This window comes from Anser brachyrhynchus, assembly GCF_964034855.1.
Source record: "Anser brachyrhynchus genome assembly, chromosome: 10".
NCBI lineage: Eukaryota > Metazoa > Chordata > Aves > Anseriformes > Anatidae > Anser > Anser brachyrhynchus.
This window is the reverse complement of record NC_137705.1, coordinates 1,610,511-1,666,035: the sequence shown is the minus strand read 5'-3', so window position 1 is coordinate 1,666,035 and position 55,525 is coordinate 1,610,511. Positions and strand designations below refer to the sequence as shown.

General features: G+C 42.3%; 3 long non-coding RNA genes across 8 annotated transcripts in view; all 3 read left to right on the top strand.

Moving 5' to 3' along the window:
* Positions 1–4,750, top strand: part of LOC308200554 — a 21,343-nt gene extending 16,593 nt beyond the window's left edge. For both annotated transcript variants that reach the window (XR_013955683.1, XR_013955684.1), the window contains 4 exons: positions 484–722; positions 1,827–2,057; positions 4,032–4,076; positions 4,433–4,750. This is a non-coding gene — a long non-coding RNA (uncharacterized lncRNA). The remainder of the gene's footprint in view (positions 1–483; positions 723–1,826; positions 2,058–4,031; positions 4,077–4,432) is intronic.
* An 8,157-nt stretch (positions 4,751–12,907) lies between these two features.
* On the top strand, positions 12,908–50,113 carry LOC308200234. Of its 5 annotated transcripts, XR_013955361.1 has the most exons (11): positions 12,908–14,376; positions 24,122–24,291; positions 27,855–27,930; positions 33,672–33,873; positions 35,786–35,939; positions 36,179–36,243; positions 38,432–38,606; positions 41,568–43,423; positions 43,855–46,823; positions 47,187–47,350; positions 48,104–50,113. It is a non-coding gene; the product is annotated as an uncharacterized lncRNA (long non-coding RNA). The 5 variants fall into 5 exon arrangements; XR_013955360.1 differs by having other exon boundaries at positions 41,568–41,797; positions 43,855–47,350; XR_013955363.1 differs by lacking the exons at positions 27,855–27,930; positions 33,672–33,873; positions 35,786–35,939; ... (4 more) ...; positions 47,187–47,350; positions 48,104–50,113 and adding exons at positions 14,893–15,248; positions 22,063–22,161; positions 24,784–25,017 and having other exon boundaries at positions 14,297–14,376; positions 24,122–24,268.
* On the top strand, positions 25,598–26,502 carry LOC308200237. Its single transcript, XR_013955367.1, has 2 exons — positions 25,598–25,665; positions 25,933–26,502. It is a non-coding gene; the product is annotated as an uncharacterized lncRNA (long non-coding RNA).
* Positions 50,114–55,525: the final 5,412 nt, after the last annotated feature.

Sequence of the window (55,525 nt, the reverse complement as noted above, 5' to 3'; positions counted from 1 at the left end):
GATAATTGGATATATTTATAAACGGGCAAAGCCTACTCAAGGGGATTTCAGTAATACTGTCAATACTACAGGTTACCTGTAAAATTACCCAGAATTAATTATTGCAAACAGTCGTACCTGGCTGCAACAGTAATTCGTTGTAGTAATCCCTGGAAGCAGAGGCTTTAACACCGTGTCCTCTCATTCTGGATTTGGCCTCTCAGCTGCCTCCCAGAAAGCAGGAAGCTCTCGGCTCAGTAAAGCGAGGCTTTCCTCTCAGCAGCCTGGCCCGAGGTGCTTTTAGGAGGTTTACTCAAAACAGCGGTGTGCTTACCAGGAGCTCGAGAACTGTCAAGCAGTTAACGAGTCATAAAGCCGGCTTTCTTGGGACTGGTGCGTCCCCGTAAGGTCTTCTGAGGTCTGAGTGATTTGATACTCCTCGTGTAACGGGGGACATTTGTTACACACGTCAATGACCCGTGTGATCTTGTTTGTGCTTTACAGGGGCTGTGCAAGCGAGAGCTCTGTCCTGCAGCTGCCCGCGGATTTCTCATGGCACCTGCAGGAGCTCTGAGGACGCTGGTTAAGTGAAATCTGATGGCGCTGGCCAACAAATTCAACGCTTGGTCATATTTGCTCCCCTGGTCAAAGCAAACCATTGACCTGAAAACCTTTCCCTCTTCTGCTCCTGCCACACACGAGCTGCTGTGACGTTTGCAAGGCTGCAGAAAATGAGCACAGAGGTGAGAGAGAAAGACGGACTGACCTCAGCTTGCGACTACCATTACTTGTCCTTTTCTCCTTACGTTTTGAGACAAGTTGTCTAGAATTTCTCTCCACTAAGTGGTATGAGCTGCAACACTCCTGCCCCTCTGCTGCTTTTTTTTTCCCTCTTCCCCCCCCCACCCCCCCCCCCCCCCCCCGCCCCAGGAAAACCCCAGCTGTGGTTATTTCCACATGGTCTACAACCCTCTCGTTGTGTTGGGTTAGTCTGGCCAATATAGGTTGTGTTTGCCTCATCTGCATGCAGGAAGGCACTTCTGCATAGCTTTAAGGACTGTGGTGTTCTCTACTGATGAAAATTGTTAGATACTTATTTTTTTTCTCCTACAAATTATCAGGTCATTTAAAAAAATGAACTCATTTTAATCTAATTCTGCATGTGCAACAGTCTGGAGAGTTATTTTCAGCTCCAGTAGTTGCAGTTTGCAATTATTATGCTTCTTTTAAGAAAAGAAAAGTAACAGCTCTATATTTTATGTGAATTACTGGTGATTTTTCAGCACAACTTGTGTTTAGGATAAGTAATAAAAAAAAATAAGAGGCCAAATGGATAGTAATGTAGACTTGAAAAAAAAACCACAGAGGAGGTAGGAACATATGTAAAGATTACTAAAATATTAACATTTGACTACTTAGGCATGAACATTTCAATAAAAAAGCATGTAATTCTTATTGAAGTGAAATCAATAGTTCCTAACTAACCATTGCTTCTGACTGGAAAAAACCACTCAATATTTTTATTTCCTTTATTTAATTGCTGTAATTCATGTATATCTCAGACTTGTCTGCAGCCCATCTCCTGGAGCTCTCCCGCACGTAGCGGTGTGTTAGAAGTGCCTCAGTGCCCCAGTTCGCTCCTGGCAAGAGGCTGGGCTGGGTTTTCCTCTGCGTTTTTTCCAGTGGATTTTTTCCTGTGGATTTGCACCCAGGCTTTGAGAAGTTTTGGGGTACAACATGCCAGTGTGCGTGACTTGTCTAAGTGCTGCTAGGACAGGCATGGCTGATGGTCGCGTCCCACCCCAACTCGCTTTTAAATTTGAAACTAATTTTGTGCGTTTCCATAGAATTTGCAACTGATTTGAACACTTCAGATTCAGAAGCATGGTGGTTACCTCATGTTGGGCTATACCCCCATGCATTGCACAGTGGTGCCCTGTGCTCAGAGAGTTTGATCAAGAATCTGCTTCCCATGGTGTGCTGCCGTGAAGCTTTCCCCATTTCAGCTCTCCTCTGCTCCTGGCCTGCCAACACCAGAGCACGTGCTTCCCGATGATTATTTGCTATCCAGAAAATAAGTAAGTGTCAGCTTCTATGAAAACATCTATCAGCATCCATTCCCAATTCTGTTTACCTGCTGCCGAGAACCTCAGACCCAGAAGCAGAATGAGACCGAAAAGGGCTGGGAGGCATCAGGCCGCAACTAGAGGAGCTGAATGCTGAAGCATCGGTAGTAAACACTTCTGGTCTCCTGGATGAGATATAAGATTTACCGAAGAGGAATTTTTAAAATGTTTTCTGTGTTAGTAAGCCAAAGGTTTTTGAAACAAAAGAGAGACTTTCAGAAATTTAATACAAATTGCCAGCAATTTGCTTGATGTTTAGCAAAGTGAGCAGGTCAATCCAGCAAGCACGAGACAGGAATAAAAAGCATCAGCATCTGCAAGGAGCGATGCAGTGCAGCAAGGGGGAGCAGAAGAAGCAGGGAAAGGCTTTTTATAATGTTTTGTGGGGATTTCTGGATTTGCTAAGCCCTGTGTAAGCAATGTGTGCATAGCCCTGTGTGTAACCTCCCTGCCTGGTTTCAATGTGCCTTGCTGAACTTGATTCTCACCTGCATATTCAGGTGTAATGCAGGATGGACATTGGATGTGCCAAAATCGGAGTTGTCTGTAAAGTGCTGGGTCTGGGTGATCAGAGCAGTGTCTGCAGATGTGCAGACCCTGTGGGAGGGTGTGCACACACAACAGTCGCCCTTTGCTGTCTGTCTGTGGCTAGCACCACGTACCTTTCCCCCTCTGCCCCAGCAGCAGTGGGACGTGGCCCCCATTTGTCTTTATGAGTGCCATGTCACATTTCACCATTCGGGCAGAAGAAACAGTGATGAGATATTTGTTCTCTGCAAAATACAAAGTGACAGGACATCTTTCTCAACAAATGAATAACCAAATTTAAATAACCATGCCGAAATATTCTTTTGAAAAACGTCTGTCCCTAATTCAGTTTGCCCGTTCATTGTAATTTAGTGTAGTTTCCTTCTGAGAAACTGAATTATTTGGGAGGCCACACAAGATTGCAAAGGTATAACTGGATTTCTGCAGAAGTGGAAGTCTCTTACAGATGAGATCCAGGAGGCTTTGTCAGGACCCGAGAGTCCATGCTGAGACTTGCTTTGCCCCAGCTCGGTGACACCAGCTCCCACGGGGCTCCAGCCGGGCAGCGTGTGTTAGACATGAGCGCAGCTCTCTCGGTGATGGACGTGTCCCCGTGCAGTGATCGCAGCCGGGGTGCCGCCACACGTGGGGCACGACATGGGCGCCCCATGGCCGAGCCATTCCGTGGCTGTGCATTGCTTTCAGGGCAATGGCTCCATTTGCTTGCTCTGCTTTTTTCCCTCTGCAATTCAGGTCAGTATTTGCCTTTGAGAACCCCAGTGCCCATTTCTTCCTCCGACACAGAAACACCATGCAATGGGCTGGCGTCCCCAGTGCCTGTGCTGGTGCTGGTGAGTGCCGGGCTGGTGCTCAGCCCTGTAGAGCGAGCAGCAAACATTCACCCTGCTGGGAGGCAACAGGACACAGGGCAGCTTTCAGGGATGACAGATTAAATGAAATGGAATTTAAAAATCGCATGAACACCTCTCTGTATGATAAAGTACAATGGCTGAAGTGTTTCCAGTAAGTCATTTTTCACAGTTTCTGAGATGGTTTCTGAAAGGACACCGCTCGTTGCCCTCATTATGTCCATTCCAGCCAAAAATCAAGGCTGTGTACTCCACTGCACGAATATCAAGTGAAATGTTTAAAGGCCCCTTGTACTACGTGTGCATTCCTCCTACATTCCCTGGCATGGTTCCTGGGAGTGAAATTAGAGGGCGTTAACAGTTGCGTGTCCTACTGTTTTTTTTTTTTTTTGTAAACTTTTAAAAAACCTGTAGAGTTCATTCTACCGAGCATTCCTTACCAGAAATTCTTGTGATAAAGGGAAAACCATCCAAGCCATTATCTTTATCTTCTGAGGAGCTGAAGGATATTGTTCTTTTTGTATTACAGGGTGGTGAGAAGGCATATGGAGAGAAAGACAGAAGCACAGTGAAGGTACCCGGTTACTTATATTTGCTTTGGGGTTGGCCTGTTCTGCAGGGATGCACAGACTTGTTTTGAGGCTGAAGAATAAACAACAAACGTCGCAGACATTAAGACACCAGGATGCCATTCTTTGAGAATTCAACACTAGGATTTAGGAAGGAAAGGGCCTTTGGTGTAAGGATTGACCTCAAATCACAATTGTAGGGCAAGGAGAAAGCTTCAGGGGCTTCAGCAGTACATCATGCAGAAGATGTTAGGTCTAAGTTTCTTAATTTTGGTGACAAAATTTCTTATGAAATGTTAATTTAAAATAACAGCAGCAACAACAATAAACAAACAGACAAAGAACCAATCCATTTTTACAGCAGCAGGAACAGTAAGAAGGAAAACCCGAGCTGTGGAGCCAGCCGTGCCCAGGATAACCGTGTGCGAGGAACAAGCCACGTGTGGAATCCTAAGCAGAGAACTCCTGGGGAGGGGCAAGAAAAGTACCACGAAGTAAAAATCCTTTAGGCAAAATAGATAATTGCACCGCGATGGATATGTGATTCTTTTTCTTATGTATCTAGGCAACTATTTGCTTTAGAAGTAATGACTGTTATAAATCACAGAATGAAGTTTCTAACCCCAACACATGCCTGGAACAGAGCTGTTGATACTATCCAGCTAATAAAACATATTTCCTGAAGCAACATCAAGTTACCTATCATTGTGTCACTCACCTTTGTGACAATGATTACAGCTTATGCAGGGCATAATTTAGGACACCTTTAGAACAACTCTAGTCTTGTGTCTGGAAACAGCAAAAAGCCGAAGGAACTGTGAACATATGCCATCTTACAAAAAAATGGTGTCATCTAACTCGTGAATTTCTGAATGTCACATGAAGATGTGCGGTATGACAGTCTGAGCCGGTGCCTCTCCCTGCCATTGCTTTGGCTGAGGCTGTTACTTTTGGGGTCAGTGGGTGAGGGACCCAGGGCCAGTGCCCGGTCTGCATGGATAGAGAGAGGGACACAGTTAAGTGAAACCTGAAAATAAAGATTCTGAGGAAAACAAACAAACAAACAAACAAACACATACAAAGTTGTGTAGTCTATACTATTAGCTGGCCTTTTTAGGTCTGGATTAATATTTGCTTCACTGGATTACCATTTTGCTCTTGGGACCTATGACCACAAATAAATAAATCCTCAAATGGTCCTCAAATGGTATTGGAACTTCGATAGAGCTATCTGAATGTAAGGATTTCAAAGTCTGGCATTTGGCAATACACTCTGAATGTAAAAGACAATGGCATGTGTTTTGGCTATTTGAGAAAAATAATGCTGTTTTTTCTTTTGTGTGTGAAAAATGGGCTACCCATTGAAAGAGGATCTCGTTCCACACTGCTACAAGCATTTCATGCATATTCACAAAGAAGCAGTTCTGAAAAATACACCGATGTGCTTGCTGCTGGAGGTAGAGGGGAATATTAAACATCCCATTTTTTCACTTCTGCTGCTGTGTAAATACTGTGTGCTGTCCTGTTGGGATTAGCTAATGTTTGCTCAAGGTGGGAGAGGTGTTTTTGGAAAACAGGTGGCTTGGGACTGGATTTTCCCCCACAGGAATTGCTAAAATGGAAGCTGATTTTAGGTTGTTCTCTGTAATTTTTACTGTTGGCTCCGATGGAAAATACCCAAAGCAAAGAGTCCATGCTACAGGTTCTAGCTTACCTCGGTCCTCTCCATCACACAACAGGACTGCTGTCCTACACACATCGCTGTCCTTGGAAAGTGAAAAGGCCCTTTGCTATCACATTTTTAGCAAAGTATTGAAAATATCTAGGATTTAAGGAAAAAGAACCTCCCCAAGCTGCCTGAGACGCTTTGGCACCTAACTTCCAATGACCTAAAAGGGACGAAGTCCCTATTTGTTATTTATTTTAATTTTAATTATCAAAACACATAAATAATGTTGTCTGGGTTATCACTTGTGTGAAGAACCCACAGATCTTGGACCAGCCTTTCTATTGTGAGTGCAACTAATGAGGAAAGCAAAGCAATAAAATAACAGCCTTTGGAGGAGAACGTGCCGAGTGTCTCCTCTGCCGTGCATTAATTCAGTTCTGCCATGCGAAATGGCACCTCCTCCTGCAGAGAGGATTTGAGAAACATTAAACATATCAATACTGGGGAAAAAAAAAAAAAAGAAATCATTACCGTAATGATAGCCATCACACCAAAGAGTGAGGAAAAGTACAGAGAACCACATAACTGTTTTTCCACCTTTCAGAAGTGTCTTTCTGTTACAGATGAAAAAAAAAAAAAAGCTTCTCGCAAGCTGATGAGGCTCGGGGTTTGTTTGACGCATGAGCTGGCTGCAGCCAGGCAGAGAGCACTGCTTTTGGTTCTGAGCACCGCGTCCCACAGCCCAGAAGCTGCAGAGGTGCTTCAAGAGCTGGGAGCTGGGGCGGTGCGGGGGCAGGACGTGGCCGGGCCTCTCTGCGCCCTGAGCGTTTTGCTTTCAAAATACGAATGTCCTCATGCTGGCCAGCAGGCTGGTGTTCCTTCCGTCCCTGGAGAGGGCTGCAGCCCCCTCCCCTTCCCAAGCCCCCCTGAGCAGAGTGACTAGTGCTGGCCAGCATCTCCTGGCCCGTGCTGCCCAGGCCGTGCGGGAGGCAGCCAGCTACCGCCGATGGCAACGGGGCAGAAACCTGCTGGTAAACGTGTTGTAGCTTGGCAGCTCCTCACCGTGTGCTCCTGAATTATGGCAGCTGGGCATTAACCATTTGGTTTCCCCTGCTTTTTCTGAAAGCTGTGCGCAGGTCGTGAGGCTGTGCTGCATTATTATAGGTTGAAAAATGGACCCTCCAAATACGAGGCAGGAAGGGCAGAGTTTCAATTTTTGTGTGTATGCAGAAGCATTATCACCCATAAACAATTACAAAGCTATATATTTAGTGTTCACATGCTTGGTTAGCTGATTTGTGGATGCAGTCTGACAGCGAAGTGCTAAATGCTGCTGTTAGCTCTAGTCCTGGTTTCAGAGGCAGGGACGCAAATAACACGGTCACGCCTGTCTGGAGCACGGGGTCTTCAGGGGAGGGACGCGTTTGTACCACGCATGCACCCTTCTTGTGGGGCAGGAAACAAACCTGGACCGAGATTTCAGGGACTGCAAGACAAAAGGAAAATAGTTCCATGGGATTTTAAAGCAAGAAATTAAAAGGTTTTAAAATTGCATGGACATTTTTTTCTGAAGTGAAATATTTAAGAAAATGGCAACAAAAGTGCAAAATGCTCCCTTCATTACAAAGGAAACGGTAGTGTGTTTTACACTGCAATGAGCAGGGTGTTTTCAGGTTGTTCTGACTCTGATGGGGTGCCTGGTGAAGCAGGGTGCCAGTCACCAGGTTAGTGCTGTGCATGGCTGCGTTAGGGCTGTCGGGAAGCTCCGACCACTTGTCTGTGAGAAAATAACACTGGTTTTAGGAGTTTTCTCTTGAGCGCTGTGTTTAGGCAGTAAACACTTCATTTCTGCTTTAGTTACCAGCTGTTTTAGTTGCATTCACTTGGCAGCGGGCAGGACGGGTTCGGCGCAGCCGACGCCACGGCAGATGTGCTCTGGAAGCCCTCCTCTCATCACTTCAGCTTGTCCCAGGAAACCTCCGGAGTGCTATCGTAAAGCTCTGCTCCCTGAAACCTGCCAGTTAGCCCGTGGCTACTCTAATTCCAGCAGCCATACCCACATAAACAGGACCCGGTCTTTGCCCGTATAATTCCAACGCCTCAGCTTCAGGTTTTGCATCCCCTCCCCTGGTTGCTGCAGCCCCACAGCCGGTCCCCTCCCCGGGCTGCTGCGGCCTCGGGCTTAGGGCACAAGTCCCAGCACTGGAAGGGGGGGAAAATCCCAAGCAAACGGTCCTGACCCAGGGCAGGGGCAAGTCTTGTGAGGTCTGGAAACCGCCTTCTGTTCAGAAGCCATAGTCATTCTCCCTCTGGCTCAAGGACGGTGTGTTAGCTGGGTGTAAGCGTGCTCCTTTGATTTAGGCGTGAAATGGCACTGCTGCTATCAGACTGCTAAAAGAATCTTTTTTATCTAAATGAAAGAAATAATTTATTTATTTATTTATTTTCTTCTTCAGTTTTCCTGGGAACCCTTTGCTTGGGGGCAACAATAATTATAAATCTGTTCTGATACTCAGCTTGGGTTATCTTACTTCTCTCCCATTTCAGGAGCGAAAGGGACTACAGAGCTCACAGAGACACACTTATTTGATCACAAATACAAGGATGGTGCATGACAGTAATTAAATTTTTACTTTCAACTAATTTAATTTGTTATTAAAATAGGGGAAAAGGCTTTACTGTGGATGGGAAGAGGCAGCTTCTTACACCTGACTTTACTCGCACTTGACTAACCGCTTCATTAGAACACCGGCCAGTTTGGTGGCAGATCATTAATTTTCATGGATGTAATCTGGGAATGTAATCTGGGAAGCCAAGTATTAGTAGAAGGCTGGTCTGCCAAAACCAGCATAAATGTGTTAATGCTTATTAAAACTAAGCTGTAAGTCTGTTTTCATGCTGCCTTTGCCACGTTATGAATTAATTGCTGAAACGTATTAAGACAGCAAATACAAAGAGAAGGGATTACTGTGTGTTACAGCAAAGAGCAGGAAAGGCAGAGGTTTCCTACTGAGAGACCGATCCCTCTGGCACAGGTGGTGTTTCCCAGAAAGCAGGACTGATGGAAAGCTGATGAAAGCTGACGGAGCTGGCTGTCAGGCTCAGGTGAGAGCAGTTAGGTGTTGCATTTGACGGCCTCTGTTATCAAGGTGTTTATGCCCTTGCAGTTCAAATTAATTTCAGTACAATTACTTATATTAAAGGATATATAGCAGTAGGTTGTGAGGCAGCAAGGGCTTTTTATTACTTTTTTATGTAACTTGTTTGCAGGAAAAAGTCCTCCAGGGTTACTGGAAGAAAGCAGTCCTGAGCTAGATGTGTCCAGTGCAGAGGCTGGGGACCATCTTTAGAGTGATTTTCAAAAGGGATAATGTAACCAAGCCAAAACACACATTTTCAAAATTTCTTTGCCTTGTATTCAGAAAGAAAAGGAACTTATTTCTATTAAATTAGATTTTTTTTTTATTATATAGTTTAGAAAATCAAAGGTTGTAATTGATTTGTACAGCAGATAGTAATAATACAATGGAATGCAAATAATTCACTATGGGATTTGTCCATTCTTTATGTCTAAAAAAAATTCTGAATTTCTGAGTTATCCTTACAAGATCCGTTAATTGTGTCCTTGGAGATTTTCTCTAAGGATTGATGCTGACTTCTGCAGGACATGTGATAACTTACTGATACAGCAGAAACAGAAACTTATTTAAGAAAGTACATAACATTTATTTTCCTCAGCTATTAGATCGTCAGTGCCCTTGCTTGTTTGTTTTATCGCAAAACTATTATTGCAAGCAGTGGAAATCTGTGCTTGTTCAGTTGTGCAGTGCAGACATTTTCTGTAGTGAATGGTGTCCTTTCTCCTTCTACCTGTTGATAATAACATTTTTATTTCAGTTTGTAACTGTATTTCTTTACCTTTATTTCTTGAATCCACTTCAATTGCCAATAAAGCCCACAGTCAGTAGCTGGAAAAGCTATTTTCCCAGCAGAAAACGTTCTGCCCAAACATGTTGTAAAATTAGGACAGATGCATTGTTTTTTGAAATACACGGATATGAAATTTGATGGTAGCACTTCAAGCTTCACTCTTTTCATTCCAGGCCCTGATAAAAGTGGCATTAATGGAAAATGTTTTCAGAGCAGTTTTGTTCCCTGTTTCAGTGGGAGCAGTGTCAGAGCCTGGAACAGGAGGCGCAGGGAAGAGGGAGGTAATGCCACCGCCCTGCTGGACCTGTCACCTGCTGGCACCGAACGAGGCCGTTTCATGTGGGCCACGAGACGTACGGAGTATTTACCAATATTTTTCGTCTCTCTTCAAAGAGCCTGCCAAATCTCAGGGTCTGTATGTGCCGTGCCACGTACCCACACGCAGAAATCCCCAAAGTGCACAGCTTTCTGAAGTTCTTTGATTTAGCCATGGGACGTGAGGCCAGGAAAGGAAAACGCCAGCCTCCGGGGACACAGGTTGGGGGAGGTCAGAGCCTTTTACAAGTCATGCACACCGTGAACTCACACAGAAGCTAACAGGTTTCAAGGGTCTCACCAGTGTAAGGGTGGTTTAAGCGCTTCGCGAAATTGGTCTCAAGATTGTTATAAGATTATATATGATGCAAGCAATTTACCCCCCTCCAAAGACTCCAGCTGAAGGCTGGCGGTAGTAAACATAATTGTGTTTACCATTCCCAGTTTTGCAGATGAATTTGTTGATTTCCAGAACAGTTAAATTGATTTTATACCTTTATGAGCACACAAAATAGCAATTAGTCAATGGTGTATATTGGATTTTTGACAGGTATAAAATTATAGTGCCAATTATTTCACCCAAGTCAATGAACAACATTCATTTCAAACAGCAGAGGTTTTTGAACAATCTTTAGAACAGTGCTGACAGTAGAAATACGGCAGTTCACTGAATGTTTTAAAGGTATGACTGCCTTTAAACTGAATAACAACTTTTGTTATGTGTGTGTACCGTGTGTCTGGTACAATTTTTGCTATTATGGTGGCCCGTTCCTTACAAGCATATACTTAAATTTGTTAAACCTTAACTATTTAACAGTAATGTAATAGTATGTGAGGTCTCTTTGGTCTTCATACTTCCCAGAGGCATAATGGAAAGAGCACTGAGCTTCCTCCTTAAAAGAAATAAATTTGTATCATCTGAGCACAGAAGCTCTCTGCACATTTGTAGCAGTTATTTGGTCTTTTGGGTAGCTGCAACATCACATTTTACTCCAAGGCAAGTGAAATCTCACACCTCCAGAAAGGTTGGTGACTGCATAAAGGTTTGGTCTAATTGGTATTTAATTTCAATTATTTCATCTATCTGCTTGTCAAATGAGAAAATGACAAGTTCAACAAGCTCTGCAACTTGGCCCTGCCACTTGCTTGACTTGGGTTGTTGATGAAAGACAGCTTATTAACTATGCTCCATTATATTCAAGAGAAGATAGCATTTTTAAAACAGAAATGCATTATATAGGAAGCTTCTGAACTTATACACCTCTCAATATAACAGTTACATCAATTACAGTAATTTTGTAAATTACATATTTCAGAGATTGCCTTCAAAGTTTGCTTCTCTGAAAGCAGAATTTTAAAGGAACACGGTGTTCTTCATTGGTGATATTCTTGTTCTAATAAAAGCATGCAAATAATAGAAACTTGTTATAAACATGATTCCTATGTAATTTGGAAGCCTGGCTGAAGTGAATTGGTTTTATTACTCATGGGGAAGGGATGCACAATTGGTCACGATGAGTACGGGAGGATATATTTTCAGAAAAAAAAACGCCAGAGAAAGATCCTGAGATCTTTCTGCTGCAAAGCTGTCCAAACACATGGCAATGAAACGTCCCCACAGCGCTGACAGCCCAAAGTGGAAAGGGAGATCCTGCCACGCTCATGGGATGGCTTTGCCTTACCTAGAGGGGGAAAGGTATAGGTGGTACTCCAGGGGTTTTAAGGATTTGATTGCTGAGGACTTTTATTCACCCTGGTGCTACAGCTCGTGGCTCTGGGGGTCTCCACCCCCGGTGAATCTGGCTCTCGCGTGCAGCGGTGACATGCAGCAGCCTGGTGGCTTCTCTCCAGTGCCAGGCTGGGGGGTGGTGTATGTTCATACAAACATCCCTCGTGGAAAACACATTGCCCCTGCACTTTCTAATTTCAACATTTCAAGTGAGGAGTTTATTAACTCTTCCCTGACTCTGAATACATCTCTATCACAATCTTACCATTTATTCTCCTATTTTTCTGTACAATATAATCAATAAATCCATGGCTTCTAACAGCTTTCGTAGCACCTTAAAAAAATCTCTTTATTTTTTGAAAACTTCCATTCATTTCCAAACATTCTCAGCAACATTTGTTAGTGTTTCTCGGATTTCACTCTATTTTTTCAGCTCTGCTATGGAGCAGCATCTTCTGGCATCAGTGGCTCCTGTGAACGTGGGGGTCTGAGAGGAAGGTGAAATGTGCCAGTTCATAGACAAAATACATCGCAGGACAGCGGTACTTACAAAGCTGGCAGTCTCTGAACTCAAGCAATGCAAGGTACAAGGATATTTTTTTTCCCCAGCTCTTTTTATTGTGATGCCAACTGAGATTGAAGAGCCTGTTCAGGCAAACCGTGATCCAGCTGCACATTTGCCTCAGGATACACATTTTAGTTACCTGTGCATACAGTAGATTTAATTTGAAAGGTCTTCCCTTCCTAACATAGCTTTAATTAAATAGTAATTCTATTTCTTAGCTTTGTGACATAGGGATTAGGGGAGGAAGAAATGATTTGGCAAATATCTTTGGAAAAAATACAGAATATAATTTTTTTTATTAATCATTTCTCTCCTAAGGTTAAGCTGGCTTTACCAGCATAAATGTTAAAAAGCAGAGAATTTCATTGCCTTTAAAAGTTTCATTTTTTTTATTACTGCAGCTTTGACTGATCAAGATTGAACTATCCCAACTAATGGCATCATTTCTTTTTTTGTAAACAAACGAGGACATTAGAGGCATGATTTATCAGTATTCCAGAGAGTTTTCCTAGTCAGTGTTTCTAACCACATCGCCTGATTTTTATAAACTTCATTACATTATAATCAATGCATGTGTGAGGCTGAGGGAGATGAGAAGTATGATTTCTTATTCTTAACTGCCATAGTAAGCGTTTATTAAGGCACACTTTTCCTGGCACGGCGTTACAAGACAGAAATATTGAAAAACAGCAGGCATCCCACAGGGCAGAGTTTGGTAATCAAGATTGCATTAATGCTAATGACAGCGGCTGCACAGCTTATTTCCTGAGAGGTAGAAGTTATTTTAACCAACAGCTTTTGTGATAGAGGTGGAAACTGGGAAAATTTAGGCTGCTACAGGCTTGTGCACGGACTCTGGCATAGCATACGGGAAAAGAATCCACCCAGAAAGAGGAGCACTGCTGGGACAGCCTTGGGGTTATCAGACTTGGAGGATGCAACGCCATCTGCTTGGGGCGAGCATGGGTTTCCTGCCCTGTTGGCCAGCATTTAGCAGGATTTGTCCCCTCTGGGGCTGCCTGGGTACCAGCACTGTGGTCAGAGCAGGGCTGCCCCTGTCCCCTCGCCCCCATGGGGGCCACCTCTGGGTGCACAGCAGGATGGAGGAGCACCACCCAGGAGCATCCTCCTGGCACGAAGCCTCTCCTGTTAGCGAGGTGCTGAGCTGAGCCCAGCTGAGCCCCCAGGTCTCGTGCGTGCAGACAGGGAGGAATGCTTCCTGCAGCCCCTCCACGCAGAGCTCCTGTGCCCGCAGTCAGCACCTTTGATTGTTCTTCCCCGGTACTGGTACTGCTGTCTCTTGTCTCGTTTGTGGTCCACAGTGATCCCAAGACCTTTTCTGCAGCACTGCTACTTAACCTTACTCTTATGTTCCTTATTCTCTATTTCTATTTTATGAGACTCTAAATGGAGGATTTTGCAATCATTTTGATTGAATTTTATGTTTTTCATGTTTTTTCTCTCTCTTTTTCTTTTCTTTTTTTTTCTTTATTTTTTTTCTTTCTTTTTCCCCTCCCTTCAGGCTGCTTTTCATCTTTGGCAAGGTCATTTTGAATTCTGATCTTGTCTTTCAATGTATTTGCAGTCTCTCTTAGCCTGCTACCATTGGGAGATTTAATAAGCATACTCTCTGTTCCATCACCCAAATCGCTAGTGAAGACGTGGAGTAGTGGTGGATGCTTTGCAAACCCTGCAGGCTTCTTCTGACAGGTGCCTGCACATTGGCAGTGGGCTGCTCATAATTGCTCTTTGTGTGTCCTGAAGACAGGTTCCTGCTGCCCGCCTGTAACAACATGATGTGGAACAGGGTCAAGGTCCCCGTCACAGCTGCTCTGCCCACCCGTCCTACTGCCTGGCCGCAGAAGGAGGCCAGGTGGGCTCAATGTGGTTTGTTTGCAACAAAGCCATGTCAGCTGTTGCTCATCCCTTGTTTTTGCTGGAGGCTTGTTAGCTGATTTTTCCTAGCTATTCCAGAAGCCGAAGCTGAGCTGGCTGATATATATAATGTCCCACGGCCTGCTGGTTTTGCCCTGTCTCAGCAGGGGGGTGTTGTTTGATTTTTCTTTGCAGCTGGGGCTCCTGAGCAGGCTTCCAGAGGTAGCTAAGGCCCTAAGGCTGTATCATTGCTTACCCGAGTGCTAGGGATGGATTTTATCTGACCCAAGCTGGATGAAAGCATTTAACTTAGTTACCCTCTGAATTTTCCTTTCTGTATTGTTGTCCAATATTTGGTTGCTTTTGTTACCTGTGCTAGCAGCTATGTGGTTGTAGTTTGCCCTTTAGTGAAGGGAAAACAAAAGAGAACTTTTCTTCTTTCTTGGTAATTAGAGCTTTAATAATTTGATAAACCTTGTTAGGTGGGAATTTGGACTGAAGATATAGATGTGTGAATTAATGCTGTAATGGTAAATATAAGAGAAAGGCTCAGGTCCTTCACTTAACCATCATTTTTCTGGTTGAGAGAGAGAGTCTGTGCTTCTGCCAAGAAAACCCAGTGTCTTTTTATACATTTCACCTTTGCAGCACTTAATTTAGGGTAGTAGTTTGCTGAGTCTTCTTGAAATCTGTCATTCGTATTTTATGGTTCTTTTACTCCTTCTTGAATGTTGGAAGTTGTGGGACTGAATGGGAACCAGTGGCTGGAATGAGGAAACGCAATCATAACAGCTCCTGGTGGCTTCAGTTTCTGCCCTGTGCCAAGCCTGAATTTAGCACAGAGTTGCACGTCCAGAGCTGCTGGTGCCCGAGGTTGAGCCCCTTAGTTGTCTCTGCAGGGGAAGCTGGGCATCCCTTCAGCTGAGGTGCCTCCGTGGCTGCCTGAGGGTGTCAGCTAAAGGGAATGCTCCTTTGCGGTGGCTCGCGGTGTGGCTGGCCGGTGTGCTGTGTGTCCCCGTGGCCAAGCAGCACCACAAGGACCTGCCAGGCTGCCGAGCAAGGCCTTGCAGGTCAGGAGTGCGAACGAGAAAAAGGTGCGTGCAAAGCAGCTGAGAACTAAATCAGCAATGGCCAGCGGTGGCAATAATTGTTTGGAAATAAATGACATTCTGACTTGGGCTGCCATTTGACTGCTTCACTGGGAAGGTGATGCTTGATCTAATATAAGCTTTAGCAGCTATTGTTTTTCAGATCAACTTTTAGTTTTAATGAAGTGGAATAAATGAGTTTGAATTAGTTATCATGCTAAAAAGAAGAAAGAACATGAAGGTAGTCACTTAATTTGACAGGTCAGGCAAAATATTTCACAAATTAGCAGCGCGTTTAACTCTAATGAGATGTGATGATTTAAATTTCTCTGTGTAGTGCTATCAGCAGGAATGGGATTACACCAGACTCTGTTTGGCAGGATAACTTGGCTAAAACTGCAGTCTTAAGTTGTTCCAGAAGCATAATGGGATATAAAACCCAGGTGCGGAGATGCTTTTTTCTGAATTAAAAATGAATCTGATCAGTCTGGGAGATCTTAAAACATCTGGGCTTGAAATGGCTTGAAGCCGCATCTGAGCTTGGTGGGTGCGATGTTTGATTCCTGATCATTTGCAGTGCTACCACTGCAACAGCAGTAAGGGAATTCAGGTTGTGCTGTTAAGTGCTTCGTTAACTTGAGCAATTTTCAAGTGCAGCCACTGGGGGCTGTGTGTGGCTCCTGCATGAAACCTTATTACTTAGCTGTACTTTTGCATTTACTGTGAAGAAGTTAGTCACTTAACTTTATTCTTACGGCTTTTGCCAAGACAAAGCATTGGTTTTCTGTATCACTTAAAATATTCATTTGTTCATCGTGTGAATACAAAACCGTCTGTGGCAAGAAAAAATAAGACACCTGCTCCCCACCTATCCCTGCAAAAACGTTTTTTGAACCCTGGTGGCTTGGATCGTTTTGGACCACAGAGCTGAGGAGCATCCCTGCTGCCGCCCCTGGAGCGGGCTACGTGCAGGCTTCTCCCCGCCCGGTCTGTAAGTCCTCGGGGCTGATGTCAAGAGATGTGACTGAGCCGAGGCTGGTGAGGGGCCTGCCTCCAGCCCCGCTCTGGGGGATGCCCCACGCAGGGGGGTCCTCGCTGCCCTGTTCCCTCTGGGCTGGGACGGAGCCCAGCAGAATTGGGCCTGGTGTGGTTCGTGTTTGTGCTGGGCTTCCTCACAGCCACCTGGTGGCTTCCGCTTCAGGAAGTGTCTTTCCTTTCATGTTCTGTGTCCCAGCAGGTAAATGTGAACAGCCTGTCCTTGTTTTCCTAACAGGACCAATTCAAGGCATTTCTCAGTCAATAGATATCATGAATAATTAAGGAAATTTTGCTTTTTTTTTTCCAGAAAGCACAAAGAATTTGAAATGGTTAGACAAAACACTTGAATCTAATTAAGGAACAAATCAGTGAAGAAAACCTTGACACTTATTTTTAGTATTTGATTCCATACCATACGAATTTAAATGTAAATTGTGCTTTGGAGAAGAATGCTTCCATGAAAAGCTGAGCGCATGTGTTGTATGCTTAGTGTTTTACAAATGGATTATCTCAGGCCTGGATTTGTAGTTCCTGCCTGTGGGCAAAATTCCACCTCAGTGCTTGCATTACTGTTAGTCATACAGCTGTATGTATATTTCTGTTCTACATATTGCTGATAGAATTGTGTGATTAAATAGGAAATATTTTTTTATGCAAGAGATTGTGATCAGTATATTTAGGTTTGAGTTTGGATGTAAGATCTGAAATAGGCTGAGAACAGTAGGCTAAGAACTGTTTCAGTCACACGTTGCCGGCAGGATTGGAGTGCCAAGGGATTAGCGATGTCTTCAGCAGCCTTGAACAGTGGCCTGCAGGTGAGGTAACAGAACGAGGGTTGCCCCTGCTGTTAGCCCCAGCAGTGCCTCAGTCCAGCAGCTCACAGCCAGGCCAATGCACTGCTGAGGTTTTTTGCTTTTAAAAGAAGGCATTATATGGTAATCGTATTATTCTCTGCTTTACTTAATTATGAACTGAAATGAGCGAGTTCTTCAGCTCCCTAAACACCTCAATGTATTTCACAGAACTTAAATCTCTGCAGTCAGTAAAACTGGATTCAGTTCACCAGCTCAGCAAGGTTTATGTGAGGTGGCTCTGATGAGATCCTTCATCCTTGTCTGGGGAAGATTTAAGGTGCCCTCCTCCCTGTGCCGGGTGGACCTGGCTGTGATTCCTGAAGGGGCCCCCCTCTGTAGTGGGGGGAGGCAGCTGGGCGGGTGGTGGGGCAGCTTTCTGCTGGGCTGTGGGTGGCAGCGACTTCGGTTTCAGTTGCAGCGATGGCTCGGAGAGCTGGAGGCTCTTGCTTGTGTCTGTGGTCTCAGGTGGTCACCTCCTGATGGCTGCTGCTGTGCCCGGGGGATGGTGTGAGCCAAAGCACCGTGGGTCCCGCAGGATGGGTCCGGGTGCACGCTGTGGTGGATGCTGGGGACTCGGGTGGAAAACAGTGTCAGCCTGAACTCAGCTTCCTGCCTCTCTGGTTTAACTGTCCCCATGAGTTCGGTGATTATTGTTGTTTTTTAAAGTGGAAGATACCTGTTCTTCTGAGAACTGTGGGAGCTGGAAAAACTTGAACAAAAAACATTTAAAAATACACTGCTTTCAGTGCTTCCAGATTTATGTGCCAAATTGCACTGTCAGCCTGACTATGGAGGCTTTGTAAGAATTCTTATAATTTTTTTGATAATTAGCTTCACTTCTACAGGTTTCCCCCCTTTTTAAGCAGTGCTTGAAACCTAGTTTGTACTTTCCTGCACAGCTACGAGAACTTTCTTGCATGTGAAGGCTGTGATTTGAGGACCGAACTCAATGCCCTCTGAGCTGGAAGCACGTTCTTCCCTGGCTCAAAGCAGAGCTGTGTTCCTCTGGCAGAATCGTGTAGCTGATCTGTGGCAACACCACTTTCAGGGAGGTGTTATCTCTATTTTGCACTCCAGAGTAACTGGAAACATCAGACCTGTAGCACGCACACATGCGGCTGCAGTGAGCTTAACGAGTGTGAGGCTGGGGAAAAGCCTTCCTGAGCTTGTGACTTGCAAACTCTGCAACCCCTTCCCCCGTCTGCAATCCAATGAAGGGGTTGCCCCTCCTCTAAGAGATTTCCCTAATCAGAAATACAGGGTTAGGCAGAGGGATTTAGGGAAGTGTTAGACTCTGTGGTGTTATGGTAGAGGTCAGCTTTCTGCTTCAGGGTGGAGTGCCTGGTCCCAGCAAGGGCCGGAGATTTAACCTGGAATCCCACTGCTGGGGGGTGAGAGCTGGAGCCAGGAGCTCTGCGTTCCTCCCCTCTGCAGGGACCAGACGTTGTGAAGCTTCTGCTCGCCACAGTCTTGAAGTATTTAAGGATTGGGCTATAAAGTCAGTTTGTTTCTGTTAATGGATATTTAACAAAGCCACACATCCTCACGTTGCCCTGCAAATGGGCGTTTGTCCTTATTTTTAATGTTTGTTATGCCTCAGTTGTGTAGATGTATAAGATTGTTTTCTTCTACTTCCAGAAACTTTAAATCCTGGTGTTTGGCTATCCCTTTCTTCAGCATTGTTGTTATACTCTGGTAATATTTCTAAAGGATGTGTTCTACATCCAGAAAATAAATTCAGTGGTGGAGGGCACTCATGTGAAACAGCCCTGCATCTTAGGTGTCAAAGGTAGATAAAATATGTATCAGCTACCGACAAGCGTTAGATTTTGTCACTGTGTTAATGCTGGTTACATATCACTCAGATAGGAGAAACATTTGCTTCTTGATTTATGTTCACTGACAATGAAATGTCCAGGATGATTAATTACAGCCCTAAATGATAGTGCCCTTACTCGTACCTTCCTGGTCTGAATGATTGAAGTTAATAAATATATTTGTATTGCCGTGGAGTTTGCTATTAGCTGTTAAAATATTTGCACAATTGACATGCTGTGAAGGGATTTAGTTAAGACTTATTTTTGTAATCGGTAACTTGCTACTTTTTCATAGCAGTTTATTGCAGGGAAAGAAGTAGGGGATTTTGAAACTGATTATAAGGTTAAGGATAACAATTTTTCTGATAATACTTTCATCTTATTATGACATCTTTGGGAATTTGTGAGTCCCTAAACCGTCACTTTCTGCAAGCATTTTAAAGGCTTTTACCTTTATATTTTGTCATAATTAAGTCTATAAATTACTTTGAGAATCTGTACTTTCAAAAGATCAGACCCAGGCACATACCTGGACTAAGTCATGTAGCACTGTCTTGTCAAGAGGAGATCACAGACAGCAAAGCGTTCAGAAATATCTTTGTTACTTGCAGACGCAAGACACCTACACTTACCCATCATTTGGGGAATTTTTTATTAAATTTGTTCTGATAAATCTTTGTGTGTGGGGAACAAAACAAAGAAAGCAATGACCCTTAGTCATATTTGGCTTATCTGCTCAATGGAAATGCAATATTTTCTGTTTAGACTGGAACGACCATCTTTTCACTCTGAACCTTGTTTGCCCTGAGCCTGTGCTTCTTGTTTAGACTTCTTGTTTAGTTTTCCTTTAAATGTTTTGCTTAAAGGTAATGCTTTATTTATTTATTTACTTTTTATTTGAACTAAAATGCTTTTATAAAGTTTCTGGCTAGCTTCAGTTTTGACTTTAACTTCTCTGTGCCTCAGTAGCCCGTGTGTAAACTGGAGATAATGCTGCTGCCTTACCTTGTCAGTTTAATTAATGTTGTGAAGCACTCAGATAGTGACAAACAGCAAAGAAAAGCCCAAAGGAAATGAAAAATTCTTTATTCAGAGTAGTGTTTGGACAGTATGCAGGAGATAAGGCCTCAGACATGCTGAAAAATAGGCGAACACAAAATATTAAATACATGCTCATTAAGTAAAAGGGATCCATCCTATGTGCAGGAAGGCAGGAGCACATGGCAAAATGCTGATGATGCAATTAAAGATGTAAATAAACAAGACGCATGAGATGAATGAGGTGAGATCGGAAGCAATTTCTGCATTTCTGTAATCCTTAGGTGACTTTCTGTAAAGAGTAAGTGTATTAAAATGACCTTAAAACCAAAGCACTTATTAAAAAATATTGACTATTTCAACTGCAATTAGAAAAATATTTCTGTCAAGATCAATGTATTTTCTTATTACTTCTGAGTAATTCCTGATAGTGAAATATATTATGGGTTACAGGACCATATATCCTATGAGGGAAAATATTTTTTTTTCTGGATTTCTTTTGTAAGGGAAAAAAAAGTAGACATGCATTATAGGCGGGGGTGATTTTTTTATTAATGCAAGAAGCTTCCCCTGACATGCCTGGAAAGGTACAAGCTTCAAGATGAATTAGTTTTGCCACGCATACAATTTTGTCAGTGACATCAGGGAAATGATATTCAGTGCTTTGGGGCTTCCAGAAGGATTTCAGAAGTCAGAAGGAGAAGGAATGAGTGGCTGCCACATATATTAATTCATTACTTTTATTGTCTGCTAGAGCATCTGCAAGCAGATAACAAGTTCCTTTAGATCTTATTGTAAGAAACCTCATATATTGGTGTGCTAGCTGAGACTGGGAGGGAACTTGAAGTGAAGGTCCTTTAAGAAAATGTAGCTAGTGCATGTTTGGCTCTTTTGTGTGTTAGAGGAAATACCAAACAAATGTTAAATATTTACTACCACCCCTCCCCAGCACTCTGCTAGGTCAGGTTTCAGTAACTTTCTCTGCACAGAAATTTTGCAGCCATCTACTCACTTGTTTGGCTCTGTTAACCCAAACCAAATGTGTGGCTCACAAGAGCAGGGAGTTTAAGGGGTAGTTTCCTAAACAATAAACTGAATTGATTAGAAAGCTCCTGGCTTGCAGTCAAGATATTTACCACCCGTTACTTCCATGAAGCACTGGTATGCTTTGTACATGCATGTGAGCCTTCTCCTATTTCTTCAGAGTGGTCCTTTCTGGGTGGCTTCCAGTTATGCTTGCCCAGTGTGATTTATTCTGAGTGCAGGCTGCTTTGACATCGCGTTACGTTGTGCCACGTACAGTCTGACATCCCCTATGATCTCGGAGGATCTGAGGGTGGAGGGTCCTGTGGCAATAAAATAAATGTGTTTTTTTTTTTTTTGACAGTAGCAAATGCCTATGAACCTTTCATCATTCTTGCCAGCTCTTTCCCATTTGCATCAAGGAACATGAAAAATGATAAATGCTAAGAGCAAGAACCCGTGTGATAGGAGTGTGGTATTGCTGTCACTGGAGAAAGAAAACTTTGCGTTTAGAGAATAGATCTGAAATGTTAACCAGAAAGCCCATATAAATCTATACCTGTTTAAAATGCCAGATTGTAAAGTCATTGTCACAGATGGCAAAGAAAATAATTTAAGTACTGTATATATGCATAGCAGTGTGTTCATTTACATGGCTTGCTGCAGTAATAGATTCTTACAGCGCTTCTAGTTTCACTGGCTTTCCATATTTGCAATCAGATCAAAATAAATTAATATAGCAGCCTCTGAATTGCCTTAAAGGAGAGATTTATGGCCCTTATTGAAATGATGAGAAAATCATTTAGGAGGGACTAACAAATAGTTGATTGTGGTGCCAAACATCTCTGGCAAATAGCAAATGCTTCTGATGTTTGTTGAATGAATTTTCTTCATCTCTTCAGATCTTGTAATCAGCCAGATCTGCTATTTCAATGGGATTTGTGAATGGGACGAAGTCTAAGCCAGCAGGCTTGTTTTCGTTTGATGCCTAGGAAATGCTGAATCTTTCCCTTATTATGCAGATATTCATCCTTCTGTATATAATTGTAGGGGAGAGAACTGGCTTCCAGGATTGCTGTAGTGGCTTCCTACAGCCAGATGCTGAGGCCTTGCTGCAGATGCATGAGGATGATGGTGAAAAGGCGTGAGGTGAGCTCCTGAGCACGCCTCTCCCTGGGGATGTGCCTGGACAAATTGCTTAATTGGTTCTCAGTGAATTTGCTGTGTGCTATTACTCTCCTTTCACATACAGTCTTACAAGGGGGTTGAGAGCTGTAGCTGATCAGCTGTCTGTAAGTTGTCAGCACACCAGGGCTCTTGGCTCAGCAGCTCTGTAAATACAGAGTATTGTTAGGAGAGATCTTGCAGCGAGTCTGAAAGCAGCGGATGTACTAACTGTGCATCTCATCAGAGCTGCCTGGCTCTGGGTGCATTAACTCTTATCCCTTTCCTCAATAAGTGCACTGCCAGTTTTGGTGGCCCTTCCGAGAGGCCATTGTGATGGTGGCTTGTTTGAGCAAGGGTTTGTGCCAGGACCGGGTCCCTACTTCTGTGCACTGTCTGCTTTTACTTGTTGGTTTGCTGGGGGTTCCCAAAGATTGCCAGGAAAAAATAAAAACAGAGAAGAAAATGAAGTGGCTGCACGCTCCAGAGAAGCACAGGACCAGTGGAGAGACTGCAGTTTGTGTAGCTCCCTGGAGATGGGAATAAATTGCTTTTCATGGCTACGGTGGAAAATTGTATTGAAAGAGGACTGGAAGAATGCGTCTTGCTTAATTCCTACCCAATAGAGTTCTGTGAATTGCAAGCTGGGAAAGGAATTCAAGCTATTCTTGTAGATATTGCTTTTTGACTTTGTGTTCTCCAGCAAAGCATCACCTGCTGCTCTGCATCTACGGCACTGGACTTGGAGCAGCCAGGGCTCGCCCCCAGCTGTGTGCCAGCCTGCCCCTGTGGTCAGAGCGTTTCAGGTGAAATCTAGCAAGCTGCGTGCTTGGATCGTCATCCTTCTGTATTCTTTTCCTTAGGCTCTGTGAAATGGATGCTGTTATTTTCTTTAGTTGTACTTTTATGTTGTAAACTCTTCAAAATAGATTTTCCTTATAATATGGATGCACGGTCACCCGTTAAGTCTCAAACAATGGGTTTTTGATTTCAGTTGTGGTCTCTTAGTGCCACTGTAATCCAGGCGCTGATACCAGTGGCTGTGGATGTGCCCCCTGCCGCCCCTCGAAAGCCCATCACACATCCTGCACGCCCCACGTGCGGCGAGGCTCTGCCTGGTGCAGGAGCCCTCACCCTGCGATTCTCGTGGCTTTGGGAAGCTTGATGAGAAATGAATTCCCACAGAGGCTGTGGCAAGGCAATGGGTAACTCTTCCATATAGTCAGCTTACCCGGCATATTTTTAGGCTTTCTGCCATGCTGTAAAATCTCATGTCTGTAGAGTACAGCGGGTTTCTTGCTTGCATGTGAACCTGTTGTGAGCTTGAACTGGGAGCTTGGAGGAAAGATACTGTGGTCAGCTGCTGCCCTGCTCTGTGTTCGGGAGCTGTTGGTGAAGTAAGCCATGGATTCTGACTTTCACCAGGGTTTGAAAGCATAGGGGATGCATTTTCTAGTAACTTCTGTTTTCAGATTAAGCATTCTTGACAAGCAGCTCGGCACCCCGAGTTTTACAGTTCACTGCTGTTTGGTACAGACAGCTTCCCCGTCTCTCCCCGTGTTTATATTGACCCTTTCATTGATTTATTGTGATCATTCTTCGAACTCCTTGTGAAAGAACCGACTGCCTCTTGGCATTGAACATAGAAACCTTTCCATTATAGATAAGTTTCAGAATGGCAAATCCTGTAGGAGTTGAAAATAACTAGTTACATCTACTATAAGAGGTTTTGTTCAAAATTAATTGAAAAGAGGAAGAAATGATTCTAGAGGTGTCATGATGGAATTTACTTTGACTTTTTAATTCTTCTGTCTCTGCTGTGTCAGTGAAACTGTACTTGCCATCTTTATGACTATCCTAGGTTGTTTGAGACACATGCCTATAAAATTCTTGGTGTGTTGTATAAGGAACATAACTCATATTCTGAAAGTTTTTTATTCTCTAGTTCCTTTGTTACAAACCGGCATCACCTGCGGCCATTTGTGTGTGTGCATGCGCCTCAAGAGGGAGATGTGAATCCGGAGCCAAGCTCTAAGGGTGGAACTGCATCAGGGACATAACCGAGACACCTGAGTGCCTCGTGTCGAGGAGGGTGAGCGGTTACATTGCATGAAAGTAAGATCAACAGTACGTTTGTATGACTTAGTCTTTAACCAATGTGCTAGGGGGTTGACATACTGCGGGTAACTAAATGCTATTATGAATTCTGTTAGTCTGTAATTACAAAATATGGTTCAGTGCTACTCACATTGCTTCAAATTGGCTGTGCTACAGGACACGTAAGGCTCCTGCCTGCTGAGACAACACTGAGCCCTTCAAATTGTACTTAAACAAATTTTTCTCATTGTTATTCACCAATACTCACAGTTACCCTATGCAAATTCATGAATGGGTATGAATTCTCCTGGCTCAGTATGATATTCATTGTTAGATTAGCACCTGCTCTTCTTTCTTCAGGGAAATCATAGAAATTGTATCTCTCATGATTGATAACAAATATTCTTTTCTGAAAAAAAGAACCACAACACATTAAGATAAAAAAAGATCCCTTTTATACCTAGTCAAAGGGTGCCCCACAGAATTTCTAGAACCTCTTTTTTTCTTCAGGAATTTATTCTACAAGGAAGCTCTGTTAGCTGAAATTCTCAACTCTTTGCATGGCAAAAGAGGCCTAAACATCTCCCCAGGATGCTGGTGGAACAGACAGCAGAGATGTGTGTGTGCTTGGTGCTCGTGTGCTGCAGGAGGCCAGGAGACAGGGTGGCTGTGCCTCCACAAATGTCATCGTGTTGTTTACACAGTGAGGATCTACAAATATCAATGCTTCTGCAGAGGTAAAATAGGCAAGTAATTTATACAGAATCTTCAGATTTCTCAACTCTCCTGCCTGCGATGGTACGTGCTCACTTTGGATGTGATACTCGCCAGGCAGTGACAAGGATTCTTGGGCTGTAGCTTGGAGGCCATTTGAGAGTTTTAAACCTGTGCAGTTTTGCTGCTTTTCACAGGTTTCTTCCACAAAGAGCATGTTCTAATTCCAGGTTTGCAGACATGCACTGCTTTGCTGTGCAAATAAATTAGTAATAAATTTAAAGTACAGTAATTACTGTCTCTATGGAGAATTCATTTAATAAAAAGTCTGAGGTGATAAAGCTCCTGGATCCCTCCTGTGCCTCAGTTTCCCTGCCTGTAAAACAGGCTTGCCCACCTACATGGAGAGAGGATTCTCCAAAGCCACTTTTAGAGTTTGCAAAAATCTAAGACTAAATTCTGAACAAAATCAGATGCCTCCCTGCCCCGTGAGCAGTAGTTCTGCTGCTCCTTGTAAAGGAGCTCTAGCAGAAGCCAGAAGAGCTCTGTGCTCAGAGTGCCCAAAGTGACAGAGGTCGTCGCTTTCTGAGTCCACATCCTCTTTACAGCCAAAACCTGGCTTCGGTATCTGAGCAGAAGGCCCATAGGTTTTCGGTCTGCATTGGAGAGCGCGAGTTGGTATGCTTTTCTCATTTTCTTCCAAGTTTAACTCCCTTGTAGTTAAAACAATGTATAATTAAAATAACCTACTGTCTTCGTTAATTATCTATGCTTTAGATTGTTACTGGGGAAGAAATCAAAGGGACCTGGCTGCTAGTTCACTCGAAGTAAATCTTGGCATGAGAAAATATGTCAGTCATGGAACAAATACGTCCTAATTTAATTGTGCACCACAGCACGCAGGGAGAGGAATTTCCCCCATGAATGATGCATGTTTCCTTCCAGGTGACAGCAGGTCTGAAGTGGGGAGGCCCCGCTCCTGCAGGCACTTACCGGCTGAACATCGAGGTTTGCACGCACTTCTACAAGAGCAGGGTCCTGTAGGATACCACGCTCTTAAAACAGGCTTTTGGGAGGATTTAAACACCTGCAGGGCTTTCATGCTTGCAGCATCGCTGTCATCTTTGGCTGTTTCTGATGAGCAGGATAAATGCTGCTTACATAATTCAAAGAGGAAAACGTGCTGATCCCACTTCAAAGGGACTCCTGGCTGTGGATGCCGAGTGGACGGGCATGTCTCCTGGGACCTGCCATGAGGATGCCAGCCTCCGAGGGAGTGCATGGTGCCTCCCACTGCCCAGATACACAGAGCAGTCCTGAGAGCATAATTTGATTTACTTTTTTTTGGCACAGATCTATTCAAAATGTTCTCTAATGTGTCATAGGTTCACGGTAGCTAAAGGCTGAATTTACTTACAAAAACATTTCTCAGCATCCTAGTAGAGAAAAACAAAGACTTTGTGGCACTGTCAGCAGTAGGTAGAAACTGCTCTCTGCTTCTGTCCATGAAAGGTTGAGTGCTAGACTGTTATTGGACTCCTTCTGGGTATAACAATGAAAAATACATATCTTAAATAGGCATGAAATCCATTATGGAAGAAAACCATCAGTGTTCTAGTGATTATTACTTTTTTTGTGGGGTGATGGAGGTTTTCTAGAAGTCGTTTATGAGCACTAACATCTGCCGACTGTTATAGCACATCTGCAGGGGACAAATGTAAATAACTTGTGTCTTTCGGTACTCAAGAAAACTCAGCTGTACTTGTTTGGTTGTAATTGGGCTGTATTGTTTGCCCCAGAAAGCAGTATTAAGACTGTTACATAATAAAATATCTAGTTCGTTTGTATAATGCAAATAGTATTGAAACCTTATTTACAGCTAACTATGCTTTGTTTTATTTGCATTCACATTAATTCCTATTAGAATCCAGATTTTATATCTCTGGGAAGTTACAAATTCTGCTCTCTGTCAGTCTCACTTTCCTGTGGAAAACCATCAGAGCTGATCTCTTCTGCCTTACCTCTCACTGCAAGGTCTTCCTCTCCGGCTGGTCTGCCCCTGAGCCATCCCAAGCGAAGCTCACAGCACTGCTGCTGGCATTTCTTCACCTGCCTTACCCCGGGAGCAAACCATCCCGCATCAGATTGGCGCCCACCTTGCTCTCCCGTGTGCATCCTCAGGCATGCCTCTAGAAAGTAGAAATTTTCTTTAAATTTTAACTATTTTTCAGGGTTTTAAAACTGCACAACGGGTGTCTTTATGGGCTGAAATATCCCATTTCACTTCCCATCCAATGCTGCTTTATTTCACTTGTCACTTCAGTCACCATGTGGTGCAATTCATGGTTGCTTTTGTGAGCAAACAGTGATCATGCAGTTGAAATGCTGGACTCTACTTGCTTTTGACATTTATATTTAATCCCCTTTAAATTCCCTCCTGTCACAGACAGGGAAAATCTGTCTTTCTTTTTGGGGCTTTTTCCCAGGTGAAAAGCAGGGATAGTAGTGGTTTGCTCCTCAGAAACATTCTGTGAGCATAAGTAAGTCCATCTTTCTGAAGTGTTTGGGTGTTAGTGTGCTGGGCACACGATGACTGATAGAGAAACACGTACATTTGGTCTGTTTGAATGTTCTCCCAGTATAACGCACTGGCAGTTAAAGAAGTAACTGTGTGCTTGCGGTGACAAACGTAATGTATGGGTAACAAATGGTGCTCAAACTTTTCGTAAGAATAAACATAACTTATACCAGCAAATTAACTGTGTATGCAAACTAAAGGGGATTTAACAAAACATTCTAATGCATCTTTTAAGCGCAGACAACCTATCACATTAAAAAGCTTACGTCTCTTTGTTTTGTTTTCTCAGCCGAAAGCTTAGCACAGTCCCGTCCGTGACTGGTTTCCAGCTTGCTATCACAGCATAAGCAACAACAACATCAACGGTGAGATTCTTCAAGCTGAATAATAGAGGTATTTGTGGGCACAAAATAGGATGACTATATTTAATGAGCTAGAAACTGTGTACTGTGAATTTATTTCTAGAGCTATTTTAGTTATAGAGATACAACAACATTAAACTTCTCTCTACATTCCCTTGCTAATCTCAAGTAGCAATAAGTATGGTAATTAGCTTTCACAAAAATTAGGTATTCAAAGGGAGCTTAATTGCGTAACGTCAAGTGGATACAGGAGCTGATAACTCGCTCCCAGGGGACGGGGCAGGGCCAATATCTGGGCAGCGCCATGTGGCCAGCAGCCCGCTGCCGAAGGGGCGCCGCCACCAGGGTGATGGGGCTTGGGTAGAGCCTGTGCGGAGAGGCTTAGGCAGTGCAGAGGATAAACAATAAAGTAGAGTTACTCCCTGTCGGGGATTTGGAGTCATAGCTCATTAAATTCCCTGGCATAATACAAGTTATTCTTTTATTGTGTGAGGCACAGGTACTGCTTTGTTTTGGGCTGATTGATGCGGCGCACGTAGCTTTTCCCAAGGTGCCTAATTGAAAGCACCTCGTCAAAGCTGCAAGGTGTGCTGACACTACCTTTGAAGTTACCATGTAACGTCAGAGCCTCCTGAGTTATTCTACTTTATTTTTGCTTCATATTCTGAATGATTATCATTAAATAGATTGATGTTTTCCTGGGAAGATTAATGCATGTAGTTGGATGAGATTTAATTTCAGGTTTTAAATGCGGTTATTGTGTTCTGGCTTTAATGGCAAACAACCAGATAGCTGACTCCTTCCCAAACTGTGCTTTTCGTCCCTGGAGAGGTCTAACGTGGATATCTATATTTTACTGTAAGACATAAAACTGAAGAAGGCCACAGCATTGCTATAATGACTCCATGGGATGTGACTGACTTCCGTTGGCTCTGCAGCTTATTTATCATTATGGAGAGAGTGCATATAACCCTCTTCGTGGCCTGGGGAACTCATTGCTCTAAGCTTAATGTGGACCCACCTACCCCTTGTTGGCAGAGTTTGGCTGCACACCGTGGCTCTGAGATAGCAAGGCAATTTAGTTTTCCTGTTACAGAAGCTGACTTTAACTCTCATATCATCTGCAAAGATCTTCAGTACTTGAAGCTCCCTGTGATCCCCTACATGGATGATGTTTTAATGTTTAAGCTGGAGGTGAACAATGAATTTATTAGACATAAAGCCCCCAACTCTTGTTAGTTTTTAGGTAATTTTGTGTAAATTCAGGTGATAATAAAATGGGTTTATGCAGTAATTATTGGAGCAAATTATCACCTGAGATAATAGTGGGCCATTTAAAATGAAAAGACCAAGGATCTACATGCAAAAGGAAGATAACTTACTTTGCTTGAGATTTTATAACTTATTCAAGTCCCAGTGGGCTTCCTGTATTCATAGGGAGTGTCATGCTGAGGATCTTTTGTGCCCTAGGAGTGAATTTTTCTTGAGCTGAATCTGTCTGAATGTGCTTCTCTGCTAACTTTAGAGATAGGTAAGGTGTCACTGAATAGGAATTTTATATATATATATATATTTTGCTATAACAATTTGATATCCTTATTAGAAGTTCAAGAATCTTGCGGTTAACAATTTACATTCAGATAGTTTACACTCAGTTTACATAATTATATACTCTCTCTGGCTCCCAAGTAAACAATACTGTGTCATCTAGATTTTTGATATTTAATTGGTCAATTTCCAGCTTTCCAGCTTAGGGAAAGTTCTAGATACAGACCAGCAGAATGATCTGTAAGCTATTCTGCTCAGAGAACCCTTGGGTAAGACCAGAATTGGTTGCACACTTTCATCAGGTTTTCATAAGGTTCATGCCGTGGTTATTAGTTTCCTTTCTCCACTCTCATAGAATGAACGATGTTCATTCCTTCCTTTTATTGTATAAAACAGTTTAGCGTTCTTGCTTCTCTCCACCATTATCCATGTTTTGAAATCACACAGTATCTCCAGTGTTGTTATGATCACCACTGGGTTTTTGGATTGTCCCACTCCTGTGGCAATTCCCCCTTTGAACTGTGGCACCGTAGCCTGTTTCCAGTTAAACGTAAGGGACTTCTCTTTTATGAGTCACCTTGGCAGGTTGATTATGATTCTCCTCATCTCTCAAATGCCATCTGTCCCCTCTTCCCAACCCCATACTTTTCCCTAATCCCTACCAGCAGAGTTTAGATGGAGAAGATTTTATAGAAAACCAATATTGGTAGACTTATTGTTGACAATTCATTCTTTTTTCTGATGTTTTATTTATGTTAAAAGCTACCATAACTTAGACCTAAAATAAAGAGGAAACGACAGTTGAACTCTCAGGCAGACTAATCCAGCATTCCTAAGAAATGCTGCTTCAGATATAAGATTTGAACACTACTTAGAGGCAGGTAGACATAGAGTCTGTGTGGCTTCACAACAAAAGCATGTATAACTATATATTCATGCACATATACTTAGACTCTTATATATAAACATGCTTTTGTTCTGAAGCCAGTTTCTAATCATTTCAGGATGTTACTATTTCTGTCATATTGTTAAGTGATTAATTAACTGACAAAAGAGTCTATTCTATCTTCAACTTTTAATAATTCTTAAATGCTTGGATGGAGCTGATTCAAACCCTTTTATCAAGGATTTTCTTCAATGTTGTTGAGAAAGACAAACACATCTCTGAACCAGCAGCTGTATTTTAAATTGTTATTGTTTTAGATGCAAAAAGCAGTAACAGTAACCATCTACTGAAGATGCAAATATAAAATCCAGTATTTTTTCTGTATCCTGGATTTATATTGTACATGATATATAATTTAAAACTTAAGTTGTCATTTAAGCTGCAGAGCACACATACAAGCTGCTTAACACCTGGCTGGTTCCTTTGAGATCAATTGAAATAGTAAAATCGAACAAATAATTGTGTTTTGGGTCAAGACAGTGGTAGAACGAAGTTGACTATTGCTCAAGGATATAGCAACTTCAGCATCAATAATACATAACATGCAGCTATATGAATAAATCTCTTTTGGTATTCAATTCAGTGGTTCCTCATCCTTAAAAGATTAGTTTTGTAAATGCATTTTGCAGCGGTGTGTAAATTATTACCTTTGGAGAAGCATGGTACACTTACCGGAGAACTACTTGGAAGGTTCAACAGTGTGTTTTTTCAGTAATGTATGAGAATCACTGATCCTGGATAAACGCAGCAGAGCCAGTTATCGTGACTGACATACTATAGGGTAAAATGAATTCAAATTGCAAAAGAGTCCGTTACTCAAAACCTGTTTTGGGATCTTGTTGAACTGTGCAATAACTGGACAAAGTTCCACATTTCTCCTTCCAGTTTATGCTTATCTGAACAATAAAAAGTTGGAGGGTGAATTTACATTTTATTCATGTTGTATTTACTTGACATAAGCTGCTAAAACAAAAACACTTTCTTAGTGTTTTATTAAAGGATTCAAAACCTGTTTCTTGGGATTTTTGTCTGAAAAGATCTTTTAATGAATCATTTCTGAAAATACAATCAATCTTTTCTGAAACATCAGTATATAGTGGTCATATAATACAGTGTGGGGCTGGAACTGTAATCTCTCCCAGGCACAAATAAATCACAATCAATACTCTTAATGAAACTGAGTTCTGCTTGGCAATGTCTCCTGCGATAGGGGTGGCAATTACTCTTTCTACTTAATATCAGTATTTTTTGGTGACTGTGATGGTCTGATGGTGAACAAAGCAAGGCTGTAGTGAGAGGTAATAACTGGAAGAAAGGCTTGTGTCACTTGGTACAGTCGTGGGAATGGCTGCATTGGGTCAGACCACTGTTATACCCTGTGGCTTGAGAGGGGTAGGAGCCAGCAGAGAGAACATGGGGAGCAGGTGAAAAAAAGTCATTCAGTAATGCTGTTAAACAGCAAAGAAATTACCCTCCCTGCAGACCTTGCCTGTCTGTAGTGACTGAAGCAGTGTCTGACGCTGACAGCGTTTGACAAACAATTGTCCTGATAGGATTTGCCATCATCAAAGTGAGGGCATTGCTGTATATTGCTTTTGATTAAATTCTTCTCTGCCAGCTGCCTCATGCGGGTGACTGGCAGTGAGTGGGGGAGGCCGGTGACCTCCAGCCCCCTGGTGTCCCAGCGCCTGGGGCTCCCAGAGCTGCTGGGGTCTGGTTCTCGTAAACCCTCCCGGTGCTTGCAGGCTCCCTCGCTCTGGGACAGCCCATCGGCGGGGGTGGCTGAGACTCCAGCTCTGCTTTGAAAAGTGCTTTGCAAACGTGGAAATACATTCTATTCTAAACTGGTTTCAAAACTGGGATTTTTTTTCCTCTTTGAAATGTAGCAGTTTTTTCCTCACTTGCAAGATACAGCAATACCAAGTCAGAGACATTTTACTGGCAGTGCTGCAGTGATGAACAGGCTTTCATGGGGGTGTAGGAGAAAAGAGTTAAGCTTGTCACTAGTTGCCTTAAAATGTTGTGTACAGTGATAACATAGTCTTGCAGTGTAGTGGCTGCCTTCATTATTCCTTCCTTCAGTCTTTCAGAGACTCAGTCTTTTGTCAGCTGTGACTCCAGTACTTTCTCTCTCCATTCTAAACACTTAACATTGTAAACCCCATCATTGCCCTTCTGTCCCAAAATTGAGGATGCACCTACACTCATGCTACTCATACTGTTAGTTAATAACCTTTCTACTGATAAGATACTTTTTTTGTAAGGTCATAGAGCATTCATAGCATAGTACTGTGATATTTATATTGGAGTTCTTCCACAATAGAGCTTGCAAGGCTGAATCATGACAACTTCTGTGTGGAGAAGTGCCTCTTCTAAACTCTACTTGGGTATTTAAGTAAGTGCCACTGCAATAATCAGATGCTATATGCACAGGTCTCAAAGGGCAGAGCTAGGACTGACAATCTTAAAAATAATTGCTTACCGGAAATGTTTTCAAACTCTAGTAAGCTAGAGATGTTTTCTCGGTCCCAAAATATTTATAGAGTTACTTGGACTAGAATACTAACATGATTTTTTTTTTTTAACAGTGACTTTTAGTGAGAAATTACTGGCCTTATTATGGATACAAAATTAAGGATGTGGTAAAAATATCTGTAGCTTTTAGTAACTCATGAAGAGTTTCTTTCTACAGAGAATGCCTAACTGATGAATCTAGCTCAGCTTATGGAGTAAGTAGAGGCATTAAGATATGACAAAGTGTGGACCTATTTCTATATGCAGATCTGCAGCAGAAATTGTAAGGCCACAATTAACATTGTGCTAATCTCTAGGTTTAGAAATATATTTTACAAAATGCATTAAAAATGCATGCTGAAATGCCAAGCATCTTTATGACGTTGTGTTCAAATGTACAAAGGTGTGTATTCTTAAAGAACTGAAGGGCTAGCCAGGGTAGATTCAAAGCACATTAAAATATTTAGGAAGTAGTATTGCAAAGCACAACAATCTGATTTATGAATAGGAGGAAATTAAAGTGATATGCCATACCTAATTATTTTTGTTTTTGACTTAGAAATATCATAACTGTCATAAAACAAAATTGTCTTTTGATTGTAGTAATATACATTGAAATAACACGTAGGAAAGTTAATCTTCTGAATCTTATGAAAAAGCTTATGAAATAAGTTATTTTGTACTGAGGATACATTTCTGCTAAAAGTTCTCTTCTATCTGAAATACTTAATTTTAGGAGTGAAATGAAACAGTGGATCTCACGATGGCCTGATGAGGTGTTCCTCCGTACGAGGAGCAGGAAGGCAGGCAGTCCGACTCACGGAGCTCCGTGCTACGCCTGTAGCCTGAGCACAAGCTCACTGCAAATGTCTGTCCCTGGGGACTCCCTGATGTTCCGCTACCTTTCCATCAGGGGAACAAGCTGTGGAAAAGATGAGGTAGTCTCACGTGGCAGAGGCTGGCCCTTAAACAGCTTTTTGTAGGTTTCCTCCAGAGTCTTGAGCAAGTCACTACAGCCTGGTGTGCTTGGGATCTGCCCAACGGGATAATCTAGTAGCCCCTTGTTTTGCTCTTTTGAGGACATGGCGAGAACATCCCAGGAAAAGTGGAGCAGTAGATGTAACAACCTATATGAGATACTGTAGAAACAAAGCTGATTCCCTCGGCAGCACTCGCTGAGGTCTGACACCTGGCCTCACGGCAAAAGGGAAGTTTTAAATATTCCATTTTGTGCATCATTGGCCAACTCAGAATTGACTGATTTATATTCAACGTGAAAACTGGATTTCAAAGTACCTTTAAGAGTGTTGCAAGAGGGCGGCTGGCCTGACAAGAAAATTATTCTGTGGTATCACTACATAATGTAGCTAATGAATTAAATCTAAAAATCTAACAACCTAAGATTAAATCTGTTTGAGATGTATAAAAATTCACATGAAAATGAGTTTTTGTATTAAAGTATCATAACTCATTTTTTCTTCTGCCAGAACATACATTACATCAGTGCATCTCTGTATGCACAGTTGTAAGGTGTTACACCACACATTTAATCTAAATACCAAACCATGATTATTTTCACATTTCTGTCATAAACCTTGTGTTTTATTTTTACAGCGCATCCATGTCAGGAATCATATGAACAATGATGGCCAATATTTGCTTTGTTAATAGAGGTTTAAGTGGGGATTAATAGAAATAGCCTGATTATTCATGTTATTCAAGATGAAAAAAGTGTCATTCCAACCAATAGCAATAGCCACTGTTATTTACCATTTATGTTGAAACGCATGGTTATTTTGGTTCCTTGATACCTGTTGTAATGGTAGACCTTCCACTAACATTTTTTTTGTGAAAGTCCTGCTCTTAACTCATTAGTCTTGAAGAGCCTAGGTGGTATTTTTGTTAGCGTTTCACCTGGGCCGCTGCTGCTGTTCTTTTGGCTGCTCCCCCCTGCAGTGGGCGCTGCTCTGCCCAACCCTCTGGCCGAGTGCCTGCGGGGCTGTTCCTGTCCCTGCTCAGGCACAGACCCCTAAGAAAATAGTTTTCTTAGGTTCACATTTTATGCCCAATAAGTTTAATTTCAGAAGAATTTATTGCTTTGTTTTAATGACTCATTAAAATACCATTTTGTTTGTGGCTTGTCTTCACTTAAGGCAATATTTGAGAAGTTTTCAGTTATAATATTTCATTTTTATAAATCATAAAAAGCTATTTCAATCTACAAATTCTCTGTGGAGAAGGTACGGTGATTACCAACAGCTCAGTGACTAACCAATGTTTAAATGTGCACTGGCATTTTTCAACAAACATTTCCTGAAGTGTTTTTTATATACAAAACTTGAATCTTCAAGTGGGACAGTCGGATTAAGATGATAGGAAGTGGTAGTTCAGAATGATTCATTTTGGGCTATCAAATAAATCATCTCTGTTATTAAAAAAAAATAAATTTATTCATTGAACCTTAACAGCTTCTTCCAAAAGTTGTTCTAATTTATCAACTTAATACAAATATGCCCTTTTAAAAGTGCTAGTATTACTAATATTAAAAGAAATCACATGCATCAAAAGGCCAGGAAGCATCGGTAGCTTTTTGGATGCTGATATGTTTTTGTTATAACAAACCACTGCACCTTCCAGACTTCTAAGCTCACTGTTGGTGTGTGATTACCCTCGTGCTGCATCTACTTCAGGAATCCCATGGTGTCCATCACAGCAGTAGCTAAGCTGTTCCTCAGTAAGCAGCACGCTGATATTGCTGACTTGTACCCTTAACAGACACCCATAATTTTTTTATATCATTGTACATATGTGGTGGACTTGGGTGGGACTAATTATTTTTTTTTTAATTAGAAGAGGACAAACATCACCCTTGCAAGCAGTACCTGCGGGAAGCTCTGACTCCGCGTGCTCCTCCTGGGCGCAGGTTCCTCGTTGCAGGTGGTGACGAGAGGGATGGGGGAACTGCTGCACAGCCTCTGCTCCCAGAAAATATAACCAAATACTTGTGAGTGATTGATGATCATACAGACCACAACATGTAAACTGAGCAAATTATTTCCAGTTGTTGTAATTTACCTGTGAGTATTTTGAGGGTTGGCTAATTAAATTATGGACTGGATTGACGTGGCAGGCAAGATCATTTGGGTTTTTTTTGAGCTGTTCTGAGGTTCTTTCTCATCTCCTGTCTTCTAAGTGATAACTCTGTTCGTATTGCTGAATTTTAGAATCTCTCCACTCTTGCAGGAGTTTGAACAGCTCCCTTGACTGTGCAGCACTTCTCTGCCTTGGTACTAGAGATGTAAAATTGAGTGAGTGAAAAAGCTAAAGCTGTCCTTCTGGGTGTGCTGCAGTTCTCTGGCTTCAGCGCTGTGCTCGCAGGTGTGGGGAGCTTTGGGTCTCAGCACCTCTACTTCACCAGCACCAGCTTTTAGCTCTGGGTTCAGACAATGCAACCACGCTTGGCTCAGGCTCTACCTTCTGCACTTCAGGCACCGTCTCTCGTATCCAGACAGCGTCCGCCCACCAAGTACCTTCTCCCCTTGCATCCTTATTCCGAGTGTCAGAAATGCCATGGGATAATTGCGGTGTCATTGAACCTCTTGCTTTCCGGCCGAGTTTCAGAAGTGGAAAATTAAATGTATTGAAAGCAATTGAGGCCATTGTGTCTTCCTGGTGAGCCATGGTAACTGTCAGAGGCAGGAATTAGTCTTGTCTGGATACAGAAGAACAGAAATGTTTATCTATTTCAGTGAGAGGTGAAATAGAATATATAGGCTGAAGCTAAAGTATGCTAACAGGGTTGGCTGTAATGAGATTATACGTCTTATAAGCACTAATGATTATATTCCCATTACTAAAATATACGTAGGGAATGAAGACAATTATACTGCAATCACTGTGGGGCTATGAACTTGTTACAAAGTATACCCAGGAATCAGGCACATTTTTATATGTTGACAGCTGTACTTTAGCTTTCACACTGGCATATATCAGGAATCTCTCTCCTGAAATCAACAGAATTAGTGCAACTGGAAGTGAAGAGAGAAAAGCAGGCCAAGCAAGTTAGTATCTGTGTAGGAGGGAAAGCAGGATGAAAGCATCCTTTTGCTAACAACCATTGACTTGGTAAAATATGGTTTGCTTGAAATATATTTTGCTGGAGTAAGCACTGTCACGTAGGTCCTGGATTTCAGCGGGTATATAATCTTACTTTCAGCGTGATGTATGTAAATCACTAAACAACCATGTATACCCACTCAGCCCCAGCCCAGTGCATTCAGTGGTATGTTGAGACCCTCCCTGGGGTGCTGTGCAACACAAGATAATATTTCCTGATGCTTTCCTTTCTCTTGGCTGTCATCTCTGGTTTCTTATTTTATGATTTTCAGGGCAGGAGGTATATTTTCCTTCTGTGGTTGTGAAGTTTATAGCATAATGAAGCCATGGTGTGTGGCTTGAGATGCAAATAACTGATGACTACTTGGCAGCTAGATCTGTCCAGTTATACGGTTAAATGAGAGGACTTGTGCACACAGAGTAAATTGCTTTTCTGAAGGACGGTCTGGGAGCAATGTCCTTGGCCAAATGTTGAGCTACCAGGTTGGAGCATATTGCAACACTATTTTTTTGGACACTATTTTTTCAGTAAAGAGTGTCATTCCCTCACTTTGAATCTTTGTATATATTAGATTAAATCACATTCAAACAAAGCTTTATTGATTTAAATGAAAGTAATAAATCTCTTTATTGGAACATGACATAAAGAGTATATACGCTGTACTGTCTGTTGGCCCTGCGACTTGACTGCAGCTCTTTAGACAGGGCAAAAGGAAAAGCAAGTGAATAAAAACAGCCTTCCTGGTTAAATGCCCCTCTCCCAGCTTCACAGACAGGGCTGTACTTTACCAAAAGAAACCATGATGACAAAATAGTGACTCATAATACCGGTTGTGAAATTTTTCTGGATAGTGCTTCTGCAAGCTTTTAAGGTGTAACCAAATCTTTGTGTTCTATTTATGCTGTGATGCGCTGATTTCTGTGTTTCATTTCTCTGTGATGGGAAAAAAATCCTCGTTGCCGTCAAGAACATTTTGTCCTGGAAAATGTACATGCTAACACAACAATATAAACAAGTGGCCTTGCTGGCTTCACAGCTGGCTTTTTCTGGCGCCTCGGACGATTGTGGTCAAAGAGGATGTGAGAGAAAACTGGGATACTTGTCTCAGTGTCTGGGGAGATGGCTTTTTTTTTTTTTAAATTAGGAATTACATCCTTATAGGCGTTGCTTATTTGTGTTTTTGAAAAATTTCTTTGAGTTGCTTCTTAACCAGCCTAACTTTGAGAAACTTGTTCACCTGCATGCCAGCGGCATGGGATATCTGTTGTAGTGACAAGTGCTCGCTTCCATGCTTTTGCAGATTAAAAAATTCACTGTGTCCATAACTCTCCTGTCTTGCAGTTGTCCTCCTCTGAAATATCTCCAACCTGTTCTTCCAGGTCTTCATCTTTGTGTAGGTGCATGGAGGTGATAAATGAGCTTCACCTGGAGGATGAACACAGCGCTGAAGCTGAACTCTTCAGTTTAAATATCAATGTTGCCAACGTGGCCTTCAGCAGGACTTCTCCCCCTGAGAATGGCTTTCCTCGGAGGCGTTTTGATCATTACTTGTCAGTAAGTGTCTATGAAAAGAGTCTTCAAAAGGTCCTTTATTCTACTTGAGCTGTACAATAATTAATTTTATATCACATGATAGTTGTTTACTGTTCAATATCTTCAGTAAAGTTTCATTTCTAATTAATGTGCATACCAGGAGGTTTCTCTTTATCTCTCAGAAGATATGTACTCAGACAATCCTGTTCTAGTAAGAAGTGCGCAAGTGTATATGCAAAACAGAGAAGCCTCTGACTCTTATTAAATTTCTAGAGCAAGCCTTAGTGTTATAAGCTTTTGATCAGATACGATCTTTTCTCAAACTCAATCCAATATCCCTGGGTGGCAGCTATTTCTTTACTTTTTTTTTTTACCCTTCTTATTTTAGCTGGTAGTTTCTCATCAGTTTTCTCCTCTCGTTTCCTCCGTGTAGGAACTCAGGCACTGAGTAGTCGTGGTGCAGTTATGCTCTTAAATGTGAAATTGAGAAGGTGGCAGTGCCAGCTTGGGGTAGTTTGCTCTGTCCTGGAGTTTGGGCTGCAAAATGTCTGTGCTGCCTCTGGCTAAGACAGACCTTAAGTGCATGCCCTGACTGAATACTGGAGAAACAAAGCCTTCCTGTTGTACGGGACAGCTCGCCCACCCTCATCCCCTCTCAAGAGGCTGCTGGTGTGCCCCAGCACAAAGTCCCTGCTCAGCTTGCACTGTTTGAATCCTAGGTGCTGTGCAGCGACTGCTTCAGGACAAAGAACAGCTGGGTACATATTTAAAAATGTAAATTCCCTCTCTGCAATTAATCTAATTAATGAAGGCATAAATGAGTAAAATAATTTTATAAACAAACTACTCTTCTCCAACTCATTATAATAAGCTTCTAGAGATGTCTTCAAAAGCCTTACCTTGCACCTCCACTGCCACATCGTGTTTAGTGTAAGTGCACAGTCTCACCAGAAGGATGTAATCTTGCACAACACTTTCTTTTCATTCAACAGTTCTGCACATAGCCAGCTGTGGTGTTTGATCCTCTGAACCAGGTGTTCAAAGGTCCTCGTGCAACTAGAGGGACAAGCAGATGGGTAGATGCACGAGCTAAGTGCCCAGCTGCCATGGAAACTGATTGAAATTAGGAAATCAATTAAAAACAAAACCAGAAAAAAAAGTGTTATCACTTCAGGAAACTCTTTGCTTGTCTACATCTTTTCATTCTCTATAGCTTCTTCCATCTTCGGCATGCAGATATTTTAAGTTTTAATTTGTTACCATGTATTAGCTCAACAAAAGGAGTTCTAAATTAACCTGAATTACCTTGCATTAGCTACAGGCTGAGTGTATGCATAAACATGGAAATCCAGCTGCTTTATGAGGAGTTGCTCTGGCACAATGGCTTACTCTTATGTCTAAACTCTTAGAAAATTTAGCCTTGAGGGCTGACTTTTCAAATGAGATATGAAAAAAATAAATCATTTTCAGGCCAGGAAACTAGGAATCTGTGTCCTGTCAATGGCGTAGCTGGACAATCTATAGAAAACTCTGGATAAAAAAGAATTTTCTATATTTTGCTGATTTGAAATAAAGTTGTCAGAATGTGCCTAATGCTAATCATACTTGGCTGAAAGCAGGCAGTGTTTGTCTCAATACCTGTCTGGATGTGGTGCCTGAAAGACATTGAGTCCCAGCCGAGTTTTTCACCTTTAAGTTCCCATCTGCTCCCCCTGCTCTGTCCCACTGTGTCCTGTGCTCTTCCGCTTGTTCCTCGCACCCCTCAGTTGTGTTTTTTCTGTGCCTGTGGTCCCGCTGCTCAGCCCTGGAGCACCAAAATCAGGAGCAGCAGCAGCATGATCTAAAGTATCTCCTGTGGGCAGATCAATAACCCTACCAGCATATATTTCTCTTTCAAACCAGCATTTTTAGGTTCATCAGTCCAGGAGCTGGAATGCTGGAAGGGCCCCGAAGGTGTTAAGAGGCCATACTCATTGCAGATCAGTGGCAATCAAATCCCGGCCAAAGTTCAACCTTTCAGCTTCTTTAACTGACATTTGGAATGGGATTTTCGGCCATCCTGAGAGATGAAGTTCCACTAAAAATCAATGGGACTTCTACAGTTCTAATGACTGAAACGCCTTCAGAAATCCCATCCTTGGGATTCTAAATTATCGTCTCATTTTCAGAAGTGCTTAGCAGCTTTGCCTAGGTTTTACTGCTGCTGGATAGCACTTGGGTCTCTCTAAATCTCCCCCATTAATGATCTTAAGAGCTGTGGGAGCTGTGCTGAGACACCTGCAACTATGGCTGGCATTTGTGGATTTTTGGATTAATTTTTTAAAACACTTGCCAGAAAACCATGGTGTTCTTAAATTTTTTTGAGATCTTCATAGAGATAAAGCCTTGTATTCTTCTTGCATTCCCCTTTGTCAAGCATTCAATTCCCTATTCGATCTACAGGATCTAAATAAATGAGCATGTTTGCCTGTCTTACCCAATGTCTAATTAAATATGAAGATTACGGATGTACTTGAACTGAAAAATGAATGCTGATATATTTTCATTGAGATCTGGATTTATAATGAAATGATTTATTACTTTCAAATTAGAAGCATTAGAAGAAGTTACAGTGTTTGTACTTGTGATTGCAACAAACTGCTTATATTTGCATCTCATGTTTTTTATACAAACACCATCCCTCTTTTGTAGAAAATTGCTCTGAGATGATGATGTTGCCCTTCTGAGATTTTTTTCCCTATACCTTTTTAACTGAGTGCAATGCCTAGGGGAGAAGCTGAGCATTAATCTATTGCTTTTCTGGTTCCAGTAGCTGAACTCAATCTGAGGCTTGAAATGCCTTACTAAAAATAAGATTTGAGGTTGTTACAGCTGTTTTCTTGTCTATAGTTTTAATTTCTAATGAATTCTGTGAACTTGATTTAACATTAATATGAAGTTTGATATTTTTCCTTTCAAGAATATTTTTCAATTGCTCCTTAGGCTTAGAATATCTGTGGAAGCCCTAAGTGACGTTCGTCCCTCCCCAAAGTTGCTGATATGTGGACAGCAAAATGATAAACTTCTGCAGAAATCACTATTTATCTTCGTGGCAATGAGATCGCTTAGAATTATCCAATGAGCAAGTTGATGTGCTGTATTTCAAGACACAAGACTGTCTGAGGAGAAGGGCAGGAAGACACAAAACTTTATGGTAGTTCATAAATGCAAAGGTATGTCACTGAGAAGGAGTAACGGAGAAAGGCTTCCAGGTGGTAAGCAGATGCATGTGTGGGGGTTCGTGCTCTGCAACTGGCATGGTTAAGCAGGGAGGCATTGCTCAGCCACATTTCATGGAACCTAAAACAAGAAGATATTGAAGGAAAAAAAAAAAAAAAGGATACAGTGATGGGGGAAAAAAAATAATATTTTGTGATTCACCTGGTATGAGGATCCCAGAATAGCTGTGTGTGAACAGAGCGCGGTGGCAGGTGAAGTTTATTTCCTGGAGATGAAGCAGAATTGCAAAAGAGGAAGAGAGGGCCGTGCTGTGTGTTAGCAGGCAGAGCCCATGGTCAGAGTGTTTGGTGTTAGTATGAGTTTTTTTCCATTTTTCGTCAGGATGAGACCTTGGGTGAACTACAAACTACAATCACTGGCACTAGAAGACTTTTCAGTCAGTTTTGTCTTGACTCATGCATGTTAGCTTCAGTACTGAGTAGATATCTGACAAATAAGTGAAAGCAAGAAAAAACTTGTTCATTTAGTTAATACCTATGTAAATAATATCATATATTAGTGTGGGGAAAAATGTCATTTTTGCTCTGGATTTACCGTAATCTGGCATAAGAATAATATGCAATATAAATGTGTTTATACCTTAGAGTATCTTGTTAAACCATTTAAACTTAACTAATGTTTAGCTGTTTTGAAACTTTAATTAGCATTTAACAAGAAAGCAACAGTATAGCCAATTAGACATCTAAGCAATAACACACACACACTTCTATTTTCTAGCAATTAATTGATAACTAGTTTACCGTGGGCTAATAATTAAATGAGAAAACATTCTGAGCAAATTGAAAGCACTGATGCAAATGAGTTCTGCATTTATTCTTTTCAAATTCACTGACCACATTATCTAATCTGTCGGGAACAGAGAAATCCTGAATTATGCTAAATATATACTCAAGCTGACTAACCAACCCTTAAAGCAGCATTTGTCACTTTTTGGAAGCTTTAATTGCTCTGCTGAAGGGAAGTCCTAATGCAGCGCCAAGGCTTGGTGGTTAAATGTGGTGGGACCACTGGTGTGAGGGCAGCTGGTGCTCTGTGCCCCCGTTGACCTGTTGCCTGGCTGGCGGATCAGCTCCTCTCTGCTTCTTCTGCTGGAGACAGCGACCCCAGGCACAAGCAGCAGGACGTGTGTGTGTCCTTCCCAAGAAGAAAAAAATCTCAACCAAGTCTGAAGACAAAGGGGTCACCGTTTCAGCTACACTAGTGCTGGCAGCAGACAACTTCTGTGTTCTGCCAACTGAAAAATAAATGAAATGTTTGACAAAGAAGAATATGAGTTGGCAAAATCAGTTGGTACATTCTGTACATGAAAATTGAAGACATTTTTCTACTGAATGCAGCAGTGATCACGGGGAATAGCTCCATACAAACAGGAAGCATCCCCATCACTTGTATTTGAAGCAGAGCAATCTCCAGAACATGGAGGAGAAAGTCTCATTTTGTCTTCAAGTTCATCTGTTTATGATATCTTCCTCATCTGGACAGGCAGTAAGGTGAAATTGCCTGAGGTCTATTAAGCTTTAAACACAAGCCATCTGTTCAAACAAAACGCTCCCCAAAAGGTAGTGTTTCCCAATACCACCATTACCCCTGAGCACTGCAAAACTGCTGTGTCAATATGCAGGGCATAAGCAAGGCCTGACCGTTTCGATTGCCTTTCCAGCACAGTGAAACTGGAAAATAATAAGGCGACACCAGGTATTTTAAAAGACTTGAAAGAAATGAAGCAATGTTTTCAATTATTTATTGTTTTAAATATTTTAATTATTTATTTTATTATAATTTATTTAGATAATTGTCTTATCTAAATTAGGAGGTGCTGTTTTACTAGTGTGAAATCAGTACCTGGGACCTCATGGCAGTACTTCAGTAAGTATTGTGTAATATAATAACTTGTGTTCAAATTTTAATGTGCTGTGTTTTCACCCATGAGTGCAGATTAGCAGATTATGAAGAATTAAAAACATTTGTTGTGTTTGGTTCCTTACTGAAGACTCGAATCCTACTTTCCATGTATGCACAGCCTTAGGAAAGGAGCGGGTGGCAGACCCTGAGAACAAACCCTAGAAGCATCCATCAGAGCTGCAGCTCCTGTGAGCGAAGGTCACTGCTGTCCCCACCAGGTAACCTCCCCGGGGGGCAAGCACCCCATTTCGGGCTGCTCTGCTCCTCGAGACCCCATCCACTCTTTGCTTTATGGACTCTCCTGACTGCTATAACTGTAATTTCTCTAGATGGATTTTTGTCAAGTCATTTATAGACAAGGTGAGTAATGACATGTCACTTCCTTCTTTATTTAAAAAGTAGTATTTACCAGTATCCACAGCAAGAGTTTCCTATTTGAAGCAGTCTCTCGAATTCTTTCTGAGCTGAGAAACAGATAATACTGAATGTAACAGACATTTTGGGATATTTCATGTCAAAGAAATATGGTAGAATTACAGAATAAGTATTGATTCACATTTATCACTGTTTCATAACATTTTTTATTAAACTTTATTTAATCCTTGCTTTCCAACTCATTACTTTGTCTCTGGTTGTGACAGACTTTTATGATTTATTATGACCTCTTAATAGATACACATTTTGAGTTACAGAAAGGTAGAGCCATATTAGTTCTTTCAATCTTCTCTAGTGCCAATATAGGATTACTTTGGGAAATGCTTGCTTAAAATGCTTCCAAAAGCTTTTTTCTAGTTTGAAATAACTCCCGTGGTGGGGTGTACAGCAACTCAACTATCATTTGAAGAAGAGGTTTCTGTAAGGGAGCTCAGGTACTCAGACTTTCCTCTTCCTCTGGAGCATCATACGCCTCGGTGTCGGAGCATCTTCTGCCTTAGAATTGGGGGTTACGGACTTGTAATGTTCAGAAATAAGGGCAAAGCAGACCTTATCGTTACAAACTTTCATTCCCAACAGCTGTTGCTAACACAAATATCTCCACATCATATATATGCAGCTATAATTTGAAATTATAAGTAGTGCCTAAATTTACTGGTATTTACTGCACAGACATAGAGATAAAATTAACTGGAAAATAAAATAGAAGGAGGTTTATATCTCATGTAGATGTCAGTGCTAACTTGAATTTATTTTGGTCTGATTAAGTATTGCATATAATTATTCATCAAACTATATATTCAGCAAAAACAGTCTGATTTAGTAACTAGAAGAAAAATATTGAAAAATATAGATGTTATTTATTAAATAGGAAATAATCTTAAGAAGTCATCAAAAGAGTTGCTGTCTGTAGTAAGTTTAAAAAAAATTAAAAAAAAATCTGACACAACTATCCTGGATGCTTTGGGTAAAAAGATAATTATTCTTTTATGGGCAGACTGGAAGTTCTGAAATTTGGAGACATGGTGAATTGCCATACTGATCACATAAGGAATATAACTGTTTTATTTGTGGAGTTTCTAGACTTTTTAACTTTTATTTATATGTCGTAACTCATTTACTTGTGATTCGTTCAGATCTCCCTTCAGAGCAGTTGAGTGGCTGCTGTGACTGCCGCATGCGTGGCTATCTGGAGCGCAGCTTCACAGGGCTGGCGTCTGGGGGCTCCCAGTCTGCGTGCTGCAAATGAGCACAAAACACCCACTTTGATACTGATGGCTTCTGGCTAGTGCTATTTCATAGTGGGCTTGATTTGATCTGTCTTTGTAAAGCTGTAGTTGCTCTTAAAAATCCCCAAAGCTGACGGATCTTCAGAATCCCCAAGAACCACCTTTTGATCCTCTGGAGTTTCATCTGGTCCCGTTTGAAATCAAGGACAAGGAAGGCTTTGTGCAAGCTCCTGTTAAGAGCAAGATACTACAAGTGTCCCGGAGTAAGTGGCAGCGCTCGGCAGCTTGTAGCCAATCGACAGAGAGCTCGCGGTGATTAATGGGCCCCAGTCTGCCCCGAGCCCCCAGCGTACCCTTGAGTGAAAGCAGGAAATTACTGCCGCCTTTCCTATGGAGTAATCTTCTTTAGCTCTTCATCTGTAAGCCTGCTTTGAGAGGAAGGGTGTTGTGCATCCTTTGCAGGAGTCTCTAATTGAAAGATGTTTTTCTGGCAGACAGGGAAATTCAAGGAAAAAAAAAAACCAAACCTCTAGGTGGGCAAACTGAACTCTGTGGCTTAAGTTTAGAAAACAGATATTTATTTGGAATTTTTGAACCTGCAGAAAAAAAACCTTCAGGAAAAATAGCACAGAGAAATACACATGTGGTAGTGTGATTTGCAGGCTGCCAACTTAATCATCTCGTTTAATCAGTGGGATGATAATATGAGTGTCAGCTGAATACTCTCTGAATGCTGGCCACATCGTGGTAAGCTGCCTTTTGTGAACCAACAGTAGTTTGATCGTCAGCACGCTTGGCTTTGTAATTCACCTCAGCTCCCGGTGAATTACAGCACCTCACTGTCAGTGACAAAGACCTAGAAGACATTCATATTTTATACTCTCATAACAGTAGGATGTCTGAGAAATGCACTGACTAAAGGAGTTATCAGACGATCAGCATCGTTTAAGACCCCTTTATGCCCTGGGAATATCATTAAAGTAGTTTAGTGCAATAGAGAAACTCTTTTCTGATGGGGACAAAGAGCGTGTTCTGAACACTGAGGTTTACAACTAAAACATTTTCTAATCAAATGGCCATTTTACACTCCTTAATTTAAGCAAATTTAACCAAAACTCCCTTTAGTGCTTGAAGGCTTTCTATACCCTTTCTTCTATTCCATTACCAAAGTTTACAGGCCGTGCAGCGTTCTTTCAGAGAAATACCTGAGCCACGTTTCCCTGGCAGCACCCTGCTCTCACTGTGTGCTGTCTCGAGCTCCTCCAGCCTCTCCTGGCTCTGCTCCTGCCCTCTGCATCTCCCGAGTGCTGGTGTGGAGCACTCATGCAAAGCTGCCTTTTAGATGCAACTTCACACGTCTCTCCCTGTTGAGGACTACTCCATGGGTCCTGAGGTTTGCTTTTTCCTCATCAGTTGCTTCCTCGTTTTGTCCGACTGCTACAACTTTCTCTCTCTTTCTCTCTTTTTTGCATTTACACTATGTGAAGCCCGATACCTGGCTGTAAGCTGAGAAAGCAACACGCTACCTGATGTTTGCAATCAATGTGTCTGTGCTTTTCTTTTGGGTGGATCAGTGGGTAACTCAGATTTTTGCTCTATACTAAGCCTAGACATTTTCCAAGATTCTCTGAAAATATTGATTAACCTTTTTGTTTGTGAGGCTATGGCTGTGAAATGCTGGTGTGGGTTTTTCTTTTTTTATCATTGTTTTTATTATTATTATTTTATAAGCTTCTCTGTGTTTTCCTGGAACCAGGCCAGCCTGGAAGCTAACAGTGAGATGAACTTTGCTATGTCAACATTAACCCTGAGATCTGCATACTGGATAGAAACCACTTTGTATATTTGCATCTATTTTCTGTTTTTCATCACTATTCAAATATTCCAGCAGATTCTGCATTTCAACAAGTAATGTCTGAGGTATGTATGTACTCATAGCTATTCTTATAGGAATGCTTCATGAATTTGTCACTTTATGTTGAAAGAATGAAGCAAACTTGCCGCAGCCCCGGGAGGGCTCATTGGATGTCTCATGTTTGCAGAATTGCTCCTCTTGCACATGGGAATCGTCTCCACTGGTCACTCCAGCATCTCTTACCACTTGCCAGGATTTCTCCTTTTCTTCCAGCAGGGTGCATTGCAGTAGTACTGATTGCAGTAGTGCTGTTTCCTTGCAGTAGGTTTCCTTGATGCTAACCCCGCTTTTTCATTTTTGTGCATAAACAGTGTGGTTTTGTTTCTGTTTTGTAGTGGATTGTTTTCAGGAAAATCATTACTACACATGTAAAGACCAGGCGGATCCTCCTTTCTATAAGATATGCAAAGCATAATCTCCAGCTGAGATGCAATTAGCTAAAGCCTCTGCTGTCTCAGACAAAAGGGGCTCTCAGCCCACCTGTGGAACACGTTCCTGGTGGAGCAGCAGCGCCGTGCCAGAGGTGGGAGGGCTGCCCCCCTGCACTGCTGCTGGGGACGAGGGGACAGCAAGGGGGCTTCTCCTGGGCACTGCTCCGCTGCCCCTGGCTGCACCAGCAGCTGCTAGGTTGACTATTTGCAAACCTAATGGTATTCCAAATGCCGCCAGTGGCTTTTTACATTTAGGAAAAGAAAAATGCTTTTCTGGTTCTTGTGACAAATTTGCATGCTAACAAAGTATTTTGTGTAACTTTCCAGTTTCTACATAAGCAGATACCCAGGGATGCCATGTTTTACAGGAGTTCAGTTGTCTGCCTTAATCAGCGTCTTGGAATACCTCATCTCATGCAGCAGTCACGGAAGATGAAAGCAGGAGGAGCTGATCCTGTTGCGAGAGGTGTTTTGAAATCCGGTGTTTTGGCACCTGTTCGCATCTCTGTCTTGATAGATGATTATCTTCTAAGAAAAATTTCCTGGGGTGGAAGCCATTCCCAGTTCTCCCTACATCAGTAATTCTCTATAAGAGGCTAAAATATCACCCTGATTTTAGGTTGTCTGACTCCCCCCACCCCCCAAATATTTGCAAATCTGTAACCAGACAGGGTATGAATGTTTTACTTGGTAAAGCAGCATTTGTTGTCCTTGGCTTGTGAGTGAATCTCCATTGCGTCAAGGAATCCCTGGGTGGGAATAGCACTGGTTATGAATTGCTTGAACAAAGCCCATGTTGTGCGCTTTGTTTCTCATACACAGTGCCCGTGCATGGGATCTGAAGGCATATGCAAATAAAAAATGCAATTAAGATCAGAGAGTTTGCAGCTGTTAAACAATTTAATCCTATAGCTTAGAAAACCCATGGCATAGCAAAGTCCGTGATAAAATATAGCTATTATGGCCTTTAAATCAAAGATTCCTGACAGTCTAGTAATGGGCTATCGTGCTCCCAGTGGCAGCCGTTTGCAGCGGCAGCAGCCAGGCACTGCCTGTCGCTGACCCGGGCCGGTGTGCAGACGGGTTCCTCGGAGGCGGCATACAGAGCAGGAGGAACGGGCACGCCAGTAAAGATGCTGGACTTCCACAAAAAGCTGAGGATGCAGAGCCTTGAACGGGGTAGTTGCAGGCAATGACATTGCAAACGCGTCGGGTAACAGCTGATGGCCGTGAGGGCTTTTTGCTTTGTAATTGGATGGGACTTAAGTGTTTGTTCTTGCTGTGTTGAATATTTCAATAAACATCCTCACTCTCCAGAATGGAGGGGGTCAAGGTCAGCTACTCCAGGAGATGTCATTAATAACTGTTTTTGTAGATTTTCTTGTGCTTTAAAGGCTTCAGAAGAGCCTGCATCTTAGGTATTCTGGCCTGGACCTTAGGAGCTGCTTTAATGCTGTGTACAGGGAAATTATCTGTGTGCTGGACTGATACATGTAGTCAGGTGCTCTGCCAGGCTGAGGCCAACAGGAGCCAGACCGGGATAAGCCTCCATTTTTCTGTCACCTTTTATGTTGTTTTTATCAGCTTCCAAAGTGAATCTCAGTGAAAATCTCCTGAATCTCCCCTGGCTAGCACAAACATATATTTATCCCGAGTTCCTGAGAATGTTTCTGCGTTGTTCACTTAAGAGCCTTATACGAGATGCTTTTCTTCATTCCAAGGGTGCAATGAATTTCCTAAGGGTGGATTTTTAATGTGACTTACAGATTTGTTTGCCCCATCCACATTTTTTGGTATGTTGCTTACCTATGTATTTAGAAATGTGTAATTATGTGCACTGTGGTACCTGTGCAGTTCCTAGAACTTGCTCACGCTAATCACACTGAACTGTCCTTTGGTATTTGCTTTGCAAATTTTGGTGCACAATAAATTTTACTTTATGCAAACAGCCTTGGGAAATCCTTCACCAGTCTTTGAAGTCTAACTCATGCTCACACCCTGGGCTTCCCGTCCCCACCCCACATGTTCCTGCCCTGCTTGTGCTGCTTAGTTCCCAGTACAACCTCCAGTGTCCCCGAGCACCAGCTTGCAGGGGCAGGGGGCTGTTAATGAAGCACAGGAGTCTACATGCAAAGGAAGGGTGATGTACCCACCTAACCATGCGAACTTGCATTTGCACAAAGCAAAGCCTCTGTGTGAAAGGATGCTCTGGGGCTGCAAAGCAGGGGGTGCTTGGGAATGGCTGTGTGCAGCGGTGGAGCAGGCAACATCTGCAGCTGGCGTGTTTCACAGGTCAGCTTTGGAAAGCCTTCTAAGCAAAACTGTTCACTCCATTTACATTGTACTTCTATTTCAAACAGTTCATTTAAAGTGACGTCAGGCATACATCAAGCAAATTGCTTAGAAGAACAAAACTGTCAGACAACTATAAATTAAAGCGAGTTATATCAGAGTTTATGGTTTCTTCAACTTGTAATATACCTTGCAGCTTTAGCATAGTAGTTGGGCTCATAGTAAGACAGCAGTTGACAGGATTATATTTTATTTTAAGAAGTATATATATTAAGAATTCTATTTGCTGCTTTCTTCTTCTTGTCCTTCAGTTTATGTCTTGGAAACAAATGGATATGAAACTTGGCCTTCCTTGTATCTCACTTGGCTCCCCTGCCATTCACTCATTCTTTCCATTTTCCTGTCCACGTTATGGCACCCAGCAGAGAACTGCTGGTCCTTTACCACTGCCACTTCATAACTGACAGTTGGAGGTCAAGAGTGTGGGCTCTGACGGTACCTCTGGGAACACCAGGCCAAGCCTCTTGGTGCAGGAACTAATCATGGACGGTCATTTCATGGACAAAAAGAAAAAAAACCAAACAAAAAACAACGATCAGCTCAGACTTATTGGAGTTTATCTGATACTTCTTCACACAGTGATACCAAAAGAGTTGAATTGAAAGCTGCTTTACATCAAGCCCCCCAGGCTGCTGTGGCGTTCCTTGGGGTGGTGGCTAGAGCACAGCAGTGGGGCTGGGAGCTCCCTGCAGCCTCAGGTGCTCCCAAATCCAGGCTGACACTGGAGCATCGCCACAGGCACCCACCGGCCACCAGCGTCTGGCAGTTTGTAACTAACCCAGAGCTTTGCTCGCTGCTGTACTGCTGCAGCCTGCCTCTGCGTGGAGCCGTGATGGTGCCACTGGTATGGTGCGATAATATAGAGATACATTCTTATAGATTTTTATTTTATGTATGTATTATATATAGTTCTTGTTTGGACTGAAAAATCGGCAAGCCCTGTATTGGATATGAATATAGCTTTTAGGATATAGCACGATGCAGCCCTGATATTAAATGTGTATCCCATGGTGTCCCCCAGTATAAAAAATATTTGCTCACACAGTCCTGTAGTCCTATGAGAAAATGCCCTGCAGAATATTCTGAATGATTCCATGCACTCAGGCTTCTGAATATAGATTTTTTTCTCTTTTATTTATTACTTTTTTCTTGTTCTTGAATCATGCTTGCGGTGGTCCTTCAATTACAGACTGTGGAGGTCACTAGAACATGATTAAAAATGATAAATAAAAGATATTGTGGAGAAAAAAAAATCAATATAACACTGACTGAAAATATAGTGAAGGTGTAATACTGTGCCCTTGTGCTTGCAAGTTGTTATTGGCCAGCACCCTAGTGAAATCTCTTTCCTGCTGTAATTGTCTCCTTGGGTGGTGCCCATAATGGATTATTCCTGGGTTTTCTTGATAATGTTTTAAACAACTATCATTAAATTTCCAGAGGGTTAGAAATAAAAAGGCCTAAATTTCTGAGATGTTATATGTCTTCTATGATAGGCTATGAGCTGTGGTAAATAACACATGGTTTAGGTGCTTACCCAATTTGCAGTGCAGGAATCACTGTCGTACCCCCAGAAATGTATGTGAACTTCTAATATTGTTTCCTGCAGGAAATGTGTAGATGCTCAAAACATTTCTGGGACTGAAAGTGTCACTTCTTAAAAATTAAAGCAGTTCTGATCACTTTTATGATTTTTTGTCAGGGTTGTTTCTGAAGTTTTACTCACGTTTGGTGAATTTGGTTTTGTTTGTTTTGAAACAACTTTTTCTTTTGTAAATTTGAATTAATAACAGTTATAAAAATAGATTAAAGGTTCAAGAAATTCTCAAAATTTCTTGAGAGAAAGAATGCATTGTGCCTCATTTATTTGCAATGCTCCCTTTTGCAGGGTGGACAGCTGGGATGACACAAAAGTCCCGTTCTTGCCAACACCTGGAGGACCTGACAGTGGCTAAGCTGAACTAGATCCTGCTGTATCTGAAGCATGTGGAGCCATAGCTAATATTTGTCCGGTCCTCCTGTACAGCCCAGACCAGGGTAAGTCAAATTTTCCCACTCAGGCGATTCAGGCCCGGTTTGGGACCAGCCCTGCTGCCCGCAGGCGGCCCTCTCCCTCCTGTGTGCTAGGCCGGGCCCTGGCGGCGGGCAGCGGAGGGCAGCTGAGGGGCGCACCCAGAGCAAGTGCCACAAAATGGAGGCACAGGGAGGCCCCTCATCTCTGTCTGAGTTCCCAAGCAGCGCTGTAATAAGAACAAACAGCAGCACAAGAGCAGCTAGTTCTTCGTCTTTGCTATTAGCCTGGCTCTGACATTCGGCTGTTCCCCAGAGCGGTGGTCCCCAAGTGAAGCTGCAGCAGATAGGACATTGTTTAACGGTGTTCGCAGTTTGTGAATTGATCGAAAGAATCGGACAGAACCTGTTCCTTTACCCTGAGGGCTGCCCAGCTCTGCTGTTAGCAAGGAGCTGAGCTCTCCTAAGCGCCGCCTTGCTGCTTGGTACAAACAGAAGTGCTGCTGATGAATTAACAGCAGTGCTTTCCCTGACTGCTCTTACTCGTGAGGATATTTCCTTAGAAACTCAACAGTAAATCATTATTTGTGCATTCAGAAGTGGGAGAGACAAGCTCATATACATTCCTTATGTGTGGAGGGATCTGTCCAGGTACTCGCGTGCTCCCTCCATTACTGTAATACGTGCTTTATTTAACCAGCTTGTGCATCTCACAGAGAAACGGACCTATCAATTTATCTGGTCATTTATAGTTCTCCTTCCATTTCTGTGTTATCTACTGTATTTCAACCATTTACGTACTGCACTAAAACCTTTTTTTTTTGTTCAGAAAATATTTTTGGTATATCCTTAAAACGTAAATTGCAGCCGATATAGAAGAACAACCTTCTCGGTAAACTTTCTCAGCCAGGAGTAAAAATATCTTTTTCAGGTGAGCTTTTTTTTTTTTTTTAAGCATCTTAGGGTAACTACCATCAGCAAAACCTGCAGTTATAGCAGGTCCTTGATAGGCCTGCATGTGAGGGTTACACAGCTTTTCATCCCCAGCCAGATGCCCCTGGCTGTTCCCCGTCTGGGCAGGGCCTGGCATCTCTGGGTCAGCAGCAGAGCGCTGCAGCCTCGGCTTCAGGCGGTCAGACCCGCTCCTGTGCTGTTAGGTTGGCCCTTGAAGTTTCGCATTCCAAATTTTTCCAGTACCGCCTCAGCATTATGCTGAGACTTGTCTCACTCCTGAGACAGGAAGAATTACAGAAAAGCTTCCAGAAGTTGAGCAAAAGATGTACAAAACTAGGGTTAAAGGGGTTCTAGTGAAAAAGTAGGAGCTGAAAACATTTGGGTCCTTAAACACAGCCTTGAGAGGAGAATAATGCTCTGCCTAAACTTTGTTTTCCGTCTAGAATGTGCAGCCCTTAAGATGTTGTCTTTTCTGCAGCTCTGAATTATGAATGGCCTTCGCTTTTTCTACCTTGCAATTCAACAAAAAAAAAATAGAAGAGTAGAGGGTGAGTGAGAAATCCCAATGGAAACGGGTAGAATTGTAGCATGTTTTCAAAAAAAACCAATGCCAACAAAAAACAAACCAACAAAAAAAACACATTACAGTAAGCATATTTCTCTTGCGTTCATTAAGCTGTTTCTAATGAGACCAGCCACTGGCACAGTGCCTGTAGACAGGAGGGCTGCCTACCCTGGCCTTTAAGGGCCGGGCTCGTTCCCCGTGCCCCCATGTAGCACGCTGTTGCACGTGCACATGTGGATGCAGCACGAGTCCACCGAAGCGTCGTGCTTTGTTATGCTCTTTGGAGAGCTGTGCTGGAGAGAATTCACTGAAGGAAAGTCAACGTAAGCTTCTTACCCTTAAAAAAGGCATCCTTCATGATAGGAATGAAATCAGTGTTAGCCTTCTGTCTTTTGCTTTAAGCTCTCCTGCCTGCTGCTGAATACCTCCAGGATAAAAGATGTGTTTAAGATGAAGCAGAGAGAAGCAGTACATAAAAAGCATTAAAACTCACAAAGCTCAGCAAGAGGCAAGGGATCTTTTACCCCATTCAAAGTGTTTCACTAAGTGAAAAAGTGACAAACTTCTGGTTCATTCTGGCGCCGTCCCTAATGAGATTGCCAAATGGGCTGGAGCGTTCATGAGCCAGTCAGCTGGATCAATTTGTGTTTGGCTGCTTCGTAAAACGCAGTGATAATAAACTTGCTGTTACAGAGACAATTCCCAGGGAAGCTATTTAAAAATCGCAGGCTCTGTTCAGAGTGCCCAGCTTTACGCTAGAGGAAGTCCTTTGACTTCCATGGAGCTGCTTGTGCTTTCCCCTGTTGTAAATCTGAGGAGGCTATAGGATTTTCCCTGGCTGTGGGATTGTTGCCACTTCACCTTTGGGCAGAAACTCCGTTAAACAGCAGATACAGGACGGACAGTGGGAGTGGTAAAATGCACAAAGACATTTTCACCCATAAGCATGGTTGCTTGTCTTTCTGCCACCTTGTTATTTCAAACCTGGTGTTTACAATTATTCCCATAGCATCCACCAGACTGCATGAAAACTGAGCTAAAAAATGCAACATATGATGAGGTGCACACCATGGAAAATGCTGAATGTAGTAGCAGCTTGGGTAAAATACAGAGGCGTGCCCAGGTAACAGTTTTTTCTTTTCTGAGTGTATAAAAGCCCGAAACGATCTGTTTCCTAGTGATTCTCCAGGAAGGCAAACCAAAGGCTGCCTGTCGTTTTTGCATCCCTGATTAGGTCTGCTAGAAAGCAATTATGGCTGATATAAAGTGGCAGGGAGAGATTGTTTTTGTTTTTTGACGGTAAATAGGTAAAATAAGGGCTAAAGAAATACAATATCTAATTATTCAATTTTTGTGTGCAGTGAAGTTTAAAGCATTTTGCGACTTTCTGGACTGGCATTGTCAGCTACTTCTTTCTGAGACAAAATGAAATGTAGATTTCTAATGCTGCTTCGGTTCATGTGAAACTAGTAAGTTGTTAATGTTCGTATTGGGTCTGGAAATGAAGCCAGTAAGCTGGCCATCAGCCAGGAGCTGTATCCAAACATAATGAGTGTTACAGGAGAAAACCCTAGAACTGCAGGAAATGGGGAAAGGTTAGAAATGGTCACCATAGTAATAGAATGTACTTAGGCTTTAATTGAAATAAAACTTGTATTAAACTAAGGGAAATTTCTCAGTCTCTTATGCTAATATTTAACTAGAGAAATGGATTTGTTCAGAAATGTGTGTAATTCAGATCCCTCTGACAACCTTCTGCTTCTCTTTCAAAGCTGACTGTTTCAAAAGCTTTAAAAATTGTGTTTAATATAATGCTTTTCGAGTAAAAGTTTTCCACAGATGTAAAAAAGACATATGTGAGGCCATCC